The sequence below is a fragment of the Trachemys scripta genome, chromosome 10, assembly GCF_013100865.1.
Source record: "Trachemys scripta elegans isolate TJP31775 chromosome 10, CAS_Tse_1.0, whole genome shotgun sequence".
In the NCBI taxonomy this organism is placed as follows: Eukaryota; Metazoa; Chordata; order Testudines; family Emydidae; genus Trachemys; species Trachemys scripta.
The window spans coordinates 5627159-5699247 of NC_048307.1; the positions used below are offsets into that span (position 1 = coordinate 5627159).

The 72089-nt window shown below is 43.7% G+C and overlaps 1 protein-coding gene across 3 annotated transcripts; it reads right to left on the bottom strand.

The window, feature by feature from the left end:
* Nucleotides 1–19040: 19040 nt before the first annotated feature.
* TEKT4 (tektin 4) lies at nt 19041–37355 on the bottom strand. Of its 3 annotated transcripts, none has more exons than XM_034784663.1 (6): nt 36565–37355; nt 28258–28328; nt 25204–25347; nt 24137–24359; nt 22233–22387; nt 19041–20405 (listed from the first exon to the last, which is right to left on the bottom strand). In XM_034784663.1, exons 1-6 carry the CDS (start codon nt 37096–37098, stop codon nt 20189–20191), a joined length of 1344 nt encoding a protein of 447 aa, XP_034640554.1. In that variant the 5' UTR covers nt 37099–37355; the 3' UTR covers nt 19041–20188. The 3 variants fall into 3 exon arrangements, with proteins under 3 accessions (XP_034640554.1, XP_034640555.1, XP_034640556.1); XM_034784664.1 differs by lacking the exon at nt 36565–37355 and adding an exon at nt 31697–31715 and having other exon boundaries at nt 20013–20405; XM_034784665.1 differs by lacking the exon at nt 36565–37355 and adding an exon at nt 30876–30896 and having other exon boundaries at nt 20013–20405.
* Between the last annotated feature and the right edge of the window lie 34734 nt (nt 37356–72089).

Here is a 72089-nt window from a genome sequence, read left to right on the forward strand (position 1 = left end):
AATTATAATCTTCCATTTCACATTTAGCTCTTTTCTATTTCCATTTCCTACACCTGTATTGTTAAAAGCCCGCGGCTAGGAGAATGGGTTTCATGCTGTCATTTCGGTTTTTGTTACAAACCTTGTTTCAAAGTGTAGCTTTAAACTGCCTGTGGCAAAGTTGCCTCCCCAGTGTGGCCCCTCCTGGCCGGCTGTAGCACTGCAGCAAATTTTGCCTCAGTTTCCCCCCACTTCTTTTGGCCTACTCCCCCTGTAGGAGTGTCCTGGCCCTCTGACCAGACCCCTTTACAGCATCCTGCCCCTTCCAGGGCCACAGCTTCCTTTATCAAAGGACCCCAAAGTTGTACACAAGTCAAACCCAGCCCCGCTGGGCTCAGCAGACAGTCACCTCGATACAAGCATCAGTCTGCTGCTGCTGCTTCCTCATTTGATCAACCCTCCGCTCCAGAAGCTGGCACACTTCTCCCCTCACTCAGGGTTTCCGGCAGGCTCCAGTTCATTCAGGGCCCGGTCTTAGTCAGGCTTTCAGCTCACACCTGGAGAAGCCTATCTGGCCTCTTCCCCTTTCTCCTTTCTTTTCAGGCTGCCTCCCAGAGAGAAGGCACTTCCCACCTCCATTCTTCTGGGTCTTCTTCCTTCCTGAGTTCCCTTTACTTCTTTATAAGGCCCAGGTACCGAATGATCCTTATCTCACTCCATGCCCCAAGCCAGGAGACAATCAATCCATCACAGATGCACTAATTGGCTTTTCACTTCTTGTCGAACAGGTGATGGGCATGAGAGATCAACTCAAGATCCCTGGTTATGAATATCTTAACTCGCAGCATAGCCTAGAGGTACAAGCAGAGGTCCAGGATTCAAAAGCCTCAGGTGTCATTGATGTCTGTGGACAATTCACAGGACCTCCCTGCTGCAGGGTCCCCATCTATAAGATGAGAATAATATAATAGGGTGAAATTCACTCCCAGTGTAGAAGATCTTTGTGAGATTTATCCACACTTAAATGGTGCTCTATGTAGCTAGCCCAGGATCAGGAAAAGGCAAAGATCTCTTGTAGTCGCTGCTTTGCAGGCTTCCACCTGAGTTGCACTCTGTGTGCTGTTGATGCAGCTAAGGATTTAAGCCATAAAGTTTATAAGAGCTAAGGATGATCATAGTTCATCTGGGGCTAGAAATGGGCGAACATCCACTGATTCAGATAATCAGACTATCTTTGGGGTGAGCGCTTGTGAGATTGCATCACATACCCAAATATGCAATGCTTCATAGTCTTTGGCATGCTTGGAAATACCAGTGTCTGGCACAAGAACCATCATTCTTTGTGGCCCTTCTGTCTTTACATTTCTGAATGAAGCCAGAAAACATGGAGATGCCCATAAAAACTGTAAGACGACAAGCAGAGAAAGTAGATTGAACTTTTTTGAACCTCCAAAAGCATTCAGCTTTGGGTCTCCTTGATTTGTGTATGTATGTTTGTGTCAGTTCTAGTTTCGTCTGAACACATTCACCCATCCATAACTGAAATATCACCAGCTTCTTCCACAATGGTTCACCAGACGAGGTCAATTTAATAATTACAGCTTTTATGCACATTCTGCTTGCCAATTTCAACTAACAACATCGGCGTTTCTTTGCTGTAAAACTCCCCTGATTGTACCTGACATTCAACAGCCAGGGTACAGTTGCAATTCTATGGGCTATGACAAAGCCAATGCAATGGTTTCTAAAGAGTTTCTAGTCAGTGTATCGTACGTGTCAGAAAAATGTCATTCAGGCACATTGTTCCAAGCAGATCTCATAGGCTACTAGAGAACAAGAACAAACCACTTGTACTAACTAATAATTCTACACTCGTGCATCACAGAGGGGCTGTGTACTCCAACATCAGTTATTGTCAGAAGCAAATTTATACCAGTCTGATCATGAGTAACAGAAAAGGGGTGAAAGCAAATGTTTCATATAAAACTTTTAGTTCATCTCAGTTTGATATGAGTATGAAAGCATAACGCTAATCAGTGCTGGCAACACATACTGAAAAACATGTGTGTATGAGCTTTGATTACATTGTCAGCTGGAATGTAAATATAGGTTGTTTGGTAGCAGGAAACTTTTCTTTCTTTAAAACTATCCTTTACTTTTAGAATAAAAACTATGGCATATATTTACTTTTCAATATACCCTCAGCTTGCGCTGTGACATAAACTGATCATTAAGAGATCTTTGTATCTATAACCATATAAGCATTAAAGCTTATGCTTCTAAACGATTTTCCCCATGTTTGTTAAAAAGGGATTTCCTGTTTGGAAAATGGGTATATTGCCAGCTAAGGCGGAGCAAAGTTTCTGTAGTGGAGCAAACCCATCATTTGGTTCACTCAAGCCGTGCTCTCTGCAAACTTTTTGATCAATCTGGTCCAAGCTTCGACTAGATGTGAACAGTGTTTCGAGTGAATTTGGAACGATGTTTGGGCTTTGGTTAGAAAATGGGGAGAAAGTTGGTGGTTTTGCCAACCCCAAATTAGGCAAAATTGCAGTGTTCAGAAGTTATGAGAAGTGAGCTCATACGGGTACATAATCAATGAAAGGTTGGTATGAATCTAGGTGGACGAAAAGTGGCAAGGTTTGCACGCCCTGTTAGAAAAATATTTCTATTTTTAATCTCTTCCTGGTTGTCTTTTACTTGCACTATTTTGTCTGATACAGCCATCCCGTCATTCTGGTCACCTGTGCACAGGATTGGTTGGTCTACTGACTCTCAGAAAGCAATACTTGGAAAACAGGCATCGTCTAACCTTTTCCTTTCTTTCCAAGCACACCATGTGAAAACCTAGCATTCAGATATTTTTCATGACTTTTAATTGAAGTGGAAGCCATTAAAAGCAGGTCTTTGAAATTGGTCCGTGTGGCCATAACAAGCATAATGCTTGACCTGTTCCACAGGTAATAAACGCTCCTCTAATTGCTTCCCTTGCCTCAGAAAAAAATATTGACAAAGAGGTGATCACAGCCATGGAGGTGTAGCCATGGCAGCGCAGCTGAGTGATGACCCCAAGAGCAGGTCTTCTGCTTGAACTTGCTGTGTAGACAGTTGGGGAGCATGGCAGAGGAGAGCGGATTCACCTCCTAAAAGGAGGAGGGGCCTCATATTACACTCGCAGTCATCTCCCCTGGAGGATCATCAGATGATTTTGCTGGATATGCAAAATAATCTACAATAAAATATACACCAACCAACCAAAAGTTACCCAAAGTATTTCAGAGGTTCCATTTAAGTTTTGGGCTAAGGGCTGGTGCCAGTTCTTATTTTATTAGAATCAATTGGCCTATCCCCAGTGCTCCCCAACGACTGGAACAGGAAGGGAGGCCGCAGACTACAGCTCAAGCAGTATGTAGGCCAAAGATGCGCGTAGTTGTGCATTGGTATCACTGGGAAGAGGCCCAGGACTAGAATACTTGCCAACAGCGTTCAGTTCTGGTCACTCCATCTTACAGAAGTTGTGGTATAACTAGAAGGGGTCAAGAGATGGATGACAGAATGATTAGAGACCTGGAGAGACTTCTGTACATGAAATGTCATAGGGCGACACTGGCCTTTTAAGAGGAAGTTGGACCAGTGCACTTGTGACTCATCCGCTGCCTCCCAATTGGCCTTAAAAGAAGGCCCCTGAGGAGACACCCAATGATGCCGGGTTGCCTTAGAGCGCAGATTGAGTCTGTTAGGGAGAGGGCAGGTAAGAGTTGCCAGAGACCAGCAGGAGTTTGCAGGCTGACTTCCCCAAGCCAGAGAGCCAAGTCTGGAGAGGACTGAAGCCTGGAGGAGCAGCAGCAGGAGTTGCCTGCCGATGTCTAAGCCAGAGCCAATGGCTGGAGAGGACGGAAGGCAGGGGAGCAGCGAAAGAGCTAAACCTGACACCTCCACACCGGAGACCTGGACCCAGGGGAACAGTGAGAGGGCCAGGGGGAGTGAGGGATGCTCCCCGAGTGAGGATGATCTTCCAACAGGAGACATGGACCATATCTTGGACTTTCTGCTGGGAATTAATTGAGCTATGTTTTGTCCCAAGGAGGGGCAGCATGAAGGCAAGAGGGCTGCTGTGGAGTTACTGGGGAAACTGAGGCAGGGAAGCATGCCCAGTCTGCTGCAGGAAGCCACTCCAGGAGGGGCTGCCCTGTCCCAGAGAGATTGAAAAGACTGGGAGTATATTGTTTAGAGAGGAGACGAACGGGAGGTGACACAATAAAGGTATGTCAATTCATAAAGCGGGTAGAGGAGGTCAGCTGGGCACTCCTGTTTGCTAGAGCTGGTTTTCTTCTGCTGAAAATTTCAATGGAAATGGAACCAACACGACTACAGCAACACGACATACACAAAAAAATGTGTCCGTTTTCCATGGAGAAATTATACTTTTACCAAAACCATATTTTTGATTCAGAAATAGTTCTGTGGTGCCTCCTGGGAACTGTAATTTTGGTGCTTCTTGCTCTTTCTCCTCTCTAGGTTGGGGTTCCTGGTTGGATACATCCCAATGAGCTCAGCAGTCCATAGTTCAGTCTATAGTTAAGTTAAAAACAATGACTAGATATTTATGACCCTGACTTAGGAAAGTGCTTAAGTTTGAGTGACTTCAATGGGACTTGTTGATCATGTGCTTAAAAACTCTCCTGAATTGGCATGACGTCTTGAATTGGGGTCCATATGAACAACAAAGACCATCCATACTTACATGAACTAAAACAAACGTTTTAAAGGGGATATAAATTCTTATGCTTCAGGGCATAAACCAAGCTCTAATTGACAGGGATCAGGAAAAAATTTCTCCTATGAGCAACAATAGCTGCACATTGAGGGGTTTCTTGAAGTTTCTTCTGAAGCAGCTGGTAATGGCTACTTTTGGCTACTGGACTGGATGGACCACTGGTCTGAGCCACCCTAATAACAGCGGGGGTGCCCAAACAGTCAAGCTGATTCCAAGAGTGGAATTGCAAGTGGTGATACAGATCAAGAATGCGGTGCCTTGTCAAAGCTGTGTGGGAACTCAGAACTGGTCTGGAACAATAGAGTCCGGGGTATCACTGGTTAGGACCAGGGTACTTTGGCAAGGCTGTGTGTGGAAGCTTACAAAGTGCTTGTGTGAACACTGGTTCTAGCTAGTGCTATATTTTGCACTGCAAAAATATCAGATTCACTCCCTTTTTAAACTAGGAGACAGCTTGGGGCAGCTTTCCATCCCAGGCTCCAGAGACACAGAGCCCTCGTTCAAAAAGCAGTCCTGGCGGTAAAGCAAACAAAGCCTAGAATTGCAACTTGGAACAAATATTGGTGCAGGAGCCAAAGCAGCGGAGCATGGAGCAGCAGCCTCAGGAGAAAAACGACATCTAATGTCTGTCAGAAAGGGTATTACCGGGTGTTCTTTTCTGTTTTAGAGCTATTGCTCCCATGAATAGGTAAGTGATTATCTGAAATTAATCAACACACACCTCACCTCTTTAGACCTTCCCTTTTCAACCTGTATCATCCTGATGATTTACAATTAGGGAAGCTGGCAAGGACAGTGCTTGTGATGACGGTGATATATGCATGTGCATTAGTGGAGTATCCCCTGAAGGGAACTTTAATATTTTAACATCCTCGCAGTTGCCGGACCACACTTGGGATCCGAGAGCCGGCCCAGCTGTTTATGAAAGGAACCTGTATGGCTGTATGAAGTTCAGCTCTCATGTATTATGAAAAGCAATAGGGAATGAACACAACTTCTTCACCCACTGGGCTGTCACTCAGCCTTTCAAGTTCTCTTTTCTTTGCAAGCAGGTTTTGACTTTTGGGGAGGCCTGCTATGTTTTGGGGGGATGCAGGGCTTGTGGAGAGGCAAAACGGGAGCCCTGTGAGCAGCGGGAGAGTGGCCTGCTGCTCTGATTAGAGTCAGTCCTCGAGGTAGAGTTGCTCCTAGGTAACTGGGCATTGGCGCTGGGTAGAGAGTCCTGGGAGATGGGCTGGCCCTGCCTGCTGTTGGAGCAGCTCAGGTGTGGACTCATGTAAGTGTGTAAATAAAGCAAGCTGCACTTGGAAATAGAGCCAGACCCCCTGTCACTGATCTTTCCCCTGGGACGCCAATCTCCAAAGCCCCAGGCATTGGCCACCCCCCAGCAGAGGGGTGTCAGTCCGTGGCATCAGAAAAGGATGCTGGTGCCAGGAGAAGGGGCAACAAAAAACCCTTTACTGAAGGTGTACAGTGGACTAATGATGCCTGCTCTGTTCGGTGGTCATCAGTAGAGCTTTCTTGTCAACAGGAAGTGATACACTTGACTTACGGTTCACTTAGGCAGTCAGTTCTTAAAAGCCCAGTACAAATAATGGTTACTTGTTCCCATAATATAAGAACTAGGGGCCACCAAATGAAATTTATGGGCAGCAGGTTTAAAACAAATAAAAGGAAGTTCTTCTTCACACAGTGCACAGTCAACCTGTGGAACTCCTTGCCTGAGGAGGTTGTGAAGGCTAGGACTATAACAGGGTTTAAAAGAGAACTAGATAAATTCATGGCGGTTAAGTCCATTAATGGCTATTAGCCAGGATGGGTAAGGAATGGTGTCCCTAGCCTCTGTTTGTCAGAGGGTGGAGATGGATGGTAGGAGAGAGATCACTTGATCGTTACCTGTTAGGTTCACTCCCTCTGGGACACCTGGCATTGGTCACTGTCAGTAGATAGGATACTGGGCTGGATGGACCTTTGGTTTGACCCAGTATGGCCATTCTTATGTTCTTATTTTTATATTAAAGTCACCAGCGTTTTCCATCCAAGGGTAGCAAAGTACAGCCTTACCTGCCTTCAGGTATGAAAGTGTTATTGCCAGTTAACTAATGGGCATACTGAAGCAGACACATGTCCGGGGTCAGACAGTCAGTCAGTGGCACAGTCAAGTGAGAACCTACTGTTGATAGATGTTTGGCTGCGTGTGGGTGTTCTCTGTGTGCTGTCCTAGCTCTGTGCAAATAGTTGGCACAGCAAACCTCACTCGAACTGCCCAATGACCACAAGATCTGTTAAGGTACGAAGGTGCCTGGCCAGGTTTATTGTCGACGAAGCACGATAATGGCATCTGGCAGACTCTACGAGGATACTAAAACATGTATGCCCATGACAATGGACACAGCTCAGTCAGTGGCGGGACTTTCCACTGTCAATACGTAACTTGTTTGTACTGAGCAGGGCCTGCCTCTTGCTAACTTTGCTTTATATCAGCAAAGCTTTGACCACTACTTTAGCTCTGGCCTCATACCAGGCCTCTGATACAAGGACTTATGTCTCAGGATCTCTTCTTCCTACACCTATTATTTTATTTACTAGACAACTCTGCCTCTTTGGAAGCAGAGTGACCCAGAGATGGCCATTTGCCCTCTGGTTCCAAAGCAAAAGTTTTGAATGTGACCCGGGAGTTCTGCAGTCATTCTTGCAGGATCAGAGGCTGACAAATCAAAAGGCCCAATAAATCCCTGGTGGAAGTTCGTTGTCTTCTGCAAAAGTACACGGGGGATGAATTTGGCCTAATGCGTGCAGTGCACTGATCCACAGCATTTAGGCTTCTTTATGATCATCAGAGTCCAGCTAGAAAAAAAGAGAAACAGCGACCCACTAAATGAGAACTTTTAGGCCTCTTCTCAAGGTGAGTGCCGTGACTGGTGGTGGGGGGAAGAACCCTAGGAAAGAGCCTGTAAGACACTAATTGCGTTATTACTGTCTATGGTAACCAAGGCTATCATTTCCCAGCTCACAAGAAACACCTAATTTCCTGCTTCATTGGGCCTTGAACACTGATTGTATGAAGTTCCTCCTCTCCCTTCTTCAGTCGTTAGAAAACAGAAAGAAAAGAAAAAAAACCCACCAGTAGCATTTTTCTCAGATCCCCTAAGATTACAAGATGTATGAAAAATAATGCCTGACCCAAAGGCTGTATGTGCAACCGAGGATCTCGTCATTCCTATTTTTGTTTCTCACTCCTGTGATTAGTTCAAATTCCTGAATATAAATAGGTGATCGTTACTAAATAAGAATGCCCAGGCTGATGTAATACAGAGATTACATGTGAGCCCAACCAATAGAGCACAACGCTGGGCATCAGAAAGCCAAAGGTGCTGTCCCTGATTCTGACTCGATCTCAGTTTGGGCAAGTCAGTGCCTCATGTCCCACCCATAAAATGGGGACGGTGTGATTGCAAAGCTCTTTGACCCAGGCCCTTAAAGGTATTTAGGTACCTAACTTCCATTTAAATCAATTACCTAATTACTTTTGCAAGTCTGGGGCTTTGCGCTTATGTGTTTAAGCGCAGAGTATTGCATATTATTCCTTTTTGTTAAGCACCGACCGCTGGGGTTGTCCCGGAGTGCGCTGGCCCTTTAAGAGGGGTGGGGCTGAGCTGCACCTGTGCTGGGCTTTGACCACCTCCACAGGAGAAGGGAATGAGACCTGGGATCACCTGATGGGAGCATGTGACTCAGAACCGATCCTGCTGGGAGTTGTAAAGGGCAGCCTATGCTCAGGGAGCAGGCATTTGAGGACGGAGGCTGCTGGGAGGACAGGCAGGGCGAGTGACTTGTTCTGGAAACGGTGTGGGTGGGTTTTCATATATACTTGTCCTTAGCAGATATGGGCCTGGGATGCTCCCTGTATGCACATATCAGAGGTTTCACAAAGTTCAGGCGTCTTTTGATGTGGCCTTTGGGTGGAGGCTCCTCTCTAAGTCCATGTGAATGAAGGTCATCAAGGGTTAAAGCCTCTCCATTGTTAGCTCTTTGCTGGGTGTGAGGATGTCTCCTGCTGCCCCCTGTGTGTTTCAGAGCATTATGGAGGCTATAGAGCCAGCGTGAAGGCACAGGACAGTTTTCCAATCAAAATAGCCTTCTCAGAAGAAAATGGAGATTGCAGATTGCTACAGAAATGTGCAGACATCTGCTAATCCACCACAACCGTGATCATTTGTGGGATATGTGTGTGAGATGGAATTACCCAAAGATTTCTGTGAATTTCAATTTATTCAATGTACAGTCCTGCTATTCAGTTAGCCAGGTCACAGAGCAGGCAGTGCTCTCTCATGTCAATAGGCTAACAGCGAGAACAGGCAACTCTGTGCACCGCTTTGCATGCTCGAACTGTGAATGCTATTGCATGCGGTCTGACGGGAAGCTAAACACTCCCATTCAAGCAATATTTTGCTGGTGACCACCATGAAAGCAGGAAAGGCGGGATATTGCTGTTGGATCCACCTCTGTTGGGCTGTTCAGGGTATGTCTACACTGCACACTAAGACCCAGCTCTGACTCAGGTTTGAGCCCAAGCCCCCGTTCTGTCCACTCACAAATCAGTCTGACTTGGGTCAGCAAGTCCTCAGGAACCTGTTCTAGGACCCTCCTAGGGGGATGGGTCAGGGCCCAAGCCCTGCTGTGACTCAAGTCCAAGCCCTGTCATTTTACAGTATGGAAACAGGGCAAGCCACCGATCCACCGATCCAAGTCACCGATCCAGTAGATCTGCATAGTGCAGTATGGACGCGTTAGCGCGACTGTGAGACCCGGGTCCAGCAGTTGGAAACCCAGGTTTACAATGCAGTGTGGACGCTCAAGCATGGGCTTGAAAATACCGAGTCCTACAGACCCAGGCTTAGTATGCACCACAGACATACTCTCTGAAATGACGTGTTAGGTGTTGTGAAACAGCGATATAGACCAGTAAGTGGGTGTAAAAGAATTTGTGTGTAAGACCACTTGGTTGACTCTCAGCGGTAGCAGTTAGTTTCTTTGGCATTGCTCCATTGTGGAACAAGCTGGGAATTCACACCCCAAATCAGTGGATTCTGGCAAATTCGTAAGGCCTGTGCATTTGCGGTAGATTCTAGCTCCTCAGGCACATTGACCATATTCCTCATGGGGGAACCACACTACCATCGTTTGAATTCCTGATCACTCACTATCATTAGAACTACCCTGGCCATCAGATACAGACCTGCTGAATTTCAGTCATTGGAAGCTAGGAATTGCCACACTGGATCAGACCCATGGTCCATATTGTCCAGTATCCTGTCTCTGATGCCTCAAAGGAAGATGCAAGAAAGCAGTGGTAGATGTGGGGTAACCTTCTACCTGTGCAAGTCTCATCCTAATCCCTGACAGAGATTCTCTTAAATCCTGAAGCATGGAAATGCAAAGAACAGTACAGCTTTTCATGTTTGTCAAGTGCTTTGTAGAGGAAAAGCACTGCAGGAGAAGGGCTGTATAGTGACACAATTAAAAGTTTGCACGCAACGCTGCGTACTGAAAACACTTAAACAGTTTGCCAGAACCTTTCTGCTTTAGAGTATAAAAAAAAGACCATGATCTTGAAAGACAGGAGACTAGCTGTGTTTGTAATTCCCTGCTCAAATTATCCAGGCAAATAGGTTTTCAAAAGCTGCTACTTAAAGGGAAAATACAAACATTCTCATTTGAAGAAAATATCATGGCGAGAACAGGCGCTTGTATTCAGGTATCAGCATCTGCTGCAGTTCAGGACTGCAAATATAGCTTGAAAACATATGGTAGACAATGACCCCGTTGTGACAAATCAAACCTAGTTGTGGAAGCACATAGAGTAAGTCAACTCAACTGCACAATATATGATAAGAACCATCAGGCAAGAACCCAGGGCATCTTCCTAAATCTGAGAGGTTCAATGCATATGTCTTAGGGCAGTTCTATGGGGGAAAGTTGATCTAAACTATGCAATTTGAGTTACGTTAGTAGCATAACTCAAGTCAACATAGCTTAGATCTACTTACCGCGGGCTCCACACTACACGATGTCAACGGGAGATGCGATGTTGACGGGAGCACCTCAGCTGAAAGTGAAATCTTAGGCTGATTCATATGTATGGGGGTCGTTAGAGATTTTTATGATCACTTTTCTAGTTCCACAGGTTCCATTTACCCAGGGAGCAGAAATTGGTTTCAGAGGCTATGTCTACACAACTGTGGTAAGTCAACCTAAGTTACACAACTCCATCTACGTGAATAATGTAGCTGGAGTCGACATAGCTTAGGTCAACTTACTGCGGTGTCTACACTGCACTGGGTCAACGGGAGACACTCTCCCGTTGACTTATCATACTCTTCTCGTTCCGGGTGGAGTACCGGAGCCAACCAGAGAGCGCTTTGCCATTGATTTAGTGGGTCTTCACTAGACCCACTAAATCGATCCCCGATGCATCGACTACTGGAGTGTCGATCCGGCGGTAGTGTAGACATAACCTAAGTGGGATAAAATTCTTTGTGTCTCAATTCCAGAAAGAGACCAGAAAACGAATCCTCTTTTCATGCAGTTCCTGGAAGAATAAGGTTCTTGGCCCATTCAGTGTACTAAAGGAATGCATGCCAAAGAAGAGCTGATGCAATTGTTCATACACAGAAGCTGTTCAGGTAAAATATCCTTTGATCTCATAACAATTGGAGATATATAATTCCAAGGTAGGGAGAAAGCTAAATATCATGTTCTCCCTCTAGCTATCTCATTTCCCCCTCACCCCCGGTGTGTCAATCCATCTCCCTGACCCTACTGTTTCCATTCTCCATGTATTTACACTGACAATAGACTGAATTAGTTAATGGGGGATGGTGAAAGCAGGTGAAATAGAACTTGCTGGTGAAAAGAAGAAGTACACTTGGAGGAACGGGGTGTTGGCCTTTATTTCAGTGTGATTGTGCAAACCCCAGACATTATCTACTATCCACATGGGGCTCAGCTTGAATCATAGTCTTCCCACATTGCATGGTAGTGTTTGCACAGTAAGAAGCTGAACCAGCAAGGTGTTTAAGCCTGCTATCCATCCAATGGGAGCTGGGGGCCCACTCAACATTTCAAAGCATCAAGTTGTAAATAATCAGAAAGAGGCGTCTCGTAGCAAATGCAGAGTGATAGCTGTAGCTATGTACCTGACCTTATGAAAAAGCCCTATGTAATTTAAAAAGAATGAAACTAATAGGGTTCTATAGAAATTAATCTAAAAACCCCCAATGCTACTGAATTCTATAACAGGTAAATGCTAGCAGATGGGGAAAAACTTATCCAATGATTGATCTATGATGGGAATATTTCTAGTATTGAATGTGCATGACTGTAGAAGTGCATAACTACTGGAAAATATTATTCTATTTTTCTTCATTGATGGGACACCCCTACCCTTGATATAACGCTGTCCTCGGGAGCCAAAAAATCTTACTGCATTATAGGTGAAACCGCGTTATATCGAACTTGCTTTGATCTGCCAGAGCGTGCAGCCCCGCCCCCCTGGAGCGCTGCTTTACCGTGTTATATCCAAATTCGTGTTATATTGGGTCGCGTTATATTGGGGTAGGGGTGTATACTTATATATGCATTCTGAGTCCTCGATGAAATAATAACGTAAAAAAAGCAATAGAAAAGTTGCAATTTTTGTTAAATTGCACAGGACTTTCCACCAGGGTGGGGATGTTCTGTTTCCTGTATTTTCGAGGAGTTCGCTCAGAAAAAGGCAGACAATGCTCTCTCTGGGGACAGGATGAGAGAACAAACAACGCATGGCAGATGTTAGTCACATGGCTTAGCGCACTATGGGAAGGCGCTCAGGCACTCAGGTGAAGTGTAAGAACCTATATCGAATAGACTACAGCAATCATGTTTAAGACGGACCTGACACAGTATGTTCAAGGAGACCCGCACTGTCCATGTTTTCTCATGGAGAGTTGGCTTATGTCCTTTTCTTTCTTGTGTTTCCCTAAATGTACAATAAAGGGCATTTAGAGTAAAAAATCTATGGTTGTTATTTGTGTACGGAAAAATATCACAATGGGAACAATAAGTATTTTTATTCCATTTATTGCAAAGCCTAAAAGAAGGGAGGGAAAAACAGATGACAAACTACCAAGTTTTTGTTGCAACGCCTTTTTTTAGAGAGATCCATTGGGTCGGAATGGTACTAGAGTAATAAGGTGGGGAGGCAAACTCGTAGGTATCATGTTCCAGAGGCTACCGTGACTCAAAGAGGCATTCAATCCAGCTGATCAACGACAGTCCCCTGGCAGCCACATCCAAAGGGTCATAGGCTGGAGGAGGTGGCCAGTTGGCCAGGTTTCTCTCCTTTGTAAGAGTGAAGGGAAAAGAAATGTTGGTACCAGAGGGGGAGTGAGACTGGGTGGGAGGAAAGAGAAAGGGTGGTGAGCTAAGAATAAGTTAGACTTGGGTGGGGCTGGGGGAAGGAGCCAGAAAAGGAAAAACTGTGGGGTGGGAGAAATCTGTTTTGTAGGCGGGGAGAGGCTCTAGAAAACAATTCCACTTGGGCTGGCTCTGAGCTTTGGAGCGCCTATTAGCGCTGTGCCATTAATCAAAGGAATACTGTAAAACACTGCACTTCTCAGCAAATTCCATTAAATCCTTGGTCGGGGTGGGGCTGGGGGAAGAGAGGCGATAATTAATTACCACATCCTGTATAAACAGAAATAACTTCTGGCAACAGAACCAATTATACAATTAGGCTAATCACTCTCCAAACTATTTTAAAATCACTCATTGTGTAACGAGCAAAGTAGCACCATAAGTGGTCATCTCCAATGCAAATAAATAGGCAGAGGGCAGACGTCTAACTCATAACATGTTCCGTATTGCCAGGTTCCAAAATACATTGTCTTCTAACAGCCCTGGTAGCTAGGCAGACTGAAGCATGGTAGCATAGTCCCACTTTATACCAGACATTGCAATACACACTCGGGGTGAAACTAGTCCCTTCACAGAGGGCCAGTTTAACACTCTATTTAGATAGACAGGGTTGGTGAGGTCCAATATCTTTTATTGGACCATCATCTGATGGTGAAAGAGGCACGTTTTGGCGCTTACGCAGAGCTTCCCCAGACCTGAAGAAGAACTCAGTGTAAGTCCCAAAGCTTGTCTCTCTCACCAACAGAAGTTGGTCTTTCTAATAACCTGGGACCAACACGCTACCCTGCAAACTCTGTTTAGAGGGCTCTCGTCTCCATAGTAACCGAACACTTCATAATCGGTAATGGATTTTATCCTCAGAGCACTCCTGGGAGGTGCCGGGCAGTATTATCCCCATTTTACAGATGCTGAACTGAGGCACAGAATGGGTTAAGTGACGTGGCCGAACTGTCACAGGACATCTGCAACTGACCCCGGAACTGAAGCTACGCCTCCTTAAGTCTCAAGTCAGGGCCTTGTCCACCAGTTTATCCTTCCAGCCCTCCTTTCTGACCAGTAAAGAAGGCTAAAGTGGGACTTATAGGGCAGAAATATATGTGCCTGAGCAAGACGTAGTCGAAGCCAAAATATTCCACTATACGTGTGACTTAGAGGCCCTAGTGAGTTGCTATAGAAACGGCTGCATATATCACCCACAGAATGATAAAAACAGATTGTTTCTTCCCCTCTGCGGAATGGGAACAGGCTGCTTTGCAGTCAGGGTGTGATCCCGTGAGGGGCTGACAGCGTCTTGCAAGTGACTAGACTTCAATGGGGCCTGAAGGGCACTCGGCAGCTAGTGGAAATGGGCTCCTTGCTCTGTAGCATCTGGAATGTTAAAATCTTGTTTTTGGAAGACATGGCATCCTATTACTCTGTCCAGGCCAAATCCAGAGAGCTTGCTGCAGTCCGTCCTCAAACCAGCTTCCTCTGAAGTAAGCAGGTAGGGAACTATCTGGTGGATATGGTACTGAATTAGATGGACTATGGTTCTGATCCAGGTGGCAATGCCTATAGTGCTATGGAAGGGAAAACACAAGGGAGTATGACATGTTAATACTAAAGGAAGTATATTATAATGAGCGGTGCTGGTCAAATAGTATTAAATGAACCAAAAATCAGGAGAATTAAGACAATTTTGGTTAGCAACCCAGTCCAGTTGGCAGAGAACATGCTCCTCATTCTTAAACATTTGCTGATTAGCTTGGCTGAATACATTTCAAAGGATGGTTTGGTCCCAAACTATTTACTTTGACTGGTTGCCAATGGAGGCGGACAATTGGTCCCTAGAATCTTTTCTACTTGCCGATTGACTTAATGCAACTGTCAAGAATTAGTGAACTTTCAAGAACTTTCAAGAAACTTTCACAGTTAAAGAACTTTTCCATTGAATGCCAGTAGCTGTATGGCTAGTCCTGAAGGACAAACATGATGATGTCCCAAAGAGCAGCAAGTCAAATTCAAGTCATTCACTGAGGCAGCTCTTCTAATTTACACTGGTGTATTGGGGAACAATTAAATACCTGGGCCCTAAAGTTGAATAAAATACTTCAAAATGCAACAGGCAAAGTTATTGAGAAGGCTTTTTAATGATTCACAAACAGAGTGATAAGGTTTTGAGCAAAAAATCCCCTGAAAACACGTTTGAAAAAGATGAAAACATGCAGACATTATGGACATTAGAGGTTTTTAAGGCCGGCTTGACAAAGCCCTGGCTGGGATGATTTAGTTGGGAATTGGTCCTGCTTTGAGCAGGGGGTTGGACTAGATGACCTCCTGAGGTCTCTTCCAACCCTGATCTTCTATGATTCTATGACAGGGATTGGTAACCTTTGGCACGCGGCCCACCAGGGTAAGCACCCTGATGGGCCGGGCCAGTTTGTTTACCTGCCATGTCCGCAGGTTCGGCCAATCGCAGCGCTCACTGGCCGCGGTTTGCCACTCCAGGCCAATGGGGGCTGCGGGACGCGGCAGCCAGCACATCCCTTGGCCCGCGCCGTTTCCCACAGCCCCCATCAGCCTGGGACGGCAAACTGCGGCCAGTGGGAGCTGCGATCGGCCGAAGCTGCGGACGCGGCAGGTAAACAAACCGGCCTGGCCCACCAGGGTGCTTACCCTGGAGTGCCGCATGCCAAAGGTTGCCGATCCCTGTTCTATGACATGGTAACCCGGTAACTTTCCTACTCAAATAGAAAATAAGCGGTATGTTAATGATTAATTTAGGATGATCCACAGTACATGTGAAGAAAATTGCTGAATGGTAGAAAATAAAGGACTAAGTCTTGCTAGTTCAATGAGGTAATGCTAATGATTTATAATGACATAGAATGGTGAATGAAAAACAAATCATGAACATTTGGATACATGGATAACTGGGCATGTGTAATGTTAAATGATGTTAATTGGGGGAAAGCTAATGAATATGTAATGTGGAAATATATAAGAACCAAGTGAATGAGGGCCCAACTCGGAGAAATACCAGACAGAAAACTGAAGGACTGAGACTGAAGGACCAGAGGAGAGACTGAGATGATGATCATGAAGTGGACAAGAGCTCCCCAATAACCTGGACTATGGTAACTCGGGTCCCTAACTCTTCAATCTTATCTGATTATTATCTGGCATAAATATATGATCAGAAATGATAAGTGACAATAATTCTGTCTGAAAATGTATAAAGGTGAAAATTGAGTATGCCTAAATTGGGCGAACATGTGACTCAGTTTCCCACCTTACAGGAGGCTGGGCAGGCCCTTGCATGGACCCAGAGACTACAAAGAGAGTACAGAGAATACAAAGATGATCCCAAGGATAGGTACAAAGTAACTGAGATTTGTTCCCTTTGCATCTGCATGTGTTTCTATCACTAACATCCAGCATCAGACTCCAATGCATGAGGTCTGCCATGATCAACAACAGCAGAGCAAGAGAAAAATAATGATATTAGGAGGCCAAGCAACAAACCCTCTGCAATTAGCCCAGTATATATTTTTGGTATCAGCTACATCTCATGGATGAACCTCCTCCTCCTCCTCAAGGATAAATGTGCAATTAATAAGCATTTTATACAGTGATAAATATTGTTTTAATCCATATTACTCCGGAGACAGACATTCAAGATGTAATTTTACTTAAAAGGACCGGCAGAACCGAGAAACTACCCTGCAATTATGTAGCAAAATATCACATAAATACTTTCCCGCTCTGTGGAGGCTACTTGGTAATTATACTGCAAATCACCTGGAACGGAACCGCAAAGATTAAGTGAAATATCTTCCAGCCTTCAGATCTCATCTTTAATGCTGTCGTTTAAAACACGGTTGGAACCACATGTTGTAATCTTGGATAATCATGGTGTAGGCAGGAACAGGGATTACTAATTACGACGGGCCCGATTTTAAAAGGTATTTAAGCACCTAACGATGCAGATAGACACCTAGTTGTATTTTTAAAAGCACTTAGAATGGACAGAAGATAATATCTTAAGAGCCACATCCACATTTAAAAATCTGGCCCAGTGCTGTTATTGCAGGTTTATATGTGACCTGTGAAAGGTGCGAAGCTGAAATTTACTATGTGGTGGTTCTAAGATTTACCTATGGATAACAATAATTATTGGTGTTGTAATTACTCTGGTAATATGTTCCCTGCCTTACTTCGGTAGTTTATGCAAACTTTTTTTTGGACTGCTGGGGAAAATGTAAAACTGCATTTACACTCCTGGAGCAATGGCTCCGATTAGTACGTAAAAAGAAAATCAGTAATTAGGGAAACGGAAGCTATTGTATGCATGGTTCATGCTCCTAGCACTTGCATCAATTCAACCATTAGCATGTGAATAAGACAGTGATGAGACTGTTGCCGACGTGTTCCATTTACTGGAATAAGATTATCGTGCTGCGTTTGATGTAAAAGTTGAATAATTGGTTCACACAAGGTAAATTAAACTATTAGGCTTTAGCAAGTGAAACCTCCATCTACATCCACCATGGGGCATAAAGATACTTACATTCCGCATCAGTTTCAGACAAGAAAACTATGTATTTCATCTGTATCACCATTTAATGAAAAAACAATAGCAATGCAATGTTATGTCTGTGCTTTCAGATCCAAATAAGACAGTTTAAAACTCTTGCATTGTATAATTATTTTAAAAATCCTTATGCTGTTATGACCCTGCTGCAACCTCCACATACACGCTGGCCCAGTTTGCATTAATTTAAAGTCCTGCTGCATCATTAACTCCAGATTTAAACCTGCCTACACTTAGGCTTGATAATAATAGGGCCTAGTAAAATTTGAGTGAAGGGAAGCAATTCTGAGGCAAGTTAGAGATGAGTTAGAACATAACCCCAGGTCATGTTGTAAACACGTTTGTGGTTTTAACACGGCTTTTAGACAAAATGTGAATATTTTGACAGCATGCTATCTGTATGGATAGTTATTGGAATGATATTCACGCAGCTTTATTTTAGATGATGTTTATTATTAAACAGCCAATGAGATAGTAAAACATGTTTAAGTATGGTAGCGGAAATATAGATATGGTAAAAGGTAGGCTAAATGCTAATTAATTAAGGGGTGTTATTACAACTGATTATGGCAGCAGGCTAATTTTAGATTTGCGCTGATCATCTACCATCAAGGTGCCATTAGAGAAAGGATTATATATCCATTCTTCTCATCCAACGATTGATCACCCTGGGATGCACCATTCCATTTTGGAATGTGAATATAAATGGAGGACATGGTTATACTGTAATGCTTGCTTGCTTTACCTAATTATTTGATTTTAAATACAATTGTTAATTCTATCATTCGTGTCATTCACAGTCTTCCATTAATGATCTATAACTGTCCCAGAGACACAAACCTTCTAGAGCTCATTTTGGTTCTATTCCTTATCTTTAAAGTATTAATTGGGACCACACAAATCTAGATCACACGGGGGTGGTGTGGTCCTTTGGAATGAACGGTGATATAAAATCCTATTCTGGAATTTTAATGTCGAATCAACCTTTATCCAGCTTCCGAACCTCTCTTTGGTCTCCAAGCAGAGGAAAGGACTCAGAACCTGACGAATGCAAAAGGGACAGCACATGAGCTTACCATCAAAGTGCTTCTTTTTTTAGTATCTTGTTTTAGCTGCCTGCGTTTAGAGACACAAGGTAGACAAACTTTCCCTATTTTGCTCTCTACCACCTACTTCTAATGACTGTGATTCAGGCTACAAAAATATCACTGCAAGGACAATGTTTTTATTTAAAAAAAAATTCATGAATACAAAACAACTGGAGAAATCGAAGCCACAGGCAGAATATGTTTTACTGATGTAGTTCTTTTCAGAGAAACAGTGGTAGGCTTTTATTTCAGGATGGTAACAGACCAAAGCTGATATGCACCTCCTGTGTCAACATAATCGATGGATGAACAAATAACTGTCTGAGAGTAAAACAGTTACATGAATGTACTCTCATACTTAGGGTAATAATGCAGTGACCATGCAGAGTTAAGGAGTTTCTAAACTACCTTTTAAAAATAAAAAATATGTAATGTAGGAGACAATGAATTTGCCTTAATGGACATCTATTTCATTTAGCCCCTTTTATCCTGTATATCACAAATCCAGCAAACTGGCACCTGTAACCTAATAGATGAATGATGTATGTTACAGGGTTCTACTGATGCAGATGGAATTGATGTGTCTTTTGACTGCCCATCATGGGTTACATTTCACTATCTATCCACATACACTACTTCCACTCATGTCAGTGGGAATAGCGTGAAATGATCAAAGGTAGACTCTGACAGTGGTAAAGGCAGTGAGAAAAGGAGCATTCCCTGTTCACTAGCTGTTTAGCTTCTCTTTAAAAGTAAACTGAATTGGTTTTGATTGTTTAAAATCATTTCATTCAATACCAGATTATACATCCAGGTATCATGGGTTTGCTTTGTGTAGTTAGTATTCAGATTGTCACCTGACTGTGAAAACTACAATTTTACTTTCATAGCCCTTGGGCTGCTTGAAACTAAAATCTATTTAATCTATTTCCTTACTGAAGTGCGTGTTCTTCTATTTCCCAAGCACACTTATTTGTTCACTACAAAGTTCGAGTAGAAAAAGCTAGAAAAGCCTTTCTTTGTTCCCAAACCCCCAAGTTCATTTATTTGATCTGAGGGAAAAAGCCCTGAAACATCACATACTGTATGAACTACGCAAGCATAAAGAAAACAGAGATCAAATTTTAGGTGGAATGCAAATGCAAGAACCACAGCCAACTGCGATGTTCTGCTTATGCATTTTTATTTAAATAAAGGAAATTAACAGCAAATTATGTTTCTTATTGACTATAATATTACACACTTATTATAAAATTAAATATCTTAGGTTAAGATTTTCTACCAATCTTCACATCATTAATACAGAGGGTATTGCTACTGGTAACCTGCTAGTTTAAGGACAACAGGGTATCGCGTGCGATGGGCCATGCACTTCTGCCTATCAATAAAAATGCTGTTCGATTTCACAGCGATCTCCTTCTCTAGACTCATCCGCGTGTCTTCCAGGTTCCTCAGAGACTGTTCAGCCTCCAGCAGTTTCTGCTTCAGAGACTCAATGGACTCTGTCAGTTCTTCAACTTCACTGATCAACCTGAATAGAATTAAATAAGTAATCAAAATTAGAGAACGGCTCCAAAGGCATGCGAGCTGTTACAGTTCTCTGGTTAGCAGTCTTTGTTCTTCTGAAACTCAACAGCACAGTAATTGGGTGTTAGTCTGTATAACGGCTAGCAGGTGCTAAAGACTTTGGGCTATAGGATTATGAAATGAAGCTGCTCTCCGAGCTGTCAATGAAGTCTCTTCCAATAAACATAAAGCTCGGAATAATTTCAAAACGACTGTAATTATAAAGGTCTCCTAAAATTTACATTGTAAAAACAACAAACTCCAAGATAACCTTTCCTCATTCGGAATAGTCATGAAAGAATGATCCATTGTCCGAGATACTGATCCATTCTGCAAGCATCCCTTGTTAACAGCTGAAGGGCTAAAGATGATTTAGATGACTGATTGATTTTTGACTGTCTAAACATTTATGTAAGCCCATTTTTCCCCCCCGTTCGCTGGTGTACAACTGGAGGAACTACTGAAGCTCATGGTGTTACTTCAGATGTATGTTGATGTAAGTGAAATCACAAAATGTTCCTTAGGTTCTTTTTAGAATGAATTGTAGAGAAGATTTTCAAAGCCATAAAAGGCAGTTAGGTGCACGACTCTCATTAAAAGTTCACAGGAGTCCCCCCGAAATGTTTATTTCATGGGAAAAGGGGATGCTATATAAGGGGTATGTATTGGGGGGAGAGGAGTAATGTGAAACAATATAAGGCCTCATTTCAGCAAAACAATTAAACACATCCCTATTCAGCACAGCACTTAAGCACGCCCTTATATCCTATTATAGGCAATGCACATATTTAAGAGCTTTGAATAGGGATGGTTTGCTGAATCAGGGCCTAAATGAATGTGCCTGAGAGAGCATAAAGCATTTGAATTAAGTAAGCCTATCGCATCACTATACAGAGGAGAGAAGCAGCATGTTGGCTTTGAATGGTGTATATTTTTGCTATAAACAACTGGGAAAGCTGATCACAAATTTTCCTAAGGGCAGGGGGGGAAAAAAACACATGTGGGAGAATCAATTACAAGCACTATAATGAGATCAAGAGTAACAAATTACATTCGGACCTTTAATTTGAAAGGATTTATTGCCCTCCAGTTTTTAAATGGGTTATTCCTGAAAATCGAATGCCATCGGCTAGTTCCTTGGAGGAGCTGATGAGTTTTCTCAGCTTGTGGAAATGCACAGCCCATTTATATTCATAGTGCTTGAAGCGTAATTGATTCACCGCATAATTCACCTCACAATGAACCTCGGCCAAGAGCATACTGGCTGCAACTTATCTACAACCTGTCAGGTTATTTTGGATCAGTTGGACAGGTAAAGAACCCCACTGTTCAAAGAAGAAAGCGGACAGAGATGTTTATGGATTCTCTATTTATAAACATGGTGGACCTGCTTCAGATCTTCTTTATACTGATTTCAATGGCGTAACTCCCAGTTCACATCAGTGAAAGGTATTGGAATCAAGCCCAGGAATTAAGAGCTGAAGGTCACATGCTACAAAACTATTTCGTACAACAGGGGCAGTGACACGGTTAAACTTGGGGATTAGATAATTGACATTTCAGAACTGGTGTCAATGGGTGAAACGCCATTGAATCTATGTCAACCCATTGAAGTCAATGATACACCCATTCACAATGACACGTTAGGGTTAGGGTGAGGGTTTACTCACTTTATTGTGAATAGGTAAGCCATTTATTTCTTTGTCACAGTATGTCTCTGCCAGGGAGAAGTTCTCAAAAATATCTTTGATATAATTGGGGTCTTTAAGGACTCTCTCTTTAATGTGGTTACCTGAATTGTGCTGGATCTCTGCAGAGCTCAACGTTGGGCCTAAAAGATCTGTCATACAGCCTTGTCTGAGCCACTTTCAGTGGAGCTTCTTTGTCCTTAATAGCTTGTTTGAGAGCAGCAATGTTGTTTTCTTGATCTCCGATCTCCTTAAGGGTCTGTTTGAAGTGAGTATCCATGAGAAAAGACAAGTTTAAGACAATAAATTTAACGTACATGGTACTATTCGTGTGTATAGCACTTTACAGACATTAAATGATGGGGCCTCTTCAAGCTCCAAAGAAATCAAGGGGAGTTTTGCTCTTGCTGGGTAGCCCTCTGGTTGACGTCAGAATATGAGAGGTGCAAAGGTCGTATAAAGCTCTTTTGTCTCCTTATCTCTATTCCTACACTGAGCAGAATGGAAAATCTCAGGTCCACTTTAAAGAGAAGCTGAAGAATTTTTGCAGCTGATTAAATACTACAGTCTATTTGTATTCTCATCAGAACCTGTTCATGGCACAATCCATCTCAGTGAATCATTTCTGGCACTGCAATTAATGTAAATTACTCAAAAAGTGACAGGCTATTTTGAATTAGATCAGAAAGATTACCTAGGCTTATGTTCACAGCTTTCTGGCATTAGTGAAACTGGAATCACATGAAAAAGTGAGCAATACTGATTCTCATCTCCTTTAAAACCAGTGAACTCCACTGACTTTGATGGAGTCACTCCAGAATTAAATCAGTGTAAAGAAGAGTAGAATCAAGGCCTATGAATTTGTGTTTCGGATTTTTTTTTTTAACAGGGTATTACACATTTTCACAGAATTATTCAGTCATGAGTTGCTGAATGTCAGTTTGTTCCACCTGCCCCTTGGTTGGATTTTAAGGAGAAAAAACAAAATGGAAATTGACATTAATATCCATAGAACTTCAGTAGTATTACAGTGGATTCCCTTAAAAAACGAGTACCATATCAATGGTATTGTCCTTACACACAGTAGGTAATACATTTAGAATGCATTGCGTACCATGCTAAATGCTTGCTTTTTAAGAGTGTAATAATAAAAATAATCTTGGGAGGCAACTAGTGGTTACTGGCAGTGATGTATATGATGCTGACTACTGTAATCTTCCCTTGAAGAGGTACAGTCACAGTAAAAATATTCTAACTAGTGTATTAGACAAGTTATGGAAAAGGCACCATAATGCACACTACTGTAGATGCTTCTATTTAGGAGTGACATGTTCATAAAAATTTTACCATGTCTCTCCCCCGCCGCCCCCACCCGTCCTCTGCTAGCTCGGAGCTGCCCTTCAGTGGGATCGAAAGCTTTTTACTTTGTCTCCAACAACATCTTGAAACATCTCACCCTATTAATAGCTTTTAAATAGGAGTCTATGTTGTATGTGTATATGTCTTGCATGTACAGCAAGATACACAATGTGCACTGTTCACAGATGGATACAGTGGGGAAAATCCACCCCGGGTTAATTCCACTGACTTTAGCGGGGCTACACCTGAGATGAATATTGACCTAGTACTTTACAGCTAGACAGGTGGGAAACACCTATTAGATCATAAAGTTCATTTCCTTGCCAGGGCAGGAGTTAGGCCCTGATTCAGCAAAGCACTTAAGCATGTGTTTAACTTTCAGCATGCATTTTAAGTCCACCGTGATTTAGTAAAGCAGTGACAATAACGGAACTTAAGCACACACTTAAATATAAGCATGTGCTTAGGTGCTCTGCTGAATCGGGGTTACAACTGGAAACCCTATCAGATACTAAACTGACACAAATACTCTTCTATACTCTACATGGACTAAGCAACTCTTCTTTCTTGATCATTCTACTGTGATGATCTCAATATGTGTGAAAACCAATGGAAGCGGCTTAGCCAACAAACTTAGGGGCACCCTTACTTTTTTCAAATGATGTTCCAGTTTGTGTTTTGCATCTTCCATCTCTTCGCAGCGTTTAGCAAGAGCCTCATCAACGGCAGCGCACTGCAAGCGCAGATCCTCAGCTGTGTCATGCAGGATATTGTCAATCAATGAACGGAGGTTGATGGAAGCCAGTCGCTCTCGCTCTGCCCTATAGATGTTGTCATGGCTGAATTTTGCCCAGGTTTCAGGCGTTGAGGCACTGTAAGGGATAGGGCAGAAATCACTCTCAGGAAGAACTTTGTTCAAGTTGCAAAGGAAAAGAAAAGCCAAAACAGAATTGTTCCATTTTCTTGGGTTTTATCATCCCATAAACTTTCCTGCTATGGCATGCATGCTTTAGTATTACTGTAAATAAAACATGGGGGAACAGCAGGCAGGAGTACTTTCACCTGTCCTCTCAGTTCTGAAGCAGAGAGAGATACACTATATAGAATCTCAGAAGTTCTATCACCTTTAGCAAACAGGAATAAAGGCAAAACAAAAAATAAGAATCACTTATAAATCTTAACTATACTGAGAGTGGCAAACATTGTTAAGACAGCGGTACATAAGCACTAGGATTTCTAGCCAATTAAGCTTTACAATCCATGACTACCTTATCTACAAAGCAGACTGAAATATGATTCAGTGGTAATACTTTGCCATCTGTTGAGCAGCAGAAGGAACTCTATAACACTCTGTAAACTACGCTGCAGGAATAGTGGTTGGGGGGGGAAAAAGCAACAACATTTAAAATAGTTAAGCAATAAAATTCTGTTCTATATAAGAGGAGTGAAACTTTTCTTTCAACAACTAACCCAGGGCTTCTGTAATTCAATCTAATCGAGCCTTTGCATTGACTTCAATGGGTTTTGAATGACCCCCTCCCCCCCCAAATGTTTAAAACAAATTATTGCTAAGAATTGATATTTTGCAAACATAATATGTATTTGTTTGGCATAAAATAAACTTATATACAGAAATGGTGTGGTTTTAGCTGATACAGAGGATTCTTCACATCTCGGTGGCTTTCCTTGTATAGGTTAATAACAAGTAGTCCTCACCTTTCCTCAAACTTTGATGAGCTGGGATGGAACTGGATGTTGGTGCTCTGATTATTGTATCTTCCACATTTGTCATCGATGTTGTATGTTTCCACTTTATCAGACCAATCCATTTCACAAATCTGCTTGTGATCTCGATTTAATCTAAAAAGGTGAAGATTCCCACAAATCAGTACTGGAAAAATAATATGACCTTGCAACAACATCATGAAAATGTATGAGTCCAGAGGACAGAGCCTAGGACTTTCAAAGAAAGCTGAGTAGGAAATCCTCCTTCAGATCCTTTGAAAATTCCAGCCCAAAATCTCTTTCCCCAACTTTGCACAGCAGCACCATACTACCCACTTCCACACACACACACCCAAACTCTCCTCTGTACTAACTGCAATAGCTGGAGCTCTGATGGTGAGGTGAGGAGCTGGACCTGGGGTTTCACAGAGTAATCCTGGTGGAAAGGGGACCCATATGGGAACTCCATAATGTGACCCACGTGGTTTTCTTAGTCCTCTCTCCTACTCACCCAAAGTTTTTATCCGGAAGACAGCATGATTTGATCCTCAGAAAACACAGTAATAATGACATTAAACATTAAAGCTGTCGCTTTATTCTAAATTAAATCTCTCCTGCCTACCACAATTAATTTAAAGATCTTTAGCAACAGTTAGTTATAAAAAGTACCATTTTTCTCTCGCCTGTTACCACCAGATGTCAGTATGAACTAAGGAATCAAAAAGTCTACAAATGTTAACCTATGTAATACTACGCCAAGACGATCTTAAAACAATTACTAATACAAATTAAAGTCTGCACTCAATAAATCCTGTATTATGCTTTGATGGAGGTTTTGATGCAACAGCCTATATTCTTCATAGAAATATTGTTATAATCGGATTATAGCATAACTATGATATGTTTTGTGCAAGATAAGGCATGTAAAGTATCATTGGAAAGGTTATGATTTACTGAATATGATTATGCTATTTGTATGCATGCATCATGTTTGTATCTAAAGTTAGGAATATTGACTATACATCTTAAGTACAGAAGTGTTTGCACCTGGGGTACGCCCACCAGACAAAATGCAATCAGCCTGGCTGGTTAGCTGGGGACAAGTCAATGAACCATTAGGGAGAACACTAGGTCTTTGAAGATGCTTATCTCCCACCTTCTGGAGAAGCTTCCTGGGATGCTACAAATGGCCTTTGACAAATGGCTGCTTTGACACTGCAGGGTCATGTGATCATGTCACCTGGTACTGGACTCCAACATAGAATACCAGTATATTTCCACTGAGCCGGGTGGGAATCACACTGAAAGACAAAGGATTCCTGCCGTATGTAAATCCTATTTAAGGCAGGGAAGTGAGTTAATCAGGGTTCTTTCTTCACTGAATCCCCGCCCAGGATGACTGCTGGAAACATCTAAGGGTATGTCTTCGCTAGCAGAAGCGCTTTAACATGGCTGTGTAGTCATGGCACCAGCGCTGGGAGAGAGCTCTCCCAGCTCTCTAAAAAAACCACCTCCATGAGGGGAGTAGCTACCAGAGCTGGGAGCCTGGCTACCAGCGCTGGTGCACTGTCTGCCACTTTACAGAGCTGAAACTTGCAGTGCTCAGAAGGGTGTTTTTTCACACCCCTGAACGAGAAAGTTGCAACACTGCAAAGTGGCAGTGTAAACAAGGCCTAAGAAAGACAAAAGGGGGGGAAGAGCTGAGCCCAGGCTGGAAAAGGTGTCTGGCTTGTGAAAGAAATGCCTAAAGCAACATTTAGGGTGAGAAATTACTACTTGTAACCAGTTTCTTTAGTGTATTAAGCTTAGTTTGCGTGTTTGTTTTATTTGCTCAGTAATCTGCTTTGATCTGTTTGCCATCCCTTATAAACACTTAGTTAATAAACTTGTTTTTGTTTTCTCTGAACCCAGTTTGTGGAATTCATTACTGGGGAGGGGGGGGAGGAGCTGTGCCTATCTTCCTCCACATTGAGGGAGGAGGTGAATTTCAATAAGCTTACGCTGTACCTTTCTCTGTGCAACACAAGATGATACAATGTTGGGTTTTCACCCCAGAGGGGGTGTGCACATGAGTCCTGGGCAACTCCCTAGCTGAGTCTTCCCATGCAGAGTTGATTTCAGTGTCCATGTCATTCTGCAGCTGGGTGTGTCCCTATCTGTGTGTCCTGGAGGAGGCTTGAGGGCCTGGCTCAGCAGATCAAAGTAAGGGAGCCCAGGCTGGTGGAACAGGCGGGATCAGTGGTACCTCAGTACATCAGGTGGCACCCCGGAGTGGGAGGTAACCCGTCACAGAGGTAATTAAACTATCTGAAATTGTTGAGTGATTTTTATAAGCATTCTTTATTAAAAATAATATTCTGCTTTATATCTAACAAAATATGACAAATGCTGGCTGATAAGAATAAAAGATTTTTAAATGTAATGTGTACTATTAATTGTCTCACCTTGAAATACCTTAGAATTTAGTAAACATCTTATTTCCGGACTGGTATATTGTAACATAAAAGTAAACACTACTTTTCAAGAGCAACAGACTTCCATACTAGCAAGGATACTGTCGGTTTTTTTCACTTCCTTAGTTCATACTGACATCTGATGGCAACAGCTCCGGGGGGAAAAGGTACTTTTTTCTAACAAATTGTTTAAAAAGAGATTTTAAAATAGCTGTACTAGTCCCAATGCAATAGAGCAGTGACTTCAACAGAATAAAATGTTTTTACCGTACTTCTACTTACATGCAATTTTGAGCCATCACAGAACTAAACAGATATATTTGAAAGCAAGATGAAAAATTTGACCGAATGTTATAGAATAATGGAAACTATCATTACAAAAAGACGTGGCACTTCTCTTACACCACCTGGCTTGCTTCCAATGCCGCCTTTCCATATATGTAATTGTATCTATTTTGAGGGCTTAAATAGAATGGTAGGTAGTGCATAGGCCTTGTGAATTTCACCTACTGACAGTTGTGTCCATAGATGCCAGGAATTAATTTGGTCCTATAAATCATTAAGTATTTGGGAACAGTGAAAAGCATCTTACTGCATCTGGTTAACAGCTTGCATCAAAGTTCTTTTCAGAAGTTCTTGTACATTTCTGATAAGTTCAACTTCCTAGATAAAAATATAAAAATTATGGTATTCAGTACATCCCATTTTCAGAGACCTTTGCTTTCAACCGCTACTGGTGCATTGCTAAATTGTCCACTAATTATCCATTCTCTTTGTGACACTATTTTTCATGATTGTAAAGACTTTGTCAAGATCTTCTGCAGAGTTAGATATCATTCAAATATAAGGTAGATCAATCAACATTGAATTCACTCAATAAATTACAGGTTTGTGACACTTATCTAAAAATGAACTAATGCTTAAAGTATTTCTATTCTTTAGAATTTGTTGTTTTAATACTGCATGTATATTAAGAGGAAGGAATGTGTTTTTATCATATTTAATACAAGATTTGCAGCTGTGCAGGTTGCTATGTAGATGTATATAGATGTTGGAGCTAGACCTTTTACAAAATTATTGTATGTTTAAATGGCTTTAAGGCACCCATTGAAAAATAATCTATTGAATTTCAAAGCCTTGTCATATCGGATCAGACCAACTTAGTCCAGAATCCTGCATCTGGTAATGGACAACACCAAGGAATATGGAAAAATCTCATAATGCATCTAGTCAGTTCAACAACGTTGTAGATGGAGGAACAATTGTCTCCTAAAGCCAACAGGTGATTAGTTTATGCCCTGAAGAGTTATCCCACCTGCTTGATAATGGGACAGATGTCTAAAGCCCCAGGTTGAACTGATTTATCATGCTAATTTCATCATTAAATTTATTTGGATAGGAAACTAAAAGTCTGTATTTTAAAATATCCTTTACTGAACAAGGAAGCATCTTAGATTGTAAGAAGTTTGCTTTGTTCCTGAACTACCAATACCTAATGAAGTGACCTTTCTGACCTGGAAGTTTGTACACTGTTATTTATTAGGTGGTCCAATAAAAGATACCACATTTCCTACCTTATTGCCTCCATTATTATTTGTGGCCTAGACATTAAAAAGAGCTAGAGGACATAAAAAACTCCTCATTAATGTTGCTATTCTACTCCAATGACAGTCATCTGGCCAGCAGAGAGAGAATGTATTTACTAACAAACCCTATTCTTAGAACTGTGCTTGCACCAGTTGATTATACTACAATGTTTTAGACAAATAAGGATATATACAAGTCACTGACATATCAGTTTATTCTCCATAAGAAACAAAGGTGGAAAATAATAAAGAACAATTTATTTTAAACAGAAAAAAAGGAAATGTCTGATCAGGGTGAAAATGGTATTTTTAAGAGTCTGAGATGCACAGTTAAAACGAAACCTATTAAAAAAAATGGACAGTGTCTCTAATAAAATGCCCTTGCAATCAGGAATACCCAGGAAGGAAATGTTTCGAGGGTTGAATTGTTAGACAGCACCATTTTGTTACAAATATTTTAAAAGATTTAGCAAGACTCAATATTTGAAATACCATTAAAGATAATTGATTTCATGTTGTATTGTGTATCCCCAGTATAAATAAAGAGGCAAATAGTATTACCTGTGATCAATGTGCAATTTAATTGCACAGCTTTGAATACGAAAAGCCTTCCATTACCAATTAATAGGTCTCTAATATGGAAAAAGAGATGCAGTACTAAAATAAAGGAGACTCTTGTTGAATGACCTACAATAAAAGTAACTGCATTTCCGCTGGGGGAGATATGCACTTACATAGAATACTTACGAAATGCAGAAGCAATACCCGTAATCCATGGCAGCCATAATGCTAGTGGGAAGTAGATAAACCTAATGTGCTCCAGACACACAGGTTTAAATAACAACCACTTCTGGATGCTGATCTGCCATATGATTTTTCATGACATTTAAAATAAACTCCATGCTAATTCTTAAGCTGCAGAAACTGGCAGAACAACCTTATGAAACATACAGCCAGAAACCACTTCAGTAACCATGCCTTTTAGCTCTTTGGGAAAGTTTAGTGTTCCCGATTTAACGCCAAACCTTAAAGTAGATGAGCTTCCCTCCTACCCTGAAACAGTGTGTGCAAATAAAAATGTTGAGTATGTTCAAACTAGCAAAATTTGCTAAAGGCCCTCCAGTTTCTGCATTATTACTCAGGCAAAGTTCAGTGGGAGTTTTGCCTGAATAAAAGCTGTGGGATTGGACGCTAAATATTCCCGATTAAGGCCCCAATCCTCCAAAATGTATGCATGTGCTTATCTTTAACCCACTAAGTGCACCTACTCAGTGCCTAAAGTTATGAACTTGTGCAAATCTTCACCGGCTCGGAACTGGAGACAGCTTACCAAATAAGAGACAGAGGGATAAATATGATTGAGCTATGTTGGATTCATGCTCGCCAATGCAAAATGCTCCCTGTTACCAGGGTTCTTTCAACCCAAAGCTCTTGGTAACTTTACTCTGTGCAAGGAGGTGTCAGGAAATAAATCAGGGGAGACATGGCCGTCCGACCGATAGATGGCTGGCACAAACAGGACAACACAAGTGTGCTTTCACTTAAAGCTAAACTTTACTAGTCTCAAGCACTTACACACGTCCGCAACAAGATTAGTAAAACACCCCCAACCCTTGATAATTACCAAAGCTGAATGTGGCTTCGAGTGGCACAGTGGCAGCCTGTCTGCCGCTGGGGAACGCAAGATGCATCCAGAGGGAGAGATCTGTCCCCCAAAGGAGTCCTCTTATTTATACATTAGTAATAGAATGACATGTCCCTTAAAGAAACCTTGTTAAGTAAGCAGTTTCAAGCAAGAGGTTCCTTCTGATTATTGATTAACCAGGTGTGGGTTTTTCCAGAGTCTGCAGCTCTGAGACTCCAATAGACATTCCTCGGGCATATCCTACTCTTTTAAAACGCAGGTATCAGCAACTTCAACACAATTCTTACTAGGAAGGACACGGGGTCAAGCTGCCCTTTCTGTGGCACCCCAAAAATCCTTCCCCTCCTGCCTTGGTCAAGCTGAGTTTGCTGAATGGCCAATTTACAGCTTGCTGACTAGGTTGCTTTTTAACAATAAGCCATAGTGGTTTCAGGCACTTTACTGGTTTGCCAAAGTCTCCCCATACACTCCCCTTCATATCTTATAGGAAATGGAGTTGGTGTGGTGCTTAGGGTGACCAGGTGTCTGGTTAGGGTTAGGGTTAGGGATAGGGTTAGGAGTCCACACCCCTTCCCGCACCCCCAACCTCCTGCCCCAGCCCAGTGAAAATGAGTGAGGGTGGGGGTGAGCGAGCCACCGAGGGAGGGGAAATGTATTAAGCGGGAGGCGAGGCCTCGGGGAAGGGGCGGGGGCTGGGGTGTTTGGTTTTGTGTGATTAGAAAGTTGACAATCCTAGTGGTGCTTAAAAAACGGGGAAGTTTTGCCTCTGCAGCATGCGCCCTCTTTCCCCAACCGCAAACCTGCAGCAGCTCCTCCGCGTGGCTCCACAGAGTTCAAGGCTGCAGATTTGGAGGGGGCCAGCTGGAATGGGTCAAAGGAGTTGGCTCGCCAGGCCTGCAGGGGAACACAGCCTGTGCTGTTGGAAATGTCACTGCTTCCATGATAAAGGGGGTCAGAGTCTGGAAGCATAGCTAATTAGGACCAAATCCTGCCACCACTCTGACTCCCCAGGGGGAGAGGTTTGTGGTTTAACAAGTGGTAGAATATATTTATAGAATGTGTACGAGGAAGGAAAAATCAAATGCACAGTTACAAAACAGGGAATAATTGGCTAGGTGGTCGTACTGCTGGAAAGGATCTGGGGGTTACAGTAGATTACAAATTGAATAAGAGTCAACCATGTGATGCAGTTACGAAAAAGGCGAATATCTTTTTGGGATGTATTAACAGGAGTGTCGTATGTAAGACCCAGGAGGTATTGTCCCGCTCTACTTGACACTGGTGAGGCCTCACCTGGAGTACTGTGTCCAATTATAGGCACCACAGTTTAGGAAAGATGTGGACAAATTGGAGACAGTCCAGAGGAGAGCAACAAAAATGAAACATGGTTTAGCAAACCTGATCTATGAGGACAGGTTAAAAAAAATGGACATGTTTAGTCTGGCAAAAAGAAGATTGAGGGAGGACTTGATAGTCTTCAAATATGTTAAGGGTTGTTATAACTATAGGGGTAGTTAAGCTGTGGAATAGGTTTCCAAGGTTGTGGAATCCCATCATTGTCCAACTGGTTCTTAAAAATCTCCAAACACATGTTAGGGCTGGTCTAGGTTTACTTTCTCCAACCTCAGCAGAGGAGGCTGGACTTGATGACTTCTCAAGATCCCTTCCAGCCCGACATTGCTATGATTCTATGAGTCTATATTACCTTTATTTAGAGTGTGCATGGAACTGTAGTATTAATCAACTTGAAGGCCCTGCATATATTATGAGAGGAAGGGGATATTAAAGGATTTTAGTCACTAGCAGAACTTTTGTGATTCAGACAATGACATTAATGTAGATTTGTATTTCTCAGAGTTGTAAGTATAGGTCTTGATGGACGATATGTTCTCATTCCAATCTTTTATGTTCTCACGTATATGTGGTCATCTCATCTGTTATGAAATCTAAAGAGATCTTGGTTAATTTTCACTTTTCTTTTCCATAGTTAATAATAATAATCTTCATGGCCATCATAAAATGATTGTCAATTAAAAATAAAATGAACATTTTATAGTTTAAAATTTAGTAGATAATTAATTTTATTACAGTTTTTAGTTTTATGGTGTTATAGATGATGTTTTCCCAAGTAGAATGAATCTAGTGATAAATCCATCACAATGCATAATTATGTGTATGTCATTAATATCACTTGGAGAAAATAATGGGAATTTTTAAAAGCAATTGTTTGTGAGTTTCTTAAACCAGGGAGGTATAAGCAGAGTTTCCTGAAGAAACCAGGGTAGCATTTGGCCCTGAATTAATCAATCCGGAGACTGCATGTGTAGAAATACAATTTGACATGCAGAATATACACACCTGACACATGATTTATACCACCATGTGACAAGCCCATGCTAGTGCTTATAATATAATATTAGATGCAGGCACACAACGTTATTAACCTGGCATTACAATGACGCAGAGGAGGTTTAGAGTAGATGATGAGATGTGCTATGATAGTAAAATACATCACTCAGAGTTAGATGCATGTTTAGTTTTTCCAGAGTTCAGACATTTCACGTGCAGTAGTCTGATGTTGGAAGAAATAAAAATAATCATCTTTATTCATCAGGAAAGAGCATTGTGCTCCTTCCTCCAAACTCCCTTTCCTAACCGGAACTGCCCTTAAAATACATCACTTCAATATGTCATCTAAGTTGATTCACTCCTTTCTAAGTAAAAGTCACCTAAGTACTTCACAGCTGATTTATATTACTTACCTGAAGAGCTTTGACTGAAACATATTCATCCCCCATTGTGGTAGTAGTGAAACTGGCAGTATTACATATCACCCTATGTGTTCTCAATATGACTCCTCCCTCTAATACCACTAGGAGAGAGAGGCTGAAACCCTCTATACGACAAAAAGTAGCAAGAAATCTTCCCTCTAGCTACCCCTGGTTTCTTACTGTGGTCATCTGCTAAAGTGACTTCTGCTGGAAGGAAAAGGAAATCACCCTTCCATGCAAAGGGTTTCCCCAGCTTGCATGTCCGTTGGTGCTGTCTCTATAAACACCATTGCCCAGATCATCAAAGGTATTTAGGCTCCTAACTTCCATGTGCCCAAGCGCTGCTGAGAAGGTGCCTATCTTTCAGGGACTCTCAAGATACAGGATCTGACCTTCAAGAACTGAGAAATGCTTTCCACTGCAGAGCAGAGGAGAGCAAAGGATCCCACATAGCAGTGAACTTTCTAACTCTAAGGATTTAAGCACTGGAACGGGTTAGACAAACACCTGTCATGGGCGGGCTAAATAGACCTTCCTGCCTCAGCGTGGCCTCCCGTGGTCCCTTGCAACCCAACAAGTCTATGATTGATGGAGATTAGTGCACTGCCATATTGGGGGTACCGACAGAAATAAGGCTGGAATGTGCCAATCCTACTAGTAGGGAAGGGAGGTGTGAAATCAGTGAAGAGGGACTGAATCAATTGGACAGACACCCTGGAATTCAATTTCCCCAGGCGATCAAAAAAACCTCTGCCCAAGGGAATGTATGTCAGACTCTCCACACAGTTGACTAGGTAGCGTCTTTGGAACACTGTTTCCCTTCCTTTGAGTTTTCACTTGGGAGAGAAACATATGGCCCATCGTCCCCGTCCCAGTTCCGAAGGAGGAAATGACAAACCGAGAACGAGCAGCCCTGATCCTCCATTGCTTGAGGGAGGGGTTAGAGTAGAACGTGGTTGGACAGGTGAACAGGATTTGGAAAAAAAATGTAATAAAACCGCATAACTCCTCCAAATCAATATGCAAATGGAAATATACCCACCAGCGAATCAAACCATTAACTTTGAAATCTGTGCAATGAGCAGTCAGAACTCATGGCCGAGTGACAAGTATTACTGTTCTATGATTGGAAACAGCAAGACATACAAGATAGAGATTGATTTCCTGGAATGAGAGTGGGGCATTTAGCATAAAAAGCTGGCAAAGTCACAAAGAATTCACTTCAAATCATTCTATTTGCAAACATCTCTGCTGCAAAATCCATGCATTTCAGTTAACTCTTGCACGGTTGTTATTATTCTCATATTATTCATTCCTTTCCCTCGTTCCTCATTGCAAAGGTCATTGGCATGGTAACAGAATCTTAGCTTCTCAAGAGTTCATCTGCTTCTGGTGCTTATGCCGCATTTGAAATCACATCATTCTTTCTTTATGACATCTCCAGTTGGCTGTTGATGCTTTGTCGTCAGAAACAGAAATACGATTTAAAGTGAAGAACTAGCAGCAGGAGCAGGTGGACTCCTTAGAAATGAACTAAGTATCCTTCATAATAGTGAGTAACAGGCGAGAAATACAGGAAATGCCAGACAAATATTTTTGTAAATGTATGTTTGACAAAGTTCTCCATAAAGTATCAACAGCTTGTTGGGGGAATTTCTGCTTGATAATCTGGGATTAATCATGTTAATGCAGCAGAAGGACAGGCCACTGCATTATCTTTTATGGTATCTAATAGTAACCTCATATTTTACGATCAACTAGAATATTCCCATGAACACTGGTTACAACATCTGCATGATCCCAATTAAAGAACTCCTATAATATCCTAATTGCTTCCCATCCACTATGAAGTCCAGCTCTATTTTTTTCTAAGTACTAATATTGCCATTTAATCTGATCAATAACTCATCCTGAATCAATTTTGGCATCTTCAAAATATATTGGAGACTGCAAACAAGTAGGTATTAACCTTAGATGCAAGAATAAGGAGAATTCCAGAATGTAAAATGGGTCCAGAATCTGTCCTCAGTTACATCCGTGCAACCACAATTACATTCATGGAATTGTACAGCTATGAGAGCAGAATTTGGCCCAGCGAATTTTGCACACAATATCGCATTGAAAATCCCAGCATCTCCAAAGAAGGTGCTAAAGTTTCTGCTGGATGCAGGAGACTCTCTTTGGGGAACATGTTCTGAAACAGATTATTTCATGTTTGCTAAACTCAGTTTGTCAGAAAAGTACCATCTGCATATGCCCTCTGTCTGCCTACGCTGTCACCTTGTCATCTCAACACCGTATCCATCTTGCTGTATGATAAAGATCCTGCTTTGTGGTGAAACACCACCCCTCTCTCTCTTTCCCTCAGCAGGACAAAAACAATTCCATGTCCAGGAATACAGTTATGAGAACGGTGGCTGGACTTTGCCCACCCAAGGGTTGCAACGGGCAACTAGCCAAGAACCTAGGGTGGCGCTTAACTGGCACCTTATATTTTATATGGCGGTGCCGCCCATGGATGTCTCATGCCAGCATGTGATGCTCCACGTCGACCTCAGAGGCCTCCCTTCTGATCTTGCTTGTGTAACCCTCCTGCCAGGTGGAGTTGGCAGCAACCGGGGCCGGATTCAATATCAAGACCAGGATCAAGGGGGAGAGGAAGCAGGCAAGGCTCTTTGGTCTCCCTTTGTCATGCCCAAGCAGTTAGAACCAAACCGTTGTGAACATGACAGGGCACCAGGCCGGGAAGTAGAGCCAGGTCTGTGTCCTGCTGGGCCTGGGACACGTCTCCATGGGCTGTGACCGCCATAGTCTATCTTAGGGTATTGTCGCCCCTGGGCCTTTTAGAGATGAGGCTGGCTGCGGAAGGCCTCATGACAGGCCTCATCCCCACTCACCTTCAGCAGCTCCGTCTCCACCTGGTCCCGAACCAGGTCCGCCGGCTGCCTCCTCTCGCGGCACTGCAGGTTGTCGGTGGCGATGGTGGAGGGCACCTCGGTGGCGTCCAGCGCCCGCTCCAGCCGCACTTTCTGGGCCGCCAGCAGGTCGGTCTCGACCGTCAGGTCGTCGATCTCCCTCTGGAGCTCGGCCTTCCAGAAGTGCGTGTCCTGGAGGCGCTGGCCCAGCTGGGCGGTGGAGTCCGCCTGGGTGCGCTGGGCCAGGGCGGCGGCGGCGGCGGCCAGGCTCTGGGACTCGTGGCGGCAGCGCTCGGAGCCGTCGCGGTCGGCGAAGGCCTGGTGGTACTGGGCGTAGTTGTGCTGGTGCCACTCCTCGGTCAGGTACTTGGCGGTGCGGAAGCCGGCCGTGGCCAGCCCGCACGAGGAGTCCGGCCCCGTGTTCAGCGCCGCCTCGTACACCTTCAGGGGCAGCTCGGACACCGGCACCGCCTGCGGCGCCGGCTCCCGGGTCAGCAGCACCCCGCTCTGAGCCATGCTCGCTTCCCGCCGCGCAGCGGCCCGGCCCCGGCCACCGCGCTCAGGAAAGGCCGCGGCTCGCTGCGGGGCCTTCCAACGGCGCCTCGCTCAGCGTCCTCCCGTTGCCCCGGCGACGGCGGCCAGCCAATGAGGGAGCGGGTCCGCGGGGGGCACCTGCGCCAGGGAAACCCGAGACGGTGACGGGTTAGCGTCCCGGCCGCGCCCGTCGTTGCCCGGGCGACGGTGGCAGCCAATGGGAGAGCAGATGCGCCGAGGCAACGTTCTACGCTGTAGGGAAACTCGAGCCAGGCGACGGTGAGCGTGCCCGACCCCCGGTTGCCTGGAGTGACGGTGCCAACCAATGGCGTTGCAGTGCCTGAGGGAACGTTCCATGAGAGTGGGAGGGGGGCTGTACTCCTGCTCTTAAAGGGCCAGAGCACCTGGTTTGGGGGGCGCAGAGTGTGCCTTGCTTTGTGTGGAAGGGGCCGGGCTGACCCTCGTGGGTACAGCTGGCTGGCAGGGGGCGCAGGAGCCTTTGGTAGGGGCTCTCTTCCCCTCCTCAGAGTCACACAGGGCCTGGGCCCTGTAGCATTTACTCTGTGACCTCACATGAGGTCATCCATGCCCTCACCCTGGGCGACAAGACAGCCGCAGCATTGCCTGCCCCTTTGTTACTGGCGTACTGTCCATCACCCATGGCCATCTCTTTGTTTCATGGAAGCAGATGCATCCCGCAGAGCTTTCAGAGACCCGCTGCAAACGCTGCGTTTCATGGTTGACACTGTACTGAACGCTTGGAACTTCTTGGTGAAAGAACAGCCCACTGCCGTGAGCTGCTGGCAGTGCAGAGCCCAGGAGACATAGGCCGTGTCCACCGCTAGAAACACTACCGCTGCGCCGCTGTAGTGTAGACACCTACGACAGGGACAGAAGTAAATCGCTGTAGTAAATCCACCTCGCCAAGAGGCAGTAGCTAGGTCAACAAAATAATTCTTCCGTCAGCCTGGCACTGTCTACACTGGAGCTTAACTGTTTCTCAGAGGTGTGAATTTAGGTCGATGTAACTTTCTAGTGTAGACCAGCCCATAGCTGAGCAGTTTTGAGTCCATCCAGTAGAACGCAGCAGTGTAAAAACACACTACCCAGTTCATTACACGCTTATGCCTACGCTAACAGAGCTATGGTATAACTTTGGATAACCTACAACAAAGCCCAAGGTTCGATTTCTCATTGATCTGCTTTAAAGAAAATAAAAAGACCATCCCCAGAACCCACCACCCTTTACCAGTCAAGCACTTGTGAATTATGTCTACAGCTGTAGCACCTGTTTAATTTTCATTTTGAGAATTAGAGCAGCATAAAACTTAAAATTAAATTTTAATATCTGGGTTATTACCAGGCACATAAATTAAATACAAATCTTCACAGAGTTAAAAGAAATGACCAGAAGGTGATGAATATTTCATATTCTGTTTGTAATTTGGGGAAGAAATTCAATGAAATCAGCCTAAAACAGAAGGTGATAATTCATCTGGCAACAGAGGGTGCTATTGCACTTGCATTGCCACTAAACAAGACTCCCCTGATCTTCAATAGCGTTGTGATTTTTAAAAACCATATGCTCCTCATTCCTCCTGGTGTCATTCAGTGTAATCAGCTCTTCAAATGACATGTGGAGGGATGCTCAAAATATCCAGAAAAGTTATCCACTCTCATATACATGCAAATAGGGATGGATGGATGTTCATTTGAAATGAATCCGTGGCTGGTGAAAGGTGTCTGACAGCCCGAAGAGCCAATTCGCAGAGCTGGCACAACACCATCCATGGCAATGCAAGGCTCCCCCATGTTCCTGCTGATGTGTTTTGCCCTGCAAGTGAAGGAGCCTATAGAGCTGAGAAAGTGGCTTGGTCCCAATCAACCATTCAGCCTTTGCTAATACAGGTGTCCATCGGTGCCAAATGTGGGTGGTGTTTTCTTGTGATGCCTGATAGTCACCCCACTTGGAGCTGGACTGAGACCCACAAAACCCATATTTCACATAGGCCTCTGAATCATAGAAATGTAGGGTTGGAAGGGACCTTGAGAGGTCATCTAGCCCAAGCCCCCATGCAGATGTAGGATGAAGTATACCTAGACTATTCCTGACAGGCGTTGGTCTAACCTGTTCTTAAAAACCTCAAGTGATAAGGATTCCACAGCTTTGCTAGGTAACCTGTTCCAGAGCTTAACTACCCTGTTAGAGTTAGAACGTTTTTCCTAATATCTCATCTAAATCTCCCTTGTTGCAAACCGCAGCCAACATTTTGATGTATGCTTGTCTCTGTCTGTTCCATCTTTCCCTGCATTGTATCCTCTCTTCTGACCCCTTTCTCCGCCCCTCCATTTCTTTCTTTTTCATCTTCTCAGTGCCCTCTGTGTGGTGCAATATGCAGGTCTCACATTTTAAACATGCAGTGGGTGGACAGATTATCAAGCAGAATGAGTACTCACTGAGCTATTCTGTGTCAAATTCTTTTACACACGGGCATGTTGCATTTCAGAATAGGGCCTTTAGAATATTTTGCTTTCTCTTAATAAAATAATAATAATAATGGTTTGCTGTTAAATAGCAGCTTTAAGAACATAGGAACATAAATACAGCCATACTGGGTCGACCAATGGCCTATCAAGTCCTATATCCTGTCTTCCAGCAGTGGCTGGTGCCACATGCTTCAGAGGGAATGAACAGAACAAGGCAATTTAGAGTGATCCAGTCCCAGCTTCGGGCAGTCAGAGGTTTAGGGACACCCAGAGCATGGGGTTGCCTCCCTGATCATCTTGACTAGTCGCCATTGATGGCCCTATCCTCTGTGAACTTACCTAATTCTTTTTTGAACCCACTTATACTTTCGGCCTTCACAAGATCCCCTGGCAATGAGTTCCGCAGATTGACTGTACACTGCGTGAAGAAGTGCTTCCGTATGTTTGTTTTAAATCTACTGCCTATTAATTTCATTGAGTGATCCCTGATTATTGTGTTACATGAAGGAGTAAATGAACTTCCCTTGTCACTTTATATTAGGGAATCCTCATGACAACCTAGTCTAGGAAACATGCTGTCACCGCTATTTTACAGGAGGGTAAATTGAGTTACGAGGCAGTGATGCGACTTGCCCACAGCTACACAGCGAGCCTGTACCAGAATTGGAATGAAAATCCCAGGAGTCCTTAGTCAGTCTCTTCCCTATCTGGGAAAAATTCCACCGAGAACTATGCAAATCCTTACTGCCCCAGTGTAAACATTCCTTCAGTCGGGATTTTTATTACTATTATCCTGAGTGGATACCATTTCCCAGGATCAACCAGTCAGACAGAGTTTGAAAAGTCTGTTGGTCAGACCACTATTGCCAATCCAGGTCTCATTTCAAATGTTTACAGCCGCAGAACGTCCTGATGGCCAGCACTTGTGGGTGCAGTTTCTCGAGTTGCCGTCATTTTTCAACGCAGGCACTGGGACTGTGTTGTAATGCCATTCCAACAGCTGAACTGCCGCCATTTCATATGCCACTGTGATGTGTAAATTATTAACAGCCATTCAAGACGTTCCCTGAGCACAACAAGACAAAATGGACTGGAGGAAAAGACCAAAAAGGGTTTCCAGCTCAAATCTTTTGACATGCAATAGATGTAGGTCTCCTCTGGCTGGAATCCTTTGCTACCGGAAATTTGTTTCCTCTTCATACAGCAAAATGCTACACTTTTTGGATGTCTTATGTTGTTCTTTAAGTTTAGTTTGAAGGACACTGTGTAACAATTAGCGCTTACCATCAACGGGATCTGCAATAGGCTAAGGGCCGGCCGTCTGTGCTCGGTTCTGTCCGCATGTGTGCCCCCTAAGGATGGATTCAGAACTGCTCAATGGAGGTCCTAGGGTGCTGAAAACCGAAGGGTTCAAGAAGCACGGGTCTGTAGTTTTGTAGCAGTGAGGGGCAGGTTCTATTCCCATGATGGCACTAGAATGGCATTTAAACTCCTGTCATCCTTGAAAAAGAGCTTGTTTAATTAAGTGAGTTTGCAATGAACTGGCTAGTGTGTGTATGAACCAGTGCACTGTACTGGATGGAATTTGAACTGCTCAACTCTGTGTCCAATTTCCTATGCTTCTAAGAGCTAGGATAGCTTTTCCTTTAGCCCAAGTGGTAGGGGCCTGGGCTTTGGGAGGATCTGGGTTCATACCGCAGATTTCTGAGTGGCTCTCTTGCGATGTCAGCTCTCAAGATTTTATCCCAATTCTCACAATAATTGGTGTTCTTCTAAAGCCCCAGTTCCTGTAGCCATGTGAATGTGAGAAGCTCAGCTTTCATTTAAAGTAGGTTTCTTGCTCCCGGGGCTGCAGAGAAAAAATTTGAAATGTCCCCCAAGTGACCTCTAAAGGCCTAAACATCTCATGATTTGGGGCATCTGCCTGACTATTTTCGCGGAGGTCTGTGGTTGGCAAATCTGATCTTGTGCAACACAGCGACTGGCGTCCAGGCGAATGAATCGATAGGAATTTTGGGTTTAGCAGAGGGGTAGAATGTGGCTCTGACCAGGAGATGGGTTGAGCAAGCGGTCAGTGGTCAGTTTGCCAGAGCAGCACTTCCCTAGCAGCCCAGTCTGTTTCTGAGTGTCTGTTTCATGTGCCTGGGAAATATGTCTCCATTCCAGTGGAGATTGGGGACATAAAATAAAGAGAGAGCACAAGAATCGCCTAGGGGAGGTACCAGTTTCTTACTCCCCTCTCTCCACCAGGGGACACTGCTCTCTTCCCCCTCCACATCACTCTCCCACCACTCTCATGCCACCCGTATTCATCCTATTTATAAAAGAAAAACCGGCTTTATTACAGCTGCTCTCTGCTTCAGCCACTTGGGGCATGGTGGGGTCCGCATGCAGCCCTGTGATTTTCACATTCGTCAGGCCAGCTCTGATGGGGATGAATAGAATTGAAATGTAAAGGATAATACAGTGAAAGAGGAGAATAAATCAGTGTCCAGCTAAACCATCTCATAAAGAACACAGCCGAGATTCTAAATGGCTGTATAAATTGTGGTTTTGTCCTCAGATCTGCTCTTATTGCACAGACAGGCAAACTGCGCCATGGTTCTAAATGTTAGTCATTTTCAGGGGGCGAGGTGGGGGTTGAAAATATAGGAAATACTTTAAACCGGGGGTGCAAATCCATTGACTCACCAAATATTATCAGGAGGAAACCGCAATGAGAGGTGCTGGGGCTTTGCAGAGATTTTATTCTGATTAAAAACACGTTGTGGCTTTGAACCTTTCTTTTTGTTTGCATGGTTTTTTTTAGGGAGGTGAGGAGGGGAAGGGCTGCTCCATAAGTTTCACAGAGGCTCTGTAACCAAAGTGTCTCAGCAATGCCTCCGGTTGGGGCGTGACCCTTCCAGCTGAGAGTCTTTGATGGTTGGCTGACCCATCTCTCTGGTTCAGGGTAGACTGGCTCAGCCTCTGTCCTTCCAGGGTTTTAAAGTCTAAGAAAACAAAGGCAAACTGTAAACTCAAAAGTCAGGGTCATCCGAGAGATCGTGGCTAGGGGTTTGTGTGGCCAGTCATCTTTGACTGTCTCCTGGATTCAGTGTTCCTCTCTCTTCCAGGAGGCTCTTCCAGGTAGCAGGTTGTCTACACTTCAGGCTCGAACCAGGCTTCCCTTTCTGAGAGAGATGTAGAGCTCTGCACTCCTCCCTGATCAGCCCTGAACTGGGCTAGACCTCCTCCTTTTACCTCCGCTCTCCACACCTGACACTGGCAGCAGTTGTAGCACAGCAGGTCAACTGGGTCCACGAGCTTTTTCCTTCACCCTCTTGTCCACTGTGTGGAGCCCACCTGGCTCATTAACCCGATCGCTGCCAGCGTGGGGTCTATCAGCCCCATCACAGGCTCTCTTATTCCCATACCTTAATAACACTCTTCTCCTTCAATTCTGGTTCATTTATGTAAATGTTCTCAACTAAATGGAATCTCAGTGCAGAGACACATTCACAGCTTCACATTAACAAGCACAAATACAAATTAAACACAGTCACATGAAGGGACAGATGGATTAGAAGCAACAGAGAGAGAGCGAGAGAGAGAGAAAGAAAGAGAACATAACTTCCTGCCATCTATTCTCTTGGAAAGATGCACATGGGTCTCACATTTAATGTAGGGAAACCTAACTAGGAATGGATTGCATGTCCAAAACCTTCTTTGGCTGGGCCGGTGTAAAAAGATCTACTGCAGACAATGCCCCAGATTGATTACTCTACATAAACAGAATTCACTGGATGATGTCAAGCCAAAACTGGGCAAGCAGGCAGCAAAATTGTGTGTGTCCTGCTGTATGTATAAAATAACTCCAGGGGGATATAACATCATGTACCTGAGGTGCTGGATGGAAAACAAATCAACCAACAATTCTGCTCTTGTGCCCCAATTCAGGAAAACATCCCTGGTCAAGGAGGTACTTATGCATGCATTTAATTTTAAGCATATGTTTAATTCCCAGTAAAGTCAATGGGATTTAGGCATATGCTGATATGCTTTCCAGAATTGCGACCTTATAGAACTTCTGCCAAAGACCAAAAGAATCTGTTGAACAGTGAGGCCCATATTTCCATTAGGTCTCTAAAAATATACTGTATTCCCAAGAAGAAGGGGCACATCTGTCATGTGTACAAACCGAGAAGCTAGGCCTGAAGGGACCGGATTTGGGCCCACAGGATGGTAACTGTGCAAAGAGATGTGTCTATAATTTTTGAGGATACATTAAAGGAGGCTGTTTGAAATTGTATCCCTGAATAGATAAGAACTGGCCACTCTATATTCAACTGCCGATTTCTGTTTTTCTGCGGTTGAATTCTTCTAGCCGCAAGTTTGTAAACTAGCATATTCTGAGTCCTCTACAAAAAAGGCAGCCCCGGGTACTTCTGTGCTTCTCATATGAAGCTCTAAAAAGATTCCTGTCTCTCAACTAATCTAAGGGGTTCACAAAGAGTGTAGCTTCTTTGTTGAGCTGCAAAAGGGGCGGTTAAGCTTTGAAGCACTCTCCCCCAACAAATAGCTAGTCATGCACAAAACCAAGCGATTGGTCACACAATCAGAAAATATCATCTGCCATTTAACTGTAACTCACCACTTTCTGATGGAAAAATCTTAGGTGAAATGGAGTAAGAGTACATTCAGCTTCAAATGTGCAGTACAGGCACAACTAACCTGAATTGGCCTATTTGTTTCATTTCAGGTTTGCTTAAAACGTTGAGCTCCCTCTTTTATTAACAATAAGCATTTTAATTCTGTATTGTTTGTGAGGACCAGTTGCATGCTCAGAGCACATGGGAGATATGAGCCCAGGTCTCACTGCATTCTCTGTGGCCCTTATCCTGCAATCTGAGGCCCTTATCCTGCAATCAGAGGCACACTTCCATTGCATAGCAATACGCACAAACGGACAGATTCTCAGCTGGTAAAATCGGCGTAGCTCCTTGAGCCATGCAAATTTATACCAGCCAAGGATCTGGACAGTGAGTCGGAGTCTCCTTTTTCACCAATCGAAATAGGCATCGAAAGCTTCTATTTTTATTGGTAAGTGTTGATTTCAACGTACACAAACAAACTGACAAAAAATATTTCCATCTACAATAATTGAAATTTACAGCTAGGCAAAATGAGAAAAACGCTGCTGGAGAACTTATTAGACTTGGATTTACGGTGATTTACACTGTAGGTATTGACGTGATGGTGACAATTTGTGTTTTAATGGTTATAAATCTTTAACTTTTTGAATCTCAATCTCTATTGTAACTAAATAATTATTGTCTGAGCCCCCTTACTGTCTGAGCCCTCCCATAATTTCCCACAACTGTGAAAAAGTAAATGAAGAAAAATTGAAAAAAATGCTTAAAACCTATAATTTTGCACAATTGTGAAAATGTAAATAGATCCAAGTTGAAAAAATGCTTTCATTGATATTACCCATCAAAATTATTTAAAAAAAAATTAATTCTGCCAAGTCTAAATATAAATCAGGAGTAAATTCACTGAGGCTAATAGAATTACAATGCTGCAGGCCTACAACTTTAGGAGTGATTTTAGGTGTTGCCAGACTTCATGATTTGATTGCGAGCCTCGCAATATTTGCTGCCTTTCTTAATGTCCCAGCTCCTGGAGTCATGTTATTACAGGAGAGCCTTCACTTTTCATGTTATAACAAAGCAAAATTCTAACCCATGTCATGGCTGAGGAGAAAAAAATCAAAAAACCAAAGACAAAAAGAAGATCTCCACATTTAATTATTTTAAGTCAATTTCATGATATTCTGGGAGCCTGACTCATAATTTTGAACGTCTTGGGTTGGCAATACTGGTATTTTACAGATGTAGAAGCCCTGAGGACATTGTGATGTTGCTGCTGCTAGTAAAGATAATTCTGAAAGGTCCTGTGCTTAAATATGGAGGGTGAAATTCTCGTCTTGCCAACCCTCTCAATGCAATTTGTCCCAGTTTTACTGTGAGTGGAGCATTGGTTTTCTTTATTTAATTTAACTTCATTATATTTTTATGTACTGCCTGCATACTATGATGACAAGCACCTTAGAAATGTGATAGATTGACAACATGGTGCATTCATTTATATGATAGATAGGGAGAAAATGCAGTGTGTTTGTTTAGAAGAGAGGAAATAGAGTTGCTTATTTTACATAAGGCAGCATATGACAAACACCGTCCCTGCCTGAAAACACATGAATAAAAAGATTAAAGAGTTTAAAAGAGAAATTTCACTTCCCATAACAGCATATTGGCAAAATGTTACATTTCACCTTAAATTAAAAACATACACTAGCCCCAAAAGCACTGGTTTTTAGAAATATACTGAGCCCAAAGGTTATACAAGAATATAGACTTTATTTTTGTATTGGCTCAACTCAACAGAAATTTGAAAAGACTGGACTGTTTGGGGGCACGTAGTCCTCTAGCTGGTTTAGATTTCACTGAAATAATCATTATTGTTATGATTAGCATAGTTTTTTAAAAGCAGTTGCTCCACAAACAAACGAAAGCACAAATCGTGCCATTCCAGCATAGATGAAAACACCATTTAAAGTTTCGTTCCACCAGCCTCCCAGCTCTGAGGCAGAATGTGTTTGATTAGATAGTTCCGGGAGGTGATATCAGTCTGAGTGACAGCCATCTATTCCGGATTCACACTATGTTGACTTTGAACTTCCATCAGCACTAGGAATTCTCACTCTCTCTTTTAAGAGATTCAATTTAATGGGGGCGCATTAGGCAAATCATTTGAATTACAGTGTTTGGGCCGGGGGCTTGTAAGGAGTTCAGGGACTTTATCTCCACATGTTTGATCAAAACCAGATGTGGTGATAGGCAAAAGTTAAACCGAACAAGCACAAGGATGGGCTGATGAGGAAAAGAAGAGGACCAGAAAGTACAGCTTGCCTTACCCGTATGATTCATTTGACTCTGGTATGATCGTGTAAGTAGTGAGCCAAGATTTCATACCATGTGACAATGGTAAGCAAGGACATCACTGCTCACATAACACTGGGAACGTCAAACTGACAATTCGTTTTGGGGGGAAGCTTAGAGGTTGATGATAATTAGCAAAAATCACTGCATTCTCCTCTCCACTCAGAGTCAAAGCTGTCGCTTCCTCTGCAGCATTAGACAGATGATCTGCAGTAACGGAGGGGCCCAAGATTCACTTTATACTAGCCCGTTCCAGGAGAAAATTGAACGTCAACTTCAGTCCAAAGCCTCTGATTTGGCATCTCCTGTGTTGGCAAAGAAGTTCTCTCAATTTTATGCCATGCAGAGGAACTTAAAAGTGATAGTTGGCAAGTTCTTCCAGAATCTGGCCTGGTAGACACAGCAAAGGGTTGCTAATATGTAACTGATACACTCATTCAAGGGAAGAGTATATTATTATGCCATTTCCTTGCTATGTGGCTTCAATTCTTGAATCAGAGGAAGGGATTGGGGTTGGTATTATATTACTTAAAATGGGAAGATAGGCAGACTCATGATTATGAACCAGGTCCTCAGCCACTGTATATCAGCTCCATTAAAGATTTACCCCCGCTGAGGAGATGACCCTATATTTATAGCTAGAATCTACATGAAAAGAGACTGTCTCTTTAAAGCTTTCTCAGCTTTTGACTTTCAAATTCCATTTGGCTATTTTCTTTTGATGTCATTTTATTTTATTGGATTCCCCCGTGATCTTCCACGCATCATCTTGATGTCTATTTTTAACACACGCCTTCCTTCTAAATCAAACGCCCCACACCTGGGAGTAGATCCCATTGGTAAGTGCGTGGGTCGGGGAGGAGAGGAGTGAATCTTTATGAAGTCTTTAAGTTTATGCTGAGTCTCCTTGCATGACTTGTCTTCCAGCGTTAAAGAGATGGTGATATGTCACCTAGACCTAAAGGAATAATGAGTCAGACAGAATTATTTTTGCTTTCCAACAATTGCCATCAATAAGGGAAGAGGTGGACGTGTGTCCTGTGCTTTTGCAGATCCCAGCATTGGATTTATACTTGAAATGCATACACTATTCTTTCTATAGAAAGCAAGCCCTACGCGGTTTCTTTTATTCCACTTAAAGATGCCACTTGCAGATAATCAGACAATTTATGACCAGCCTCACGGAGTTTCGCAGCTGGCTGCTTAAAATGGAGGGGCTCTAAGAATCTTCCAACTAGCTGTTTATTGTTCTCCAGCTTCAGTCTGGACAAGGGGCCCTGGGCAAGGGCAGCCGTTTACAGGGCTGGCAAATTCCAAAACTAACAGGAAAACAATCAATTTATCACCCAGGGCAGTTGCTTTCTTCACATGGAACTGAGAGTTTACTATGGTCTGGAACCACAGAAATCAATTTGAGTCAGTTTTACGTTACTAGCTTTTTCCAACTTTGTAGCTGAAAATGAAGTCTGCTCAGTAGTTTAGGCCTGTTTCTGCAGCAGAAATTATACTTCTGTAACTGAAGGGAAAGGCAAGGATGTTGTCTAGATAAACAGAAGCCTATTTAGGATTTCGTCAGAAACAAAACAGGGCCTTGATCCTGCATTGTGAACCACACGGACAGACCCCTTGAATGGCATAGAGCCCCAGTGAAGCCAGCGTGGGCACAAGGGATGCAGGATCAGGATGTAGATTTGGAAACTTGAAAATTATCAATAGCTGCCCAGATATCTTCTGGTTTCAGAGTAGTATCTGTGTTAGTCTGTATCAGCAAACACAACGAGGAGTCCTTGTGGCACCTTAGAGACTAATAAATTTCAGGCCAGGCCTGAATAAAGACTGGGAGTGGTTGGGTCATTACAAAACCTAAACTTAATTTCCCCAATACTAATTTCTCCCTACTGTACTCACACCTTCTTGTCTGTAATGGGCCACTCTCTTACCACTTCAAAAGTTATTTTTTCTTCCTTAGTATCCTGCTGTAAATTGATTTATCTCGTTAGACTGACCTCACACTTGGTAAAGCAAGCCCCATCCTTTCATGTATTTATACCTGCTCCTGTATTTTTCACTCCATGCATCTGATGATGAATTTCTAGCCCATGAAAGCTTATGCCCAAATAAATTTGTCCATCTGTTAGATAGCTTCTGTGTCCTGCTACTGACCCTTTCAAAATCTGCACGTATTTTTGTAAATGATTCATGATCTTAAGCACTTCTTCTCATTTAAGACCTTTTACGTTTTTGTTTTTTTCAGAACATTCTTGGAGATGAGCACGGCGCGTTAGAAATATGCAGTCTGACTGATCCCCATTCAGCTGTATGGTAGCACAATGGCTGCTCTCTTTGTTGGAGACCTCCAGAGCTAAACACAGGAAAGGCTGTAGCCTGAGCTAAATAGCCAAGCTACTGTAATAATTATATCCTCTAAAGACTGGCATAGAGGGGGAACTATAACACACATTGATTGGAGAGTTACAGCAGCAAGATCGTTAAAAGTAAAACAAGGGCGGGTAAAATGTGTGATGACTTGAGATAAAACTTTTGTGGTTGTTTTTTTAAACCCATTTTTTATAGTTCGTAAATAGTTAAGAAGTGTCCGTGATTCCGTGCATTAAAACTTCCGCGCCATTCCTTCGCTGAATCACAAGCAGAGGTGCTTAGCGTTGCCACCTACTGCATGCATGTCAGAAGACAAAGTGCTTCATTTTTGCATTATGTAAAATATGACCAAGTCCAGACCTGGTGATCTTTGCAAATGCAAGAGACAAATGATTATAAAAAACAAACCCCACACCCACCGCAGAGGGTTTAGCAGGAGGCCACGACAGAGCTTCCAAACGCGCAGGTATCATGGACTCCAAAAGAAATGGAGATCCTCCAAAGCTGACTACGGGTGTGCTTTCTTTTCAAAAGCCCGCAGCATTGACCTAACTCTACTCCCACTGACGTCAATGGACGCTTTACCACTGACCTCAAGGCGGAAAGCGTTCGGTTGATGATGAGCACTTCTGAAAATTCCATCCTAGATTTCCCTCCAGGTAAGTGGCCCTCGGGAAGAATACTCTTTGAACAGCCCCTTGTGCTATAATTTGAGGGAACTCTAACCCCTCTTCTGAACGCAGTTCAACAGCAGCGCATGGTAGAGAGAGGTGGTTCCTCAGATACGGGCCTTGAAAACTGGTATTAAATTCTGCTTTATTTAGGTCACAAGCGAAATACCATTGGTAAATGTTTCTCTTTGTCCCCAGTGGACAATGACCCACATCACAACTTTGTGACAGGAGATAGGTATCTGAAGGGCATAAACTGCAGCCCAGTAGCAAAATCATTTAGTGTGGCCAAAGGAGCTCTAACTAGGAGGGAGGGGATGAAAGGGAGCTATGAGAGACTTTAGTTGAGGATGAGGGTAGATCTCCTGGTAAGATCAACTAGATTGTTCAACAGTTTCTCAAGGGAAGTTGTGGAAGCCTCATTACTGTACTTCAGTTGCTTGAAACTGGACTGGATAAAGTCTGGGAGAATGTACTGAAAGGAGTGATCTTGCTACCTTAGGAGGATCTATAAGCCATATTCTGTTTGCCCTGCTCCCACAAGTAGTCCCATTGACAATGGATCAGTGGAGTGAGTGGATGAGTAAGATAAGCAGGATTTGACCCTAGGTGATGAACAGGTCTTTCCCATCCCTAATTTCAATGGTTCAGTGTCCCCATTCTCTCCCGTCGGTCTTGGACATAAAGCAGCTTTTGATAAATCAAGCAGCACTTGTTGAAAGCATAATACTGTTTGCGAATTTCAGTTTCATACCGGGGAATGAATCAGAACAGGAAAAAGCCGATAATCTGCATCACACAAGCTTTCACCTGCTTAAGCACCATTTGATGATTCACTTGGAAATTACTTTTGCTCACATGCCACCCTTTGCAGCGATGTTGTTTGCTATTGGAAATGTACTGAGCACAAGCCCTGAGCGAACTGGCAGCAAACAAGTATCAGACTGTGGGTAGAGTAAATTGATTTGGGTGTTAGTAAACTAAAATCTAGGGCCACATGCTGGCATGACTCACACGGCTACGAGGGGGTCATAAGAAGGGGAAAGAACCTGCAGAAAAACAGAGCACAATGTAACCTTAATGTTCCTTTGCATGGTAGGCGAGGAGCCCAGCGGATGCACTTTGGGATTCATCGATTATAAGGTCAGACGTGACTACTGTGGTCCCCTAGTCTGACCTGTACAACCCAAAGGGAAACGTCCCAAGGGGAATGAGACATGCCTTATACTGTAAAACCAGGACACCCAGTGCTTTACCAAACAACTTAGAAACATTGCCACATTGTAATACACTCATAGTGAGTCGAACCAGAACTACAGGTACAAATCACCTCAAACCGAGGGTGTTTTTAAAATCTGGATGAAGGTTCATTCAGCTTAAGTCCATCTAAAATAATAACCCTTTTAAGTACTACTCATGGTAAGTAGAGCTTTAAATTTCCAAGCACTGTACATATATGCTAAGTATTTTATCTAAAATTAATTATATTAAATAGTAAGAGAGACTGTCTAGGAAGCATTTGTGTTCTGACTATAAGCAGGAGTTGATTATAGGAAGTAGGATATGTTATTGCAGGGGTCACCAGATGGCGCTGTTACACATAGACATGCACCTTCTTTTTCTTAGTCTGCGAGCAAGTTTTTAGTCTTTGAGGAGATGCAGAATTCTGATTCATTTTATTAGTTTTCCCTCTGCCTTATTTTCTATATTTGGAGGCTTCTCTTGGGACAGAGATTCCTGGAAATTGTGGGCTGAGATTTCTGAATGAGGGGATTGGCTGAATGCTGTTTGTGACTATCTCTGCTCCAGGACTGGTGTGTGTGTGTGTGTGTGTGTGTGTGTGTGTGTGTGTGTGTGTGTGTAAAGACAGCAAGTTATAATTAGAATACACCCAGGATATAATCCTCCACTGGGAAGCCAACCTGCAAAGCCCCGCCATCAGCAAAGGGCGATTCTGGTGTCAGAAAGAGAACATTGGTGACATTGGAAGAAGGCAAGGCACCCACTCCTCACATGACTCCCAGCCTAATTTTGTGCATGTGAATTTCAGAACAACTTCGGTGCAGCTTCCAGAATTCAAGGTGCCCATCTGAACTGTACCACCAAACCTTCTGAAGTTTAGTCGTCACTAGCTGTGAATTTTCATCTTACTTTACAGAGACAGATCAGAGCCCTCCAAGAGCTCTCAGCATGGATAATAAAGCTGTTGTGCTTTGGTAGGAAAAAGAGAGACGAGCAGAGAGCTGACTAGAGAGGAGTGAATAATTAAAAGGCAGAATGTAAAAACGAACAGAAATAAGAAAAGAGAATTTCTAAAATATAAATCCACAAACCAGATTTTTTTTTCTGGAAAAGCAAAGGGCTCTGACCTATGCTATCTCAGTGGGTATTTCTCTCTCCAGCCACTGCTTTGCATGAAAATTCAATGGGAAAGGGTGAAAAGTCCTTCCTTTTAGAGACACTGAGTGGAAGAGCATTGGAGGGAATAAAAACTTTAGCACTAATCAGTCAAAAACCTGACATAAATGTGAATGCATTTGGTGGGTGATTGGTGTCTTCTGTTTCGGTAAATTCCTCCTTCATCAGAATGCTTAGCTGGCAGTCTCCATTTTAACAGGTGAACCTAGGGTAATATTGCAACATTGGGCCAAAGTTTTAAAGGGCCCCAACCTGTCCTCCATTCATATCCAGGCAAATCTACACATACAGACACCTCCACGCTTCCTATGTAAGCACTTGTGCATTCAAACGATAGACTCCAACAGCAAACAGTAATTTTTTTCACCTGAGCACACTTGATAATGTCTGAAGAGTGTGTGGGCAGGTATTTGTGTGGGTATAAAGGAAGACCGCTCTTTGAAAGTTTTACATTATGTTCCCACTGTGTCTTGAGTGGCTTCTAGTGGTAGTCCTAATTATACTGCTTAGCACAGTCAAATGATGAGGATAATCAGACTTAGCAATAATACTTAACAATAATATATCTTTGAAGGATGGGTCAGAGTTCAATCAATAAATTAATTCTCATCACACTTTTCTGAGATAGATCATTAAGTACTATCCACATTTTAAGGCACAACTCAGCAGAACTGGTTGCTGTGAGTAATAGTGAGTAGGTGTATTCTTTCACGGTAAAACTTTCATTAATAGATCTTTTTCTGCCAATCTAGTCGTTATTATTACATATTTACTGAATAGCTTCACCAAATAGTTTTCAGCCTGTTTCTTCCACATGGACTGAATAGTTGTCGTTCATTATTCACACTGCACGATGAGGCAGCTGAGTTGCCTCGCATTGTTTCCATTCTCTGAGTTCATGAGAAATGTTTTAAACAGCGAAGTCTCTGGTACATATTTTTGGATGACTAAATATTACTTCTAAAAGTCTGGAAACTTGATGGGGTTTGTGAATATTTTCAGTGCCCTTCCAATAGTTGTTGAGAACCAGTAATGGGGCCCCATGAAATCGCAAAGCAAACGTGGTGCCTTTGCAAATCAGTTAATGATCAAGCGGCTCTAAAAAGGAGGCAAAGAGAGGTTCAGTTACTGACCAAATGCCTGTTTGACCACATCACCCAGAATTCTTAGTGGAAAGCTGGGTGTGTCTGTGTTGGGAGAGTGAAAAATTAAAGCGTGGTTGATTGTTAGCAGCAAACTTCAAGATCTCTGTCTTAAAAAAATACATGTACAGCATAACTCAGAACTGGTTGCTACTTGTCCAGGAAGTAGCATCCACTGGAAAAGAAGGGTATTACAGCTAACTGCAGTCAATCAGCATTGTCTGAGGTTACGTCATCGATTTTAAAAGTTGCTTCAGAGGTGGCATTTCTAGGAATGGCAACGTTTCAGATTTCCAGCTGACTTTTGCAGACTCACGCGGCTCCGACAGTTCAGAGAAGATCTAGATAAGCTTCCAAATATTTGGGGGCTTACCAGGACACTTGGAATTTTGGAGGCTCACCCATCACTAATCATGACAATTTAAGACAATCAGGTGGAGATGCTTTGAAAGAGCACCGTTCACACTATCAGCAATGAATTGTCACACCAGGAATAGAGTTTAGGAATGTGTGAAGAGTTCAGACAACCAGGAACCCATATGAAATTAGGATGGGTTCCTGATCTAACTTCTATTACCTTCAGAATGGTCCTCAGCTGACATTCCTGAATGGCATACAAACCTAGACTGATGTTTTCCATCTTTCCCCCCAGTTCTTCCAACCAACTTTCCATCAGCTAAACGGTTTTAGCTGTAGAGAGAAAATCCTCTGTATAGATTGAAAAGGGTTTTCTTGGAGGTTCAGTTTAATGAAGAATCCGAACTGAGATGCAGGGTATGCTTCCGCGGCAGCCCATAAGAATAGGCCATGGAGAGGACTCAGGTGGGGAGGCCACTGGTTCTGAAACCTACAGAGCTACACAGTGTCCTTTCAGTGGATTGCAGGCCGATTGTGCATTGAAGTAAAAATAGTGGAGGCAGAGCAACGGGTCATAGGAGGACACAGGCTGAAGGATATTGTTCTGGAAACATAACAACCTTCTAATGCTTTTAATGGATTTCATTTTCCATGACACGGGTACAGTGACGCCATGTCCGCGTCTGAATAGGAGCAAGCAAAGGACCCCGTTCTGGATGAGTGCATCGAGCTATGGGATGAACCTGCTGATTACTCCTCACAGAAATTCTCACTGTCCATGCAGGGGGAACATTGATAAGGAAAGTGAGATGGGCACAAAGCCACAACCTCAGACTCCACTCGGACAATCTCTCTTTCTTCCTTTCTTGTTGTAGTGAAGGGATTTCTGTTGCAGTGCTGTTAGCTCGAGTGGTAGCAGCCTCGGCTTGTGGAGCAGGAAGATCAGAGCTCTGTATTGCTGCCGCTGCATTCCATGGAGCTGTGCAGCTTAGTGACAATGGTGAGGACACAATCAACCACAGAATTATCCGTTCCGATCCTTCTAGCTGCCTGTGCAACAGGGTGAAGGCTGCCAATTCCGGCCCCGGGGAGAAATCATAGATATGGCCTAATGCTGTTTGGTTCATGGGGGATGCATGCAGTCTTTATGGACCTGCTAGCCATGCTTCTGATCTGCAACCAATCCCACCTGCATGGGGAAGGGATTGAGACCCATCAAGGAGAGCTTCTCCAAGGTGGATAGGCACATGTTGAGTCTTCTTTCATGAGGTCTTTTCTGCTGCCTCCATTGCACAGCTGACCTACAGCTTTTTTTGCCACTGCTGGGCCTTCTGCTAGGGCTTACATCATTTTAGGACCTTAGGACTTTGTGACATTGACAATGTTTGCAATAGATGCAATTAGAGTATCCCATACAGAATGTCAGGTGGAAGGAGAGCAGCAGGAGCAGATGAACTCCTAGGAAATACAGCTGATCTTTACATATAAATGGCCTTATTAATAAAGAATGAGGGATGCAGAATGCAGCAAATGTGATAGACACAGGATGATTCTGAAGGAGAATGCTTCCATCCTGAATAACATGTTAGGTATACATTGTAGGTAGATCCTTCTCTGGCCCTCATCACTGTAGTCTGGGGAATCAAGGCACGGAGAAATGAAGTGACATGCCACGGTCACACCGGATGTGTTGGCTGAAAAGGAATTCAACCCAGATCTCTGGAGGACAGGTCCATGACCTTCACCACATGGCATCCTTCGTCCCTAACAGCTCAATAAGGTAACGTCCCACCAAAAACTCAGCGGAATCAGCCCACTTAGATGTTTCCTACAAAACATTTACTGCACCACCTGCTTTTCCAAGCAGTAAAGGAAGAGCTTAAAGAGCTGCTTTAAACCTCAAAGATGGGCTTGCATGTGTGGTGTGTTTTTTAAGATGTGGAAATAGTTTTTCTTTGCTGAACCTTTATCACGTAGGGAGAGAACCAGAAGCTGCTTCAGAGGGGAAGGATACCCAAATTCAGTCTGGGATTTATCTGTGACTTTCAGCAACAGGAAGCATCCATGCTGGCGTCAGGCGGGCAGAAGATCCCCTCCGTCCTATTGCTGCCTACCTACGTTGTGTTTGATTGCTGTGCGCACCCCGAACTAGATTCTGGGCCTGAGGTTTTTTTTATTGAGCTGTAACCTGCTCATCCGGAGTGAAATTCAGCCCAGTGCAATGCGTTTGCATGGCACCCGAGGTGCATTCCAAACCCCCATAATGATGGAGCCTGGTAGAGCAGCCTGCACGCTCCCTGCACAGGGTGGAAAGTGGCTTCACGCTGAAGAAACTGAGGTGGAGAGGACAAGCTGAGGTAGAGGGGCCATTGGATATGCACTGTCCAGGACATTGTCTAGGTTTACTTGATCCTACCTCAGAGCAGGGGGCTGGACTAGATGACCTCTTGAGATTCCTTCCAGGCCTCCATTTCTATTTCTCTATGACACCCACACAGAAGGAACGGTGGGGCTGTGCCCAAGTTGTTAGTTGTTCAGTCCCATCCCCGGAAGCCCCCATAGTTGCCCGTTTACTCAGGCTTTATGCAGGGAGGAAGGGAACTAAAATCAATTGGTGTGTAACCTGAATAGGGAACTCGGGATATTGACCCAATGCTCGGGTCCGGCTTGGTGACCGGCTGCAGGGTACTGGGTGTGTGTGTCCAGCAGCAAAGGAGAGATCCCACTTCCACTTTGATTTTACAGATGGGCCTCTCCCCGGAGAAACTGAGTTTAAGGGAATAAATGGCTGATTTTCACCTGCTGGCTAGGGCTGGAGTGGGTGTCACGATCATGCTGATGGCACTGCTGGCTGGAACAGAACCTCGAAGGGCACATTTCTATCAGGGAAGTGGTGCCATGTAGTAGGTTGCAGCCTGTAGGGCCACAGTGCAATCCATTTAAAAGAGACTTCTCTCTTTGTTTCAGTGAACTCAGCACTTGAATGGCACAAACAGAATCTAATTCTCATCTCTCGCTGGACACTAAGGACCTGGCGCTCTGTGCCAGCTGAGGAGCGCTCGGTGAAAGTGTGTGTATGGGGCAGGAGGGGGGAGGGAGATAGTTTGAAGACACCTTTGTTCCCCTCTGTCTTAGCACAGCCTGGGTGCTGCGCTGGTCCCTGGTGAGTACTCAGAAGGCTGCTGTAATCTGTGGTGGCTACCAGTGGCCCTCCCAGAGATTGGTTGTGGATGGGGACCTGGGTGCATGCCCTTCTTTCCCCAGCCTTTCCCCCCTGCATCAGTAACAGAGTGACAGAGGAGCTGCGACAGCTGCTGTATGCCGCCCAAGCATCCCCTACAAAGGGGAATCCTCCATCGGACAGTGAAGCTGTTTAACGGTGGCTTCGAACTAGCAGCACAGACCTACCCAACCTCAGGAACTGTTTTTCCCTCCATTTGGCCTGTTCTGATTGGCCCCAGACTCTGCTTCCTTTAGTCAGGCTCACCTGGCCTGCCAGGATTAAATTAGGACAATTATCCCCTTTCTCTTCTGCTTCGTTTGTCAGGAAGGTGAGCCCCTGTTGCAACATGATCTGGGGGGAGATACAGTGAAGATCTGCAAAGCCATCGAGGCCATTTGGAGGCCCTGTCCCCAACGGGGAGGGGAATGGAATGTCTAGATGCTCTAGGTGATTTTGAAAATCTCAGTGTCCAGCTTTCCGAAACACAGTTTTGGTCGATATTCAAGTTTGGGAGTACCAGGGGCGTTCTGAGAGCCGCCATGCTATGCCACATTGAGGGCCATTGCATTGCTTCAGGGGTTGAGGAATTGGGCATGATGCCTAGCCCTGACCGGTTAGATCGCTGAGTAGATGCTATGATGCTTGGAGGCGACTTCATCCTTATTGGTGAGAGGTGAGACTGCGCTAGTTTCAAGCCTGCTTGTGCAATTCACTGGCCTCACGTATTCCCCAGACTCTGTCTTATTATCATACCTGGCGCATTTCCTAGGACTGAGTCCAAAAATGCATCTGATCTTGACTGCTTAAGTATCAATTTAAATACAGAACGCTGTACTGCCTCCAAGAACAATTCCCAGTGGTTTTACCATGGTTAGCCCAATCGGTAGCATGGTATTAAAAAGTCCTCCACTATCAGTGGTCTGGCTTTTAGAAAGCCCTGTACATAAACAAGCCCTTGTTTGATTTCTGATTGTACTCTGGAGAATGATCTACAATAGCTTTCATATTGTCTTCAAGAGCGGAGTCTGTCCAGTGGTAGAACATGGGCTTGGGAGTCAGAGGTTGGATTCTATTCCTGGCCTCGGCTACTGACTTGCAATGTGGCGTACCATTCAGTTCACTCAGCCGTATAATGGGTATTTTAATTAGCTGGCTGAGGAATGGTTTTTTGTTTCTACAGAAAATTTCATGAAAACAAAAAAAAAAGTGTCATTTTCACTTACATTTTCTGTAGGAATTTTTGGATTTTGTTTGTTGAAAAAGTGAATCTGATTTTTTTTTCAGCAATCAAAAACCCGATGAAAAATATATATATCGTTTTTTCAGAAAGCAAACACTTGCCTCTTGCAAAAACATAATTTCCCACTCAAAAAAATTTGACAGGAATGTTTGACCATCCTTAATTATAATATTAACCCTCTGTGATGCAGCTCCTGCCCCACACTGGGCTCTGAGGCCTGGGCTACACTGGGGGAGGTGGAGGGAGGTTCGAACTAAGATACGCAACTTCAGCTACGCTATTCGCATAGCTGAAGTCGAAGTATCTTAGTTCGACTTACCTGGCCGGCCTCACGGCGGCAAATCGACCACCACGGCTCCCCCGTTGACTCTGCTTACTCCTCCTGCTGAGGTGGAGTACAGGCGTCGATTTGGGGATCGATTTATCGCGTCTAGACGAGACGCGATAAATCGATCCCCGCTACATCGAACACTGCCCACCAATCCAGGTTAATAGAGCCCTAGGGAAGTTGCGCAGGAGGCAGCCAATCACAGAAGAGTTTATAGGAGCAGCCAATCAGGGCCAGGCAGGCCCATATAAGAAGGGCTGCAGAATAGAGCAGTTTCAGTCACTCCCTGGGGCTTGAGGAGGGAGGAGGTCTGGTTGCCTGTCTTGCAGGCTGAAGATAGCTATCACCTCAGACAGAGCAGTGCTGCTGGCAGAGACCTGGGGAGCTAAAAGCAGCTGCTGGCGGGCTGCAGAGATCTGTAGGCTGAGGCCCTGAGGAAAGGGCAAAAGAGAGTGCTGGGGCCCAGGGAAAGGTACTGAGAGGTTGGAGGAGACGTAGCATGTGGCTGCCATCTACAGGGTCCCTGGGCCGGGACCTGGAGTAGTGGGCGGGCCCAAGTTCCACCTTCCCCCTGCCTTGCCACTGAGGAAGTGGCCAGACAATTGGCTGCAGAAGCCACTGAGGGAAGTGGTTAGACAGCGGACTGTGATACTGTCCCCCAGAAGGGAGGGAAGCACAGAGTGCGGCACAGCCGGAGGGCTGTGTCATGAAGAAGACGCCGCGGTCCTGCAAGTGATGTAGTTCCCTGGAGCAGAAGTGACGGGGGCACAATACCACCAGAAGAGGGTGCACCACCTAGCAGAGCTGATCCCCATGACATCCAGCAGGGGTCACCACCATGGTGAGTCGCACCCTGTCACACCCTCCATCATTAATAAGTGGGTGGCGAATCTTCCAGTAGCTAATCAATGTTAGTAAATCTTGTTTAGATCTTATATTTGGTATACAGGTGCAAACTACTGTTACTTTCCAGCTCTTCTTTGTTTAGTTACCCAGGACAATAGCAAATCTTTCTTTGAACCTCATCCATATTATACAGCTAGGTTATATCTCCTCTCCTCTGACTTGTCTAAATTATACACCTACTTCACTCTCGTCCTTCTGGTTTGTGGCAGCTTTCTAGACTCATTCACTTTTCTATAGAAGATGACCCCTGTAAGCAATGAGTAGGACTGATAGCCGGGAATGCATTAGAGGATTTTCTTCATCTGAATGGACATGTGCCAAACGGACACTTCTCCTGGGGCCATGCACATTCATGGGGACACTTTTCACTGTAAGATGTTCTAGCAGTCCTAAAGCATCACTTCTTTTTTTCCTTGTTAAGATGGATGGTTAATTTACTCTTCCACATCTGGTGCCAGATTTGCTTGATCTTTATCCTCTTGCTTCTGTATTTACATTAATAACGGCCCAAATTGACAATCCCACCCAGACGGGAGAGTCGATCACCTGAGATTTCACACATAGAGATGTGCCGGCTGGTTTGGAAATGTTTGCCTTCCCTGGCTATTATGCTACCAACCTATTCGAGAGCGGGACAAGTATCTTTGCTCCATCTGATTTTGCAATACGGGGGGATTCCAGTGTCTCTTCAAGAAACATCAGTCATTTTACAAAGAATGTTTGCTCATTTCCTAAAGAGAGGAAGAGACCTAAGGACTGAGCAATCACCTGTGTTAGCTCTCACCAAGATGATCTCTTTTCAAAAGGTTTGATTGTAGGAAGAAAGTTTTTCTATCAAGAAAACTGTCCCTCTAGGGCAGAACTTTGGAAAGTCTCCAATACATTCAGCAGGATTATTATCTCCCCTGTCCCCCTGGGCACTACTGCTTTTTCTTCTTTCTCTCCAACACCTTTCTCATCGTCTTATCTGTGACAGGTCTCCATATGGCCGACCTGCCAACCTTTTAGCTGCTCGGGGGGTGGGGGGAGATGGGGTGGGAGAGAGCAGTAGCAGAGAAATTTCATCTGTGCTGTCCAGGTGACAGCAGTCTGTGTGTTTTAAATTATTATCCTTCCTCTTCTTGCTGCTTTATATTACTCCACTGCACATGGAATTAACTTAAAAGGCAAGAGTTTCTTCTGAATCCACACAGAAGCCAACCTCCAAGTTCCTCTAATTTTCCCTCCTCCATTTTGAAGCTGGGAATTCTGCTGTCACAGTTGAACTGGTAATTTTTCATTCAGTTGCTAATTATGCTTTGCTAAGATGCTCCGGTCTCTAGACGCAATTTCTCAAAAGTCCACCCTGAAATTATAGGGATTAATAACTAATAGGCCCTGGGGGAGGTGGAATATGATGGAGGGAAGGATAATTACTTTGCTAAAAAAAAACCTCTCTGCACAAGACAGGTACGTTCTCTTACAGGCAATGACAAGACAAGTTTTCCCTATGCCACTTGTCCAATGTGCTTCAACCTTCAGCTGAGGGAATGCTAAATCTAGGGGGAAAGGGTAGGTCAGCCTCCATGGCACAATTGGTTCTTGGCTTCTACCAAAGCTGCCAAAATGGGTACCTAGTGCCAATTAATGCCAAGCACAGGGGCAATTTTTGTGTTGTGAACAGCTGTACACTGGGAATACCAGTAGACTCCCCAATGATGATTGCAGGCAGAGTTAGTCTCTTTCCCATGTGGCACCAAGTGGTCATTAGTGACTCAGACCACATTCGGTGACATCCATGGAGAAAGCTCTGTATTCTATTATCAAAATCTATCCCCAATTCAAACCCCATCTTCAAAGCATTCACCCTGGGATGTGAACTCTGCAGAGCAAAGGATCTCTTCTTTTCAGCACTAATAATTGCATTGTAGTCGTGGAGTCAAATTCTGTTTTCAGTGATGCCTGTGTAAACCTGAAGGAACTTGAAAGTCAATGGAATTACTCCAGACTTACAGCTTTATGATGAAGGTCTTTGCTACCATTAAGGAGCCATCATCCAGGTAAGACTTCGACACCCACACCCACCCAAACAAGAAATCTTGGCGTTATCGTGGATCGTTCTCTGCAAACTTCTGCTCAGTATGCAGCAGCAGTCAAAAAAAGCAAACAGGATGTTAGGAACCATTAGTAAAGGGGTCGATAATAAAACAAAATATCATAACGCTACTTTATAAATCCATGGGACGCCCCCACCTTGAATCCTGTATGCAGTTCTGGTCACCCCATGTCAAAAACGCTATTAGAATTGGAAAAGGTGCAGAGAAGGACAACAACTAATGATTAGGGGTATGGAACAGCTTTCATAGAAGGAGAGATTAAAAAGACTGGAACTGTTCAGCTTAGAAAAGAGATGATTAAGGTGGGGTATGATAGAGGTCTATGGAATCATGAATGGTGTGGAGAACGTGAATAGGAACTATTATTTACCTCTTCACGTAACACAAGAACTAGGGGTCACCCGATGAAATTAATAAGCAACTGGTTTAAAAATGAAGTACTTCTTCACACAGTGCACAATCAGTCTATGGAACTTGTTGCTGGGGGATGTTGTGAAGGCCAAAAGTATAACTGGGTTAAAAAATGAATTTGATAAATTCATAGAGGCTTTTGATGGTCAGGGACACAAGCCCATGCTCTGGGTATCCCTGAACCTCCAACTTCCAGAAGCTGGGACTGGATGACACGGGATGGGTCACTCAAAATTGCCCTGTTCTGTTCGTTCTCTCTGAAGCATCTGCTCCTCTCCACTGTTGGAATACTGGGCTAGATGGACCATTGATCTGACCCAGTCTGGCTGTTCTTATGTGATACCCAATATCCATCCCCAGCTCTACCCCTGGAAATGCAGTTCCTTGAAAATTACCAGTAATTGTTTTACTCCCTTTAGTCCACTGTGCAACTAAAATCATGGACCATCATGCAGAAGAGGCTGTTCCTCTTAGCTAGTATCTTAGCAGCAGCAGTTACATTACCAAGTCTCCAGGGAAATTTCAATAAATGTGTTCAAATGGAGCCCTGTAAAACTGCTTATATTTGCTGTGAAAATATTTTCACTATGTTTGTTCATTGGCTGCTCAGGGCACTTTTATTTATTATTTTTACGGGCATCATGATGGGACTAAGAGAAAACCCAGAGAAGATGCTTGCAACACGGTACCAAGCGATTCTCTGTAGCACTGAGAAGAGAGCAAAAAATTTCTGGATCCAAGAGGGTCTTTGTCCTAAAAATTGAAGTTGAAATGGAGTCAAGCTCACTCATGACCCACTTCCCATGCACTTGTAGAAAGGAGAGGTGCTCGCACTGGGTTAGGGTTAGGGTTAGGGTGGGGACTTCTCAGAGTTCCAAAGTGCCATGAGGGTGAAAGTTGTTCCGATGTTCCTGTCAGGATCCCAATGGCAGTAGATTCCATTCTGTCCCCAAAACTGCCAGTTAGTTCATATGTTCAGATGGCAGGAATCACTGTGCCTGGGTTCCATGTATACCCAAAGATAGTATTGGTATCCAAGTAATTGTCCAGTAACTCCGAGGTCAGAAAGTTATGTCCTGTCAAATATAAATGAGAGCAAAATCCCAGTTCTCCAGTCCCCTTGTTTAGATAATCAGGAAATTGGTAGTTTTCAGGCTCAAGGTTATAAACTCCACACTAGAGATGCTACCTCATGCAGGAACTTAACGGTGTCTCCGAACTGGCAGGCCTACAGGACACTAAATGAGCAGCACCTCTCACCACATCAGCAGGCCTCGAGCACCCACTGGGACACGCCACTTAATAAGCCTGCTGCCACACGCTGCAGCAGTTTTGCTTTCCTGAATGGATACGAGGTAAAGCACATGGCAGTAGCCTAACCTTGTGGTGACAAAGGCATGGATGACCATAGCCAGGTCCCCTATCCATTGGAATGTGTCACACAGCCCCCTAGCCAGGCCCAGATGGAAAACAGCCAGCTTGGTTGCCCCTCTAATCCGATTGCCTAAAAGCAACTGGGGATCTAAGAACACCTCCAAGGCCGGAATGTGAGTGGCCATCGCCAAGAAACTCCCTTGATCAAATGAGGCTGATATTGTCTCCATCATGTCTATTGGCTGCTTCAGTCTCACCTGTACAGTGGGCAATAAACATCCTACTCAGCGGGTGGTGCGTGAGTTGGATCCATCTACCTGGCCATTGCCTAATCAAAAATAAGAGGAAGTGCGTCAGCCGATGTCTTTTTTTTCCCCACCCCCATCAGAAATTTAAAAAAACTAAAAGCCACAACTGCATAACCCCAAAGTCATATTTGCTGCACTTGGCATCTTGCCATAAGCATCTGGAGCATGGAGTTTATAGACCTTGCCAACTGACTGCTGCTTTGTACTTAATGATCTCATGAACATAGAAAGTAACGAACTATAATCCCCAGTGAAGACAGGGGGGCGGGGTTGGTGAGAAAGAAAAGATATTTTCTGTGTTTGATCTTTCAGTGGGCTGGGAATGAAGAAATGTAATTAAAGTCTAACTGGATGAGATCAGAAGGCTTTTAAAATTGATAAAATGTGTAATCGACATCAAAACCGATCATATTTAAGGGTCAGGCTCTGAAGTGAGTGAGACAGTGTTCGAATCACACGTACGTTCTCTCTCTAATTAAGTGAGACTATATAACTATATATAGTGACCTGTGACTATATGATGCTGTTGATAAATAGTATAGGAATTAAGGACCTGTACCCACCCACCCACTCCATTAAGTTCCCGATTCAAATCCCACACTCTCAACTCTGCTCTAATTCCATTGGCTAGAATGGAGTTACCCCCATTTACGCTGGTTTAAAGTGAGATCAGAATCAGGCCCTACATAAAAGGATTGTGGCAGAAGCACAGGACTTTGGGGATCCTAGCCCAGCTCTGTCGCTCACCCAACATTCAGTGGTATTGGATCTAAAATGCTAGTTTGAGCCTATCAGTCTAGGAAATTTCACTTGTTAAAGACAGCTAGAAATCTAGTCAGTTTTAAAACCCATAAGGTTGTAGTTTCAGGTGTTTTACCTGCCCCACAGTCCAGACTCCTGGCCAACTTTTGTGGCCGTACAATCAATTTTTTCTAAAAGGATTTTTCTCGCTCCTGTTGCTTGGGGAAAGCCCTACATAAACAGTAGAGAATGGGGGGAGTGACTTAGGCCCCAATCCTGGAACTTCTCATGGCTGGATCCCTAGACCAATGGGGCTCAGTGATGACATGGAGTGTGCCTACTGGGAATCAGTTCCAGGATGAGGGAGCAACTAACTATACAGGGGAAACAGCAAAACTGACTAGGCACAAAATCCTGTAAAATCCACGACATATTGCCTACCCCAAATGTTCAAAAATCATGAGTCAGCGCCCCCTCCCCCAAATCACAAGATTTGTCTTAAAATCCTGAAATTAAAAATACAATAATAATATATTTTGGATTCTTTTCATTTGCCTTCTGTTTTTTGAGCCTTTAGGGTGAACTCTGGTCACATTTTCCAGCCTTTCTCCCCAACCACAAGTGCTAGAAACCTCGTTTTTGGTTTAATGAAAGTTGATAGTCTCACCTAATCACATGCTTCCAGAAGCTGGAGCTTTAAGTAAAACATCAAATATCATGAGACTCACGATAACATTGTGGGAGCTGGCAACTCTCAAACACACTGTAAAAATAAAAAACAGAAAAGATTTTATTTCTCTCTCCCTTCTGGTCAAATTGATCAGACTACAGTGTGATTTTGAATTTGATGGTGTCCCTTAAAAAAACAACTCATTTTAATAGTAGCCAGAACAACAGTTACACTAACCCCATTGCCAAATATTTTTAAAGGATGCACCTTGGTCTAAAACAACTTTGAATCATTTTCATCTGTGAGCTGTATTTTCCCTATCCTATTCCGGTATACCCCCTGCTGGAGTGGTACACTGCTGTCCTATTAAAATCGTAGCTGCTATGGAAAGACATAATAGCTCTGTTTCTGGAAGAGAGATGCTGAGGATAGTGACCGGCATTTCCAACATCTGCACTGACCCTTTATATTTTAATATACATATTTTTCCATTGTTAGGTTTTAAACATAAGAACATAAGAACGGCCAGACTGGGTCATACCAAAGGTCCATCTAGCCCAGTATCCTGTCTTCTGACAGTGGCCAATGCCAGGTGCCCCAGAGGGAATGAACAGAACAGGTAATCATCAAGTGATCCATCCCCTGTTGCTCTTTCTCAGCTTCTGGCAAACAGAGGCTAGGAAGGGGATGGGATGCCCTAGGCCCCTCTAGGTCCCACTATCCTTCATTTGCCCTCTCTACTCTCCCACTTGGGGGGAGTTCTCTGGGGCAATCGCTCTCTGGCAGAGGGCTGGTTCTTCTTCCTCCCTTCCCCTTGCAAGAGAGGAGAGTGGGACGGGGCCAGCCTCTCAGATAGCCCCTGGATAGGACTTTACGAGCTCGTCATCTGCTACTTACAGAGGCAAGCCAGTCAATGAGAAGATTTATCTCCTACCCCACTTCCCGGGGCGTGTTGCTTGGCTGTCTGCCGGATCGGAGCTGGAAGCAGTGTGGTCTGGGGCTGTCTTCTCCTTGACTGGCTTGTCTCTGTAAGTAGCAATCGCGGCATGGAGCAGCTTCTTTCTGGTCACCGCCCCTTCCTATGGTAACCTACCCCCTTCCAGGAGGAACAACCTGTACAGGTGAGCCTCCTTAGTGCAGCAGAGGCCCAGAGGCGCTCATTAGCCGCCTCCCAGCCAATGGGCGGGCGTGTCCCTTCACAGATATACAGAGGAGTTTACTATAAAGGACCCATGTTTGTGTGCACCCACAATGAGAGTCTTTGGTGCACAAGGCATCCGGGTCTGTGTCGCTAACATAGGATAACTGAACATCAGTGTTTTCTTTTAAACAGAAAATCTTCCCTATTAGTACTGCAATGACTGTACAGCTTGTATATTCCCCCTGCCTGGAGCTCGGGGCCATATGACCCTAGCAGCATAGCTCAAGACAGCAGGTCGCTTGGATAGGTTGTCCAGTTTAAAGAAGCCTTGTAAATGTCTTACAGAGCTTTCTTGTCTCTACCCCTGACCTTTTCAAAGATGAGAGAGAAGGGCATGGGGGAAGGCCTGCCCTGGAAGTCCCATCCCGTCCTTTCACCCCGTGGAAGTGAATGGGCATTTGAATTTAACCCTGAACAGAGCTTTGTCTGGCAGAGAAAGGATGGGAAGCAGTTAGCTATGTTGACTGTCACCTGGTGTGTATACTGGGGGAGAGCGGGATGGAAGGGTATATTTTAGCCTCATTCCACAATTTTTTATAATTACTAAGAAAAAAGGAATTAAAAAGCCCCGCTCCATGCTAAAGTGGCTATTAAGACGGATACTAAAATATGTCAGAAAAGTGACTGCAAGGTCGATTTTTGCATTAACCAGCTGATTTTTTGCTACTGAATCTGCAAATGAAGTCTCCATGGCTTTCTTTCCAGGTCTTTTTTTTTTTTCTTTTTTCTTTTTTTAAACTCTTGTGCTGGGGAAATGCTTGTAAATGTCACCTCCTTTTGTCATGCATTTTCTAAGCCCTGATTTTATTTCTTAGTGGGAAATGGACTCAGATCATCTTTGGGTTTGAAGTTTTATTTATTTGGTGCAAGTCCGAAGTTTTAGTTTTTTAAACCCTTAAAACAAGGCAGACTGTAGGGAGTGCCTTTTTCCTTCTGTGTTTGTACAGCATCTAGCGCCCCGGGAGCCTGGTCCATGACAGGGTTCCCAAGGTACTACTGCCATACAAATAATAATAATCATCATAGTATCATAGGACTGGAAGGGACCTCGAGAGGTCATCTAGTCCAGTCCCCTGCACTCAAGGGAGGACTAAGTATTATCTAGACCATCCCTGACAGGTGTTTGTCTAACCTGCTCTTAAAAATCCCCAAGGATGGATAATGATAATTAATGCATGCCCCCCTCATCAAACTACATCAGCCCAACCCTGCAAGGAACCAAATTCCTGAAGACTTGATGGAACTCAGCACCTCTCAAGAGGTGATCAGCACCTTTGTAGAGAAGTCCTTGTGTTACTGCAGACAACGATAATAAACTGAGCTTAAAGAACCCGTCCCCCCAACCTTCACAGAACAAGAATTCTCTTTCCCTTCCCACTGTCCCCTGACAAGTATCCCACCTTCCTTCTATCTACTGAATGCTGGCCAGCAACCTGACCCACTCCCCACCAGCCGCTGTCCAGTCCTCCCACTCTGCACTGAAAATCATCCTGACTCCCTTCCCATCCCCTGCCCTTGACAATCATTCTGCCTTCTCCCCACTCTGCCATCCACTGAGCCCCCCTGGTGGCATTAAAGGGGTTACATGATCAATAGCAATTCTGATTGGCCAAAAATATGTTGGCTCTCCTCTTCCCTGGCAGCGCCACCACTAGGAACCTCGGCGGGGGGGTGGGGACACGCGGTTTTGATTCTGCAGCTGCATCTATGCACTTCAGAAGTGGCAAGAGGGTCAGAAAGCCACAGATATTGTCATTTGCATTGGGCTCTATGTCTATAATCAGTCCAGAGCCCCAGGAGGTGATTAAACTAGTGACAAGTTCATGGGCAAAATAAAGCTATCCATGGTTCAATGGCTCTAGCCAATCCAAAATGCTGTTACATTCTTCCAAGGCCTAGTTTCTTCTCTGGAAAGACAGAGCTACACTTATTGCTAATGCTGGTAGAGTAAGAGTCATTTAAGGTTTATTTCAGAATTCACACTTTAGGAAAAAACGAACTGAGATTTCCCCCCCCCCCCACCCCAGCAAACAAGATTTGTTGCAAACAGATTAATCCAACTGCTTGTTTAGCTGCTAGATGAGATAATCTCATATTTGCTGCTTTACGATGTTCACCCACAGGCTGCACTTTGCTGGGTGGGTGGGAGATGAGGAAAAGAGACACAAAAGTTAACAAATGATCAAACGCCTGTAAAGTAAATGGAGACTGCCAGTGATTTCTGTGGGAGTTGGATGGGACCCACAGTAATAGGAGGCAAGGAGCCTAAACATTTATAAGACATTGGGCTCCAGGAAGGCTGGAGAGTTTTTACTGCCATCACAGATCCTCCGTCAAGTCCCTTCTTACAATCCACCTCTTCCATAACGCAGCTACAAAACTGCCTTCTGGTAAAAGCCAGGCAGATGGCCAGGTGCAGTCACTGTGGTCATTGCGACTGATTGGCTGTGACTTGTGTACCCAGCTGGTCTGTGCTAAAACATCCTGTAACCTTTGGCATGTCGCCCCCTGTCCATGTGTGTGTTTCCTCCACCTGTCACGTCTCGGCTTTCAGTCACCCGCAAGCCCACCCATAATGCAAACTGTAGCGTGGCCATGCTCAAGCATTTCACAATCATGTGTCAATCACCCGAAGATTATGGGACTGGTTTAAAAATCATGAGAACGTGCTTAAAAGAAAATCTTTTTGTTTTGTTTTGTCTGGGATTTTTTGTTTTCAAATGATGGGTTCTTTTTACTGGCCTTCTTTTTTCTTTTTGTTTTTTAACAATGAAAGCTGAGATCCTCATGTAATCCCTTGATTCCGGCAGCTGGCGCTTTAAGAAAAATACCAAATATCATGAGACTCACGACCAAATCACGAGAGCAGGCAGCAGTGTAACTGCTTTCTCTTGGCCACAATTTCATTGCAGAGAATGGCTCTTGTCCCTTTCACTTAGACCCCTCAGCAGGGACAGTACATTTCTGTGGGTCATTTCTGATGCTCACGAGCTCTGCAGGGAAATGCTTGCCTCGCGCACTGTTGAGGGAACAGCCTTTGAAACCATCCATCTTTTTCTTCGCGGTGTGAGTGCAGAGCTGAGCCAAGTGACTTAGACAAAAGTTCTTAATGTACATATGCCTGCAGTCAATTTCAAAGTGGTAATTAACATGTAATGTCTCAAAGGTGGCCACTTCACTGAAAAGCTGACTCATAGCTTGGCAGGGTTTCGATAATTGGAGTTTGTATGAGCCAGACAGATCGAGCTTGTCTTACGATGGACTGTCTCAGCTTAGTCATTATTGCTTAAAACTTTTTAAGTTTTGCTATCCTATCTAATCTATCTATCTATCTTGGATGTGTCTGCATATATAATACAATGGATTTTTTCCTACATTTGGAAAAAAGTGAGAAAAAAATATATACATATTCGCTGTATATAAAAATATTTATACTGCCTTGCTATAATGTGGTTGCTAGATCTCTCTGACTCCCTAAGTTATTGGCTCTAACCTCGTCAGAACAAGTAAACAGAGAATCTGTGAATTAATAACATCCACTGACCTCCAAGGCTTTACGTGTGCAAACATCTAATGTGGGAGGTAATCCACTTTACCAACTGGAAGGCACTGTGCTCTCTTTGATAGCTGCAAAGCTTTGGGCCAGGCTGAAATAAATAAGTACATTAATTAAATGAAAAGAGGAGGAAAAGAAAACAAATCCCAGTGATGGGTGAAGAGCAAATACACATGATTGAGGGGAAGAACAATGTCTTTAAAAACAGACTGCTCTCATTTGCAATTATTGGCTGCATGACGTATTTGGTTTATGCATTTTTGTGGAAGGGAGATTTTTTTCCTCTCCCCCCGGGGATCACATGAGCTTTGTCAAAACAGTGACTCAGAGTTTTGCATTGTTGCGGGGCTCTCATTTTGTTCCCCATTCATCAGAGACAACAATTTCCCCTCAGAGTTTCTTTTGCTTTCATTTGCAGGCCCTTCTGAGGTTACTATGAAGCATCCACGGGTTTTAATGTATCTATCCATCTTGTCATGTGGTCTCTGAGTGTCTTAATGAGCCACAGGGTTATGGAACAATAATAGGCCGATCTGGTAATGTTGCCTATAGTTAAAGGTATTTCCATTATAAGACCTTGTTCTCAGTTACTTATAACTTTGCCAGACTTTAACTGTTTGGGCTGAAATTTCCCATGCTGAGTCTCATTTCCCTCCCCTCTCTCCGTCCTGAAAGTTTTAGCTAAAATGGCTCAGCCGTTTCCAAGAATGAGGTTAGGGTAAAACAAACATTGTTTTGCCCATGTTAAAAAAAATCATACAACCTTTTTTTTCCACGGAGCTGTTCTAGCCCCTCCACACTTTGGCGCAGTGTCTTGACATTTGGCATGAGGATCCCCTGATGTCAGGGATGTGCCTTTTGCTGTCCCCATGAAAATTTGCCCAAATTTGGCTACGTTATGAGCCTCTGGAAAAATCTCAGTTCCCACATGCTCAGTAGAGATTTATTAGAGACTGACCGTGAAATTCTCTGAAGATTCCGTCTGCACTGAGCATGCTCCAGTCCAGAGCTGCAGGGGCTGAGCGGGATTTTCCCTGCAATTGCTCCTTATGTCCTATAGGGAGTGCTTGTGTTGTCCTGAGTCTCTGCATTACTCCATTGTCAGCAATATTGTGAAACCCACTGCCTCATCCCCTCCCAGGATTGGTCCACATAGAAGATAACAGCCTACTCTTGCTACCAGTTACTTTGTTAGCTCAAGCAGTAGAGTTCTGCTGAGGATCTGAAGGCCCAATCCAGAAGTTGACCCAAACTGAGGGTCAATATGGCTTCATAGGAGGAAATTTCATATTTTTCAGTCTGTATGTAAAAAAGAAAAGAAAAGAAAAAGAAACGTTCTCTTTATGTAGTTTGGGGGATGTCATTAGGGCTACGGAGCCATCCTCTCAGAAGTTAGGAAATGCCATGTGATGAGGTGTACAAACCTGCGCCGGCGAGGTGAGGGTTAAGGCTCTGCTCTGAGCGAGAGCAGCCCCACCCTGTCTGGCCTGGAGGGAGGAGGTAAAAGGCAGCAGCCCAGCTCAGTGGGTGGTAGGCTGGGGAGAGAACTGGCCTTTAGTCCTTGGCTCCCGGGGAGGAGTTGGCAGAAGGCTGGAACTGCTCAGGTGACCACGGCCCGTTTGGTCCCTTTCCTAAGTGTTCTTCTGCTGAACCAGCTGCACAGACTGTAATAGACACTTAAAGAGGCATGGACCAAGAGCATGGCCCTGCAGGCTACGTCTACACGGTGATAACAGGGCCGCGGCTGGCCCAGGTGAGCTGACTTGGGCTTTTGGGGCTTGGGCTGTGAGTCTATCAACTTGCAGTGTAGACGTTCAGCTCAGGCACCCCACAAGTGGAGAAGGTCTCAGAGCCAAGGCTCCAGCCTGACCTTGAATGTCGACAGTGCAGTTCTCAGCCCCGGGAGCCGACTCAGTCTCGGAGACTCGGTGTTAGACATACCCTTAGAGACTTCCTGAAGGAAGAGAGTCTCACCACAACCTTACATTCCTTCATTTGTGCTTAATTGTCTTTTTGACCTGACAACCCCAGAAAGACATGACTCCTGCAGACTGGGCTGGAGGACTACAACCCCCAGGGGACACTGTGGGAGGCCAACTCTGTGACCTGCCTGTACTAAGGTTGCCTGTGCAACTTGAATTCGGCCCGCTTGTGCGTGTGCATTTTGATGCAGTTTTCGATTACAAGATCCCATCCTTTTTTTGTATGTGATGCCTCCACAGAACAAAAGATCCAAACATCTGCATTGGAAAATGACCTAAAATAAATGAAATTATTCAATAGAACAAATTATTGTCTTTGCCTAAAAGAGAAACTATTCCCCTTATTTCCCAGCAATACGATTTTGTTAATGAAATCTCGTGGTAATAGGCTAGATAATGGCGGAGTTTAGCCTAAAGGTGCTATTTTCTAACTGGTAATGTCAGTGAGATTATACATAATCAGGGCTGGTGATTAAATAATGAGACTTAATTTTGCATTATTT

Coding starts and splice junctions, on each gene's coding strand:
- TEKT4 (XM_034784663.1), bottom strand. CDS start 37,098: ATGGCTCAGAGCGGGGTGCTGCTGACCCGGGAGCCGGCGCCGCAGGCG. Junction 24,360..25,203: donor TCATCAAAGTTTGAGGAAAG/GTGAGGACTACT, acceptor TATCCCTTACAG/TGCCTCAACGCCTGAAACCT. Junction 22,388..24,136: donor TGGAACATCATTTGAAAAAA/GTAAGGGTGCCC, acceptor CACTTCAAACAG/ACCCTTAAGGAGATCGGAGA.